This window comes from Ceratotherium simum, chromosome 16 (genome assembly GCF_057802395.1).
Source record: "Ceratotherium simum simum isolate JZ-2026a chromosome 16, ASM5780239v1, whole genome shotgun sequence".
Classification (NCBI taxonomy): domain Eukaryota; kingdom Metazoa; phylum Chordata; class Mammalia; order Perissodactyla; family Rhinocerotidae; genus Ceratotherium; species Ceratotherium simum.
This window is the reverse complement of record NC_141915.1, coordinates 10,083,322-10,144,269: the sequence shown is the minus strand read 5'-3', so window position 1 is coordinate 10,144,269 and position 60,948 is coordinate 10,083,322. Positions and strand designations below refer to the sequence as shown.

The following is a 60,948-nucleotide window of genomic DNA, read 5'->3' as shown; positions in this document are numbered from 1 at the left end:
AGGTTACCAAAAAGGAGAAAGGCACGGAACAGATTATTCCTCACAGCCCTCTGAGGGAACCAACCCTGCCGACACCTTGATCTCAGACTTCTGGCCTCTAGAACTGTGAGACAATAAATTTCTGTTGTTGAAGCCACCCAGTTTGTTATGGTAGCCCCAGGAAACTAATTCAGCTGCCCTGAAAATAATGTGGCAATTACTGTACCTCCTTATAAGTAAGAATTGTTATATCAAGACAGGCTCACTGAGCACTTTTCTCCCACATGCAAGGTGGAAAAAATAAACTCTCAAATAACTCAAGTCTGTTTCATTTAAACTGACTGCCACAATCTCATTACAAGTCCAGTGCTCTTCATCACACCACAGCTGCACATGGCACAACATGAGGCATAACTACCCATCTATTTCCTTTCTTTTTTGTGTGTGAGGAGGACCGGCCCTGAGCTAACATCTGTTGCCAATCCTCCTCCTTTTTTCCCCCCAAAGCCCCAGTAGATAGTTGTATGTCATAGTTGCATCCTTCCAGTTGCTGTATGTGCGACGTGGCCTCAGCATGGCTGGAGAAGCGGTGCGTCGGTGCGCACCCGGGATCCGAACCGGGGCCACCAGCAGTGGAGCGCATGCACTTAACTGCTAAGCCACGGGGCCGGCCCTACCCATCTACTTCCTTCTGTGGTTAGCCTTTACCCATTTTCTATTGGTTGCTCTTTTAGTTAGTATTAATTTGTAAGAGCTCTTTTTAAAATTAGGTACCTTATATCTGTTTTTTTTTTCTTCTGTTGTAGATGTTGCAAATATTTTCTCCCATCTTGTCACTTATCTTTTCTTTTTAAAAATTCTATAAATATTTAAAGTTTTTTTGTAGCCAAGTATATTAATCTTTTCTCTTATGGCTTTTGAATTTCATGTATTGCTTAGGAAGCCTTTCTCCATTCCAAGACCACAAAAATCTTCTATTTTTTCCCCCAATACAGTTTTGTTTTTCATGTTTTGGGATCAGACTTCCTTTTTTTTCCAGATAGATAGCTAACTGATCCAGCACCATTAATTGAACAATACATCCCCCACCACTGATCTGAAACACCACTTTCGTCATAAATCCCTAAAGGTATACAGGTCTGTTTCTGGCTTTTATTCACATTCTGACTTCACTTGCCTTTCTTTAGCAATAGCCACAGAAACGCATATACATATATTATGAGTGACACAGATGGTGGACAAACGGAGAACGCATGCATGGACTGCCTCCTGGGGGTCACCACTTAGCTCGTCTTTTGATGCTACGCAGAAATGTGGGCCTAGTGTGGCCAGATATTCCAAGTTTTCAAGAGGTACTAGACATCCAGATTGCAATTAATTTTTAAAGTTTAAAAAACATTATGTGGACAAAACATATTTGCAAGCTGAAAGCAGCCAGTGGCGCACCACTTGGTTACCTCCATTCCAGATGCTGAAATGTGATAATACAGAGTAAGGCCAGACTGGGTCTAAGTGTCCACCTCCAACTCTCTTCTACTGCCAATATTAACAAGCAAGAGAGGAAGAGTGGTGCAGCAACTCCGGAAACCTAGGTTATTGATAGCCAGCCCCCGGGAAAGACAGCAGCCCTGTGCCTCATCTCACCCCTCACCCACATGAGCTGATTATGTGGTTCCTGGTCTGCCCAGCAACCAGAAGGTAATAGGTCAGCACGGGGGAAGGGATGGTTGCGTTAGTCAAGTTGGGCCTCCCAGACCCTGCCAGGCTGAGGGACAAAAGAGGAATGGAAAGTGAGGTGCTGGCTAAGGATAGAGCAAGGTTCTGGCCACCCAAAACAAGCCAGAAAGTGATGTCACCTCCTTTCCAATAACAATGCAGCCTCCCTGGATCCCCAACTTAACATTGTTTATTTAGCAATGTAATGTCAATGGACAGAAGTCTCCAATTCTCACTTGGAGGATAGGATCTGCTAGCAGCAAAGACAACTCACGTTGTAGAACTTCAGTGTTTACAGAGAAAGCCCCCTCACATACATTACCTCACTGGCTCTCACAACAACTCTGTGAAGTAGGCACGCGGAAGAGGAAACAGAAGAGGAAACCAGCACCAGGGGCAATTAGAATGGTTTTTAGATGGCTCTGGCATATGCAGGAAGCATGTGTGGGAGAATAAAAGACTGTAGGCCCCTTCTCCTTCCCTGTGTTCACTCTATAGAATCATTTATTCATTCAACAAATCCTTACTGAATACCTCCGATGGGCAAGGCACTCTTCTAGGCCTTAGGAATACAGTGTACACAGACCCTGGGCATTATCCTTCCCTTTGGCTGGGTCAATTATCCTTACTCTGAACAATGACTCAGACTGGCCCTTACTCCATTCTCTGGCTGGAGCAGTGACCTCAGGCCAACTTTTGTATTTTGCTGGAGATCTTGATTGTTTCCCAGGCTATTGGTCACTTCCTGGAATGCACTAACCCGTTCCAGGAATACAACATGCTTTTCTATGCTTGAGGCATAGAAAACTGGTAGACTCAGACCCAAATCCCAGCCATGCCTTAATTCTGACCTATTTTTAAAATGTTTCAGGCAGGGCACACAATTCCCTGTGCATGCCATTCTGAGAGCAGGGATGGCACATATGGTTTCTCTTGAAGCAGGAAATAGCTCAGCTGGTGAGGCAGCCAGTCTTTAGGTCATGTTGGATTAACCTCTTTTCTTCTCATTACTTGTCCTTCACCTACATCTTTTCCTCTGATGCCCCCATCTTTTGGGGTATGTGTCCGAGGAGTAGGAATAAGCAGGGGAAGTATATCTAGCATACTAGATATACGTAGGGCAGTCTCACCAGTTCTACACGCTTAAGACTCCCTCAGTTCATATTCTGCAGGCAAACATGTTCTTCTACTGACTATAGTGGGTAGAACTGTGTCCCCCTGCAAAAGATAAGTCCAAGTCTGAACCCCCAGTACCCATGAATGTGACCTTACTTGGAAAAAGGGTCTTTGCAAATGTAATTAAGGTAAGGATCTAGAGATGAGATCATCCTCGATTAGGGTGGGCCCTAAATCCAACGACATGGATTTGGTATCCAATGGTGTCCTTATAAGAGACAGAAAAGAACACACACAGAGACAGAGAGGAGAAGGCCATGTGAACAGCATGTGAAGACAAGGCAGAGACTGGACTTATGGTACTATAAGCCAAGGAATCCCAAGGACTGCTGGCAGCCACCAGAGAAAGGAGAAAAGCATGGAATGGATTCTCCCTCAGAGCCTCCAGAAGGAACAAACCCCGTCAACACTTTGGTTTTAGACTTCTGGCCTCCAGAACTATGAGAAAATAAATTTCTGTTGTTATAAGCTGCCAAGTTTGTGGTAATTTGTTATGGCAGCCCTAGATCACAACCTGATTTGCTTTTCCCCTTTGAGCAAGGACTATCATGGACAACTTGACTTGAGGGTGCAGCCTTCATGTTCCTTTCCCGGGGGCCTTTGACAACAGTTCTCAGATGGCTGTCCATTGCCCAGAGACACCAAGAGCGTCCACCCAGCAGGTGTCTGTTCACCAGCAGAAGAGACCGGGAGCCCCTTGTGAGGTGCTGGGCTCTGTAGCTTCAGGAGGAGTGGGATCGATGTCCTCATCCACATCACATCTGTCTCCTCCATTCTCAGCCCTTTCTTCCTGCCTGATCCAAAGGCTGTTTTCTAGCTGCTCTTCAGCAAGTTCCAGTTCTTCCTCTGTTTGTAAAACAGCCACAGTTTCCCGGGGTAAGTGTGAGGAATATAGTCCAAGTTTGGCTTTACAACCAAACATTGCCTCATACGGACTTTGCTGTAAAGAAACGTCGAACGCCTGATTTCTCACCATCTGTATGAATCGCAGGCCTTCGGCCCAGTGACGTGAGTGGTTACTCTGCAACCAGGCACTTAGCATGTTCTTGACATCATAGCTTGCTCGCTCCAGGGAGCCCTGGCCTTGGCCAGGGTGGTACTTACCAGAGACAATCTTTAGGTCTGGCCATATCTCATTGAGCTCATTAACAACCTGGTTTGTGAACTCTATGCCACTGTCAGATTCTAACATGCTGGGTGTACCAAGAATTGTGAAAATATCCAATAGGACACTGACCACCTCATGGGCCTGTTTGGCTTTTAATGGTCGTAAAATAATAAACTTGGTCAAGTGGTCCTGGTAATATAAAATAAACTTGAACTCACCATCAGCATTTGACTGCATGTCAAGTATTTCAACTTGGCATCTGGAGTCAATGTCCCTGAAAGGCACGGGCTTGGGTGCAAGGCCTCTCTTGGGTACTGGGTTCTTCTGGTGACACTGTTTACACAGAGTCAGATATAAGACAATGACTTCTTTGGTGACATTCCCATATTTTCCTTGCAGCTCCTTGAGCATGCGTGTCCGCCCACCATGTCCAATATTGAGATGTGTATCATGAAGAATATCAAACAACTCTTCCTTATGTACATAATACCGTATTCGATCTCGTTCTCCGTGAGAAGCCTCTATCAGTTTCTCTGTGCCTTGAACAGAGATCACGTCATATTTAGCCGCACGGCGATAATCACGTGACGACTTCTTCCCCTTCTCCTTAGCTTCTTTGACTTCTTTTATTGTTTGAAAGTACTTTTCTTTGGAAAATACCTTGCTGTTGTAACTTTTGCTTTCCACTAACTTTGTCACGCTTATAAGAAACTTTTCTCTCATGTTACTTCTCTCCATTTCCATTTCATTTGTATTTGAAACACCAGGGGCATCATTTCCAGCTCTCTGTGGCAACATAGAGAACTGCAAGAAGGACCCTAAGAAAGGGAGAAAGAAACAGAACAAAGTTAAATTCGCTGTTACCCCATCTGGAAGACCTTCCTGCCAAAGTTCCTCACTGATTCTTTCATCTGATTTTTGAAGACTCTTATAAGGAAGAAAGATAATAAAGTAATAGAATAAAGCAGTAACAGAAAAAAGCTACTAGAAAGCCAACTAGGACCATTCAAAATCAGAGCATGTCAACAGAATTCTAAATCAGTGAGATATACATATACATATGTAGTAATTTTAGACTTCAGGCAAACAGAAGAAATAATGAAACTATTAGCTCATACAGCGAAATCTGATTAACTGGTTTTTATTAATCGAATAGGAGAGAGGATAAATGGAAATCCCTAATGCAGTAGGTTAATATTTTACCATCTGTACCTTTTAAAATAATATAAACGGGAAAACGTTGCTAGCAGGTAACCCATAAAAATAGCAAACTCTGAACTGGAAGTTAGCACCAGGGAGGGTTTGTCAGCCTTCCCAAAATCAACATAAACGATCAATTTCTTGTGGCTGAGGAATCTGTTCTCATTTTAGGAGAGTCAGGGAGAAAGCAGAGGGATATTTTTAAATGATTGTTTTCCCTGTCGATTGTATTTAGGATTAGTAAATGAAGATTCCGCGTCCTTACCCCGAGGGACCGTGTTCTCGTAACTGTCCAGCATTGCGTGCCTGCAGCAGGCCTTCCAAGAGGCTTCCAAACACTTCCAATCTTTGGTCATGTCCTCAAATGTTGCTGCCTCATGAAACAACACCAGCTGCTGCCACAGGGACCATTCTGTCTTGGGGCCTGGGCTAAGGAGCAGCTGCAGCAGGACTGGGGAAGAGACGGTGGCGAGTACCAGGAACGAAGGCGTGCCAGCATAAATGCCTCAGATTGTGAGTCATGTGAATATTATATGGAAGAAAAGATAACATAAGTAGAGGTCTCACATCCAACAAGATGAGTCCAGCTTCGTGGGTGAGGAAAAGGGATTTTGCCCTCCTACGAGGTCTGTAGGCCTGGCCTGTTTTGACACTGCCTGAGCTGAAGCCCACACATTTCCAGAACAAAGCAAAGAGTGCAAGTGAACTTGGGCACTACAAGGCCAGGAGACACTTTGAGGGACAGGCTTGATGGCTCTGAATTGAGGCAGCAGGGTGTTCCCAGAAGTGGAAAAATTACACCTATGGACATAGAGCTATGTCAGGAGATTATCATGCCAAAAAGAGATACCCCAAATGGAGTCCACACTCCACCAAGATCGGAGAATTCTTCAGGAGAGAACTTGATACTCAGGTCTCTAAACCAAGATTCCTCCAGTTAGAACTACAGGATAAAGGATGGTGATGAGGCCAGAGGAAGAGTTCATATGATGATCACAGGAATTCCAACAATTTTAGGAAAACAAGATCCCCAGGATCCCAGCCATCAAATGCAGAGCTGAGGGGCAGGGCAGAATCCTGAGAAGCAGAGAAAGATGGAAATGTTTTTTTGTGTGTGTGAGGAATATCAGCCCTGAGCTAACATCCATGCCAATCCTCCTCTTCTTGCTGAGGAAGACTGGCCCTGGGCTAATATCTGTGCCCATCTTCCTCCACTTTATATGGGACGCCGCCACAGCATGGCCTGACAAGCGGTGCATCAGTACGCGCCGGGGATCTGAACCTGGGCCGCCAGAAGTGGAGTGCGAGCACTTAACCGCTAAGCCACGGGGTCAGCCCTAGACGGAAATGTTTAAAAGCTCTGAGTAAGGTCTTCCTTAAGCTGAGCCTGCTTCCAGGTCCTGAACGTTCTCCACTAAAAAGGCTTCAAATTCCTTTGTTCAGCATCACTGGTTAACCGTGGAATATTCCTGATTCTAAGACATTATTGACTATAAAACCATTGACTTAATAGCAACTTTCTTTTGAGAGGAAAAACAGAAAACCTATATTAAATGAATATATCCAAATTTAAAAAATGTGAAACACGTACACTGCAGAATTGAAGAAACAGAATGTGTGCAAAATGCCCTTTACGCCGAAGTTCAAGATTCTCAGCGCAAACTGACATTTAAAGGCTCTGAGAAGTTCTGCAGTAAAGAAACCAGTTTGTTTCATCCACCAGTACCATTTAATCAACATGGGACTTTGTTTCCCAAAGAATATCTATTATCATCCCCCAGTCCTAGTCATCCTCAGAAGAGACCTGAAACCACAAGGTATTCTATGGGATCCAGGAAGAGCACCTTCCAGACTCCTCACTGAAACCAGCATCTCTCAGAAACTGAGTGGCTGCACTGGCCTCTATTTGAGGTCCTTCAGGGAACTGCACAGGAAGGAAAAGCCTCATCTCTATCTTATAAAAGAATGAAGACAGGCTGGGAAATAATTTATAATCAAAAGATGCAAAATCTGTCTTTAATATGAGATGTGGTCCTTACACTATACCATGAAATTCCAAAGCACAGCCCACGAGCCACATTTGACTAATAGGCTTATTTTGGTTAGTCTATTCAGTGTTTGTTTTTAAAAAAAATTTGAATGATTTATCTATATTTACACATCTGGAAATTTCATATAAGAATCTAGATTTCTGACTTTCTTGAAAAATGGGACGATGGGAGCGTTGCTTCTTAGCATCAACTGGCTGGAGTGGAGAGGCAGCGGCTCCCTTCAGATAGAGCCTGCGCCCTCCCACTTCCCACAGTCCCTAAGCCACCTACTAACTTACCCACCTTACCAGTCCATGCCTGTGGTTATCTGAGTTTCCAACACCTGTTCTAAAGCAGCATGAAAGAAACGTGGTCCTAAGGAAATGCGGTCAGCTTCCCGGTGTGATCTGTGCTGGCGGAGTAACCGATAAATGAGCTTGGTTAGAGAAAACTGGAAACATCTCCCTTCCTCACGCACCTGTGAGTCTTTGCGTTGGCTGTCTCCGGCCTGGAATGTCCTTCCATTGATCTTCCAAATCACACCCAGTTCAAAGCAGTCTCCTTTCTGATGCATTCAGCAATTCCAGCTGATTGCCATCTCTTCCTCCTCTGAACAGCCCGCACCACTCACGGAGCACTTTGCTTTGTCTTTTCAGTCGACTGGTTCGCGGGTACCCGACCTAGAAGGTACGGGCTGGGGCTTCTACCCAGCTTATTCCCTCAGAGGGTCGACGAATACAAAGCTGCGACAAAAGATGTTCAAAGGAAATTTGCCAAACACTTTGCTTACAGCGATGATAGCGAGGCAGTGCAGAGGTATGGTTAAGAGTCTAGGCTTGGAAATTCAATTTCTGACTACCATTTACTGTGACTAAGTTGGGCGAAGTTACTGAAGCTTCAGTTTCCTTAACCGTAAAACCGGGAGTACGACTCTCCATCACAACGGGCTGTTACGAAGACTCGGTGATAAGGCAGATAAAGCACTGACTACAGAGTGTCCCCGAACCTTCCACAACACAGGAACTCCCGCTTATCCCCGAAGACCCGGGTCGGGCATCACCTCCTTTGTGCGCCCTGCTCCCCGACCTCCGTGGACTCGGCTCCCACGCGCCCCGCTCCACACGGGTCCCGCCGGCTAATCGCCGCCCCCGCCCACTCCTCCGAGGGCAGCCAGCTCGGGGATGAATGAGTGAATGAACCGGGCCGAGGGAGGCAAGGGACGGAGACCACCCAGCCCAGGTCTTTCTGCAGGAGAGAGGGAGGCCCGCAATGGGAAAAAGAAGCGCCAAGAGCCCCAGGGCCGGGAAGCCCCCTCCACCCGCAAGACCCGGTCTAGCCCGCTCCGCCCCGCGGCTCCGCAAGAGCGCGCCGGAAGCTGCTCCGCGCCGACCGGAAGCCCCGCCCCTCCGAGGGGCCGCCCGCACCCCTCTTTATTCTCAGCTCCTGGGCAGGGGGATCTCGCAAGGGTCCTGTCCAGCTTGCAGGCTGCTCCGTGTTCTGCGGCTGAAGTTAGGTGATACCTGGGGTCGGCACAGGTGTGACCTTGGGTAAGATGCCACTTACCCAACTCAGATCCCCTACAGCCAAATTGGTTACCCATTTCCCCATTGTTACAAAGCCTCCATAATAAATGCCTCCAGCTCAGAAAGCGTTCTGCATTCATCATTCTGCCTGTTTAGACGCTTAATCTAAAGTGAGGAAGGGCAGGGGCACACGTGTGCTGTCAACAGTAACAATATACACCATTTTACTTAATCCTGAGAGAACCTGCACTTTAGACGAACACTTTTTATTTCAGATTGCAACCTGAAGGTTTCAGTTTTGGTCTAATGGCACTCAAACAGCACCAGGGCATAAAACAAGATGGTAAAGGGGTCCGGGGTATTCTGCAGAATCTGACGCTTCTCAATGTATCACAAACAGCGTGAAGCAATGTTCTAGATGCTACTGGGAAGTCACAGCAGCTCCTCTACTCTAACACTTTATATCCAATGGCAAAACTTTTATGCAAAAAATTTTTTTAAATATGCTATGTTCATATACATAGTAGCCCATCAGGAGGAAAACAGTAACAGGTTCAAGAGAGGCAGTGTTCCCACCTAGCTTTTCATCTAGGCCTTCTTCTCAATGAGTAATGATGTACCCCTAATTGCTGCTGCCTGCTGTAAAAATAAGTAAAAAATCACTATCTCAGTCCCGGTTTCAGAACATTGTTAGAAAGCATTTCTATTATTAGAGAACTAATGCTCAAACATAAAAAAAACTAACTCTACTTAAACAGTATTTTTTATTAGTGCAATCAAGTCACAAGACTGGGGCGGCCTGCCTCCAGATAACAAATGTCATTTGAACTTCCCTGAAAACCGACCCACTGAAGACTAGGTAGTGTCCCAAAGCACCACACATAAAACAAAGGCTCTTCATTTCAAGAGTTTTTAATGAAAGCTGTAGATAAGATTACTTTATTCCTGCATCTTCTCAATTGTTTCTTCCTTATATTTGCCCTTTTCCTTTCCTACTTGGCGCGATTTGGCTTTACGTTCAAGGATCTTTTTGCGGTCTTTGTCCAGTTTTAGCCTAGTGATAACCACCTGCAGAAAAATAAAATAAAGCCTTCTAAGCTTTAAACAATTACCAATACAGAACACATGGGAAGGTCCAACGTTCAATCCCACTTCCCAAACCTGGGATACCAGACACCTAAACATGAAATGATTACCTCAAAAGTGCCAGAGATGATTCTTTAGTCCCCAAATCAAACCTGGCTTAAATGTTTACTAATGCTCTACCAACAAAGGAGAAAGGCAATGTGATGTCAGTAGTTCTTCTCATATCCTCCTTATGCTTTATTAGGATTCTTTTTCTACTGCAAAATAAATCAACTATTCCACTCCTCTCACCCAAGTTTTACAAGCTAACCAAGTCATAATACATTTTTGTTTCTATAGTAACTTTAGAACCATAAGGTCGGAAATTAGTTGCTGAAGATATCTGGATTATGATAAAATTTCAGTCTTATGAAGGAAGCTGAGGGGAGGGGGAAGAGAGCACTGAAATGGATCTGGAAATACAGTATGGTGACCAAAAGAAAATCTCTGCCATTATGGAGCTTACATTATAGTATGGGGAGATGGAATGCTGGAGAACAGGGGCTAAATCATACAGGGTGATAAGGCAAGGCCCTACTGATCTGGCTACATTTGATCAGAGACCTGAAGAGAAGGGGTAAAAGTGAAGAGTCATCTGGGTAAAAGTGTCCCAAAGAGAACAGCAAGTACCAAAGTCCAGAGGCAGGAGAACGTGTGTTTCTAAAACTTGAATGTGTCTAAGAATCAAGTGGAGCGCTTGTTAAAACAGATCCCTCGGTCCCACCCCCAAATTCTGCTTCAAGTTGCCAGGTGATGCTGCAATTGGTGGACAAACTCTGGGTAGTATGGTTGTAGGAACAGCAAGGAGGCTAGCAGACTAGAACATGCAGAGTGGAATAAAATGACGTGAAGAGATTGGTGAGGAGACACCACATAAGGTCTTGTAGGCCACTCTGATGGTAACAAGCAGACGGGATTCTGGATATAACACGACAGCAATCAACAGGTCTTATTGACGTGGGGTATATAATAATCAAAAAGGACATTTTTGGCCTGAGCAATTGGGAGGACAGAGATGTCATACACTGTGATGATGGCAAACTGAGAGGTGTGAAGCATAAAATCAGGAGTTTGAACATACTAAGTTTGAGAGATCGATTAGATATACAAGTTGAAATGCAAAATAGGCAACTGGATATTGAGGTCTAGGTTGGAGTCATCTGCATCTAGCTATCTGAAGTCCTAAGACTGGAGTAAGAGATGAAGATGACTACTGAGCCATAAGGAGGGAGATCAGCTGTGTCATATGCTGCACTAATAAGTTAAAAAAGACTAAGAATCAGTCACCGGACTGGTGATCTACACAACAGCAGATGTAGTGGTGGTGGGAAAATATGACTGGAGTAGGTTAAAGAATGGGAAAGTCTTTGCTTTTAGGAGATACAGTTAAATAATTAAAGGTGAAGTGTCACAATGGTAGTAATCCACTGGGGGGGTGTGCGTGGTAGGGAAAGGGAGTAAAGAAAATGTGGCAAACCGTTAATAGTGAATTCTAGGTGAAAGATATGCAGGTGTTTTACTGCACTAGTCTTTTGACTTTGCTGTAGTTTGAAAATTAGATTTATGATGTCCACTTAAGATCTTAAAAAACAAACACCTCAGTACTTGAACATTCACCACGTGCATCTGTTCCCTTTGCATTAATTTTTTTTTTTTTTGTGAGGAAGATCAGCCCTGAGCTAACATCCATGCCAATCCTCCTCTTTTTGCTGAGCAAGACTGGCCCTGAGCTAACATCCGTGCTGATCTTCCTCTATTTTATGTGGGACACCGCCACAGCATGGCCTGACAAGCAATGCATTGGTGCGCGCCCAGGATCCGAACCCAGGCCGCCAGCAGCAGACCTCACGCACTTAACCTCCACTCCATGGGGCCGGCCCCTAAATTTAACTGTTTTTTAATTGGGAGAGAGAAATTAGAAACAGCAATATGGGAGAATTCCCATTAAAGTCCATGGAAGGCACCTGCTATGGGCATAAGATCAGATTTTCTATCTTGGCTAGACATCCCTATCACCGGGATCTAGCCTCTGAGCTTCAGTTTTTTCCCCCATCTGTAAATGGCTTAATACATACTTCACAGAATTGTAAAGCTGCCTTACTGCTTGTTCAATCCTGTTTAACACACAAGAGCAAACAGGGTATCACTCCATTTCACCTAAAAATTCCCCTATTTCCTAGATTTTAAGATCTGTTCATTGTTAGATTATTGACCAATCAGCTTACTAATAGCTTTTGAGGAAAAGATACATTAAATATACATAAAGAATGAACATTAAAAATACCTTGATTTGGGCCTGCCCCATGGCTTAGTGGTTAAGTGCGCGCGCTCCGCTACTGGCGGCCCAGGTTCGGATCCCAGGCGCGCACCACTTCTCTGGCCATGCTGAGGCCGCGTCCCACATACAGCAACTAGAAGGATGTGCAACTATGACATACAACTATCTACTGGGGCTTTGGGGGGAAAAAAAAAAGGAAGTGGATGGGCAATAGATGTTAGCTCAGAGCCGGTCTTCGGCAGCAAAAAGAGGATTAGCATGGATGTTAGCTCAGGGCTGATTTTCCTCACAAAAAAACACCACCACACAAAAATCTTGATTTCATAAAAATTTTAAGTGCTATTAGAATACTCAATTCAAACACAGTATTTGCTTTAAGACTGGCTTCCAGAACATCTAAGATCTATTTCTATGGGATTGCTCTGTGAACACTCAATCACATTTGCCAACAAGTGCTATAATTTCCTCTCCCTTCTCAAGTATTCTCAAAACACCTACCTTGCTTGGGTGAATGCCCACGTGAACAGTTGTGCCATTAGCCTTCTCCCGCTGCACTCGTTCAATGTAGATGACATATTTCTTCCTGTAAACCTGGACTACTTTGCCAATTTGCTGCCCTTTGTAGTGACCTCGCACAACCTAAATGCAAATTCAAAAATAACAGAAACGTGCAAATAAAAGAACAAGATTAATTTTGTATATCTGGAAAACTATGAATCTTATAAACATCTAACAGATCTATAGGACCTTTCCACTTTGGAAGACTTAATTATTAATGGAAATGGGCCAATAATTCTATTGCTGGCTTCAATTAACCTGCTAATAAACCATGCCCCCATAAAATCTACAGTGATGGAAAGTGCATCCCTACAACCAATGGTCCAGCAGCAGTGGTGGGCTTGTTAAAAAGTTATAAACGAGCTCACTGTGGCTTTTTGTAGCAAATTGACAGTGAACTTGCTCTTTTATCTCAAAAGGAGCAAAAGGCCACAAGTATTTAATTCACAACTCATTAAAGTATCCAACCCAGTGCCAAAGAGTGGGCAGCAACAAATACTTAAGGGAACAAACCACTTCTTTCTCAAAGGTTAACTAACATAGTTTTCAACCCACGAGTCCTAGCGATCCTCAGCTTGTCAGGAAGCAATCCAAAGTGCTTCTGAAGAGATGTTTCGTTCCAGTTGCAGACTTTCTTACATTAAGATATCTTGAAAGCAGAGAAGACTGCCTCCCAAATCTATGGGCAATTTTAGCACTAGCACAGCAGCAACCAATGTTCTCAACCCACATCACTAGGTGGGAACTGGTTTCATTTAAATGGGCATTAACCGCATGAAATAGCACTGGTCATGTGTAAGCTGCTTTAGAGACTGAATTCTCTAATCACTAGCTGCAGGTTAGAGCTAAGAAACACCTATAGAAATTTTCACTATAAGATTTGACAGCTTACTTACTGATAAACTCAACCATATGAAACTATGGTTCAGCTAGAACTTCTGTATCTGGATTTTGATTCAGACACAGAATTCTTTACTGGTCCTCAAATGCCCCTTCAAGGACCAACCACACCAAGAAAAAGATAAACCAAAAGTAATGTTCTGGTTCCAAACGATCTTTCTTCTTTTTCTGTTTAATTATGGCTACACTTGATGCTTAGGACAACTGATTTTCACCAAAGTAAAGGTGAAGTAAGAACTGAAAAGCAGCATATTTTTTGTTTTTTCATCCCTGGCTCGACACCCTTCGCAATCCTGCGGCAGCAAACGTCTGAGATGTATCGCTCTCAGAATGCAATCCGTCGTCGACGCCAAGTGTGCAGCATATTTGCCAAGACGACCTGAGCAGGGCATATACCTGAACTTCATCGTCCTTTCGGATGGGCATGGACCGAACGTTGTACTTCTGTCTCAGCTCTTTGGAAAGAGGGGAGGACATGATCTTCCTGCGGATGTGGGAAGGTGCATTGAAATGCCTTTTACGGTTCTTGCTCCGGTCAGACGTCACAAACGGATTGAACTTCATTTTGGCTAAATGAAAAGTTAAAAGAGGTGTAAACCCTTAAATGACCAAACTCTCATTCAGTTTCCAAACAAGTAACAGAAACAATTTCATTTTAAAAGTTTAAAATGCTCACAAAAATTGTCATGTTTTTAACCCCACCAAAAACTGCTTAAATTTAGTGTCCTATCAACTGAAGCTTGAAATTTAAAAATTTTCGCTTTACTGGGATGTTTTCTACATTTGTTTACGGGATAAAGGACTTTCCGTTTGCAAACTTTCTGTTTAATAACTAAACAAAAAGATTAAGACAAGCCTTGTATCTCTGCTGAATTAGGGCAAGGCAGACCGACAACTCTATTCTTCAAACATATCACGCTTCAGAAAGACCAACGCCAATCTTCTACGGACTTGACTGTGACCACATTTAGGCCCCTGCGAAATAAATGAATCACAGCCTCCACCCCACACCTGGAAAATGCTGCACAAATCTCGGGTCCAAACAGCCTTCAATGGCGAACGCTGTCTGGAAGTTCCGCGGCTTTACCAAGAAGTTATTTCGAGACCATTCTTTAGCAAACGACACCGCCCAGACTTCACTCCCTCTCCACAGGCACTCTCCCCTCCAGCTCCCGATTCCTCAAGGCCCCCTCCACCTCCCTTCCTCAGCCCGGCGGCCCTTAAGCTGCGGGGAAAACAGATCGAGACCATCTTGACTCCCCCTCTGGCTGCTATTCCGCTGCTAGGAGGGTATCGCGGCCCCAGGGGTCGAAAGCCACCGTGCCGGTGAACGGATGGCTGCGGATTAAACGCCCCATCCCAGCAAATCCTCACCCGAGGACGCCTCAGCGATGGCCGCAAGAGGGAAAAGACCCACACGCTGCTTCCGGCTCCGTAAGTTTACGCGAGATCTCGCGAGACCGATGTCTCTTGGAGCGAGAGAGGCGCGGAGTTTGAACGAGAAGAGGAAACTGGGGAAGAAATTGATGACTAGTGTCACCTCGCGGCTAGGAGGGGAACTGCGAGGGGCTGCAAACTCCCGTCTCCAGGTCCCTGTGCCTCCCTTCGGAGATCTGGGTTCCGCAGCCTGAGAAGGGTCGTTCCCGGGAGAGTGGCGGGGTCTGCTCAGGGTCTGACTATCCCGGTGGGTGATGAGGGAGCTAGCGGCCCCAGAGGACCCCTGTTCCTTCATTCCCGAGCGCCGGGAGGATGGCAACTCATTAGCCGGGAAAGGGCAGGTCCTACATTTGGCCGCCAGGTGACGCTGGGACTCCGGCCGGCCGGTCCCCTCGGAGCTGGATATCACCATCGCCGCCTGGGCCAGTGGTGTGGGTGTGTCGAGTATGGCAGTGCTTTAACGAGTTCCAGCGGGGCGCCGGCTGCCGCCTCCACGCCGCAGCGTGGGGCCCGCCCGAGATTCGGCTCCGGCCGGTCAGGGGCCTTGCGAGGACTCGGGCCACCGATCTGCCCCTCACCCCGCGGAAGTAGGTCTGAACCAGAGTTTCAGGAGCTCCCAGGTGATGCCGACGGTGTTGGTCCGAGACCGCACTTTAAAGGAGCGCGGCGTGAGGAAGCTTTTCCATGCTGAGAGCTGTGCCCCTTTCTGAATTTTACTGCCTGCGCTCATTCGGTTCAGGATCCGATGGAAGCAGGGCAAGGGGGTGCGCTCCCCTACAAATGGGTTCTGAGGCAGGCTGCAGTGCGGGCTGAACTCCCGCAGCGTGCCCGGTAGGGGATCGGTTTCTGTTGAATGAATAATACAAGTGTCATACTGAGGGAAGACACGCATTTCATAATAATACATAAGATGTAGTGAGCTTGCCGAGTGCTAGGGCCACTCTTCTACTCACTTTTAATTATTAACTCCTTTAATCCACCGAATAGCCTTGTGATGCTGACCCTATTTTACAGATGGGGACAACTGAGCCACAGAGAAGTGAGAGGAACTTGTGCAAGTTTATTCAGGACCCATAGGTTTTAGATGAACCCATGCAGGCTGTCTTCCCAGTCCCTTCTGGTAACTCTGTATATGGTCCCAATTTGTAGGAACCCATTGGGTCAAGTCGAAGAGTGAAAAACCATATCCTTGAGGGCCCAGAGTAGAGTCAGTAAAGAATATGTGCTTTCACGACTTAAAAATGATGGTGTTCTTAAATATGCTGTGAAGGAAATAGCCCCATTCAAAAATTCAGTGAGAATTCCTCCGCTGCAATTCTTTTCAACAAATGTTTTTGGAGCGTCTTTCACCGGGTCAGCGCTGAACTGGGCACTGGAGCCAGCAAATGAAATTGTCAGAGTTTCTGCCTGTAGGAAGCTCTTTGTCTAAGAGGAAAGATAAACAATGAAATCAACAACCACAGGATCCCAGGAAAAGTGCTTGCTGAGCCCAGCTGCCCTTGGTGCTTTTGTGCTCTGGGATCAGAAGAGAGCGTCACCCTTGACTGAGTTTTGAAGAAGGTTAAAATTAGCTCCATGAGAATAGCTTGAGGAAAGTCATGGTGGTGTGAAGGGGCGTAATACATGTTTCCAGGAGCCAGGTCCTTGTGGCTAGACTTAGAAGCCTTCAGAGAGAAGCCCACAGGGCTCTGGGCGGGCTGAGTTTGATATGGATGCTGAAAAGATAGAGAGCCTCCTGCCTTCCTACTTTGCCTTCCTTTCTGGTCTTCACAGTCTCACCCTCTTTTCTTTTCTTTTTTTTTTAAAGATTTTATTTATTTATTTATTTTCCCCCAAAACCCCAGTAGATAGTTGTATGTCATAGCTGCACATCCTTCTAGTTGCTGTATGTGGGACGCGGCCTCAGCATGGCCGGAGAAGTGGTACGTTGGTGCGGGCCCAGGATCCGAACCCAGGCCGCCAGCAGCGGAGCGCGCGCGCTTAACCGCTAAGCCACGGGGCCGGCCCTCACCCTCTTTTCTTTCTTCTTATTGTCCTTATTAATTTCCTTAATCCCCTCTTCTTCAGGTCTCCCCCAGCATCTTCCTCTCTCCTGACAAAGGCCCTCTGTGTTTTTTTTTTTTATAATTTTATTTATTTATTTTTCCCCCAAAACCCCAGTAAATATGTCATAGTTGCACATCCTTCTAGTTGCTGTGTGTGGGATGCAGCCTCAGCATGGCCGGAGAAGCGGTGCAGCTGTGCGCTCCCAGGATCCGAACCCGGGCCGCCAGCAGCAGAGCACGCGCGCTTAACCGCTAAGCCATGGGGCCGGCCCCAAGGCCCTCTCTGTTTCCTCAGCCTCCCCATCATTCTCTGCTGTGACCCTACCCTCTCAGGCCTCCTTACCTCTCTCACTCCATCCAACACTGAGTCATCACAATTAAACCTTCAGCCCACCATTTGGACAGCATAATCATTTTTCACAGTGTGAAGATTATCAGGGTACAAATTGTACACACAGGTGCAAATTACTGGTAGCTTAGTTATAGAGTCTATTTTCACAAGTGTCTGTTGGGTGTCTTGGCTCCACCCTGCATGATCCTCTGGCCACCTAGCCAGGCTGCCCTCTCTCTTCCTCTTCCTTATATTCCTCTTATATGATTTGGAAAAGGTCTTTTTTTTTTTTAATTATTTTATTGAGGTCATATTGGTTTATAACATTGTGTAATTTCAGGTGTACATTATTATATATCAGTTTCTGTATAGACTGCATCCTGTTCACCACCAATAGTCTAGTTTTTATCCATCACCATACACATGTGCCCCTTTACCCCTCTAGCCCTCCCCCCCACCCCTTTCCCCTCTGGTAACCATAATCTGTTCTCCTTATCCGTGTGTTTGTTTATCTTCCACATGTGAGTGAAATCATCTGGTGTTTGTCTTTGTCTGGCTTATTTCGCTTAGCATACTACCCTCAAGGTCCATCCATGTTGTCGCAAATGGCATGATTTTGTCTTTTTTATGGCTGAGTAGTATTCCATTGTATATATATATATACACACCACATCTTCTTTATCCATTCATCTGTTGTTGGGCACTTGGGTTGCTTCCACATCTTGGCTATTGTGAATAATGCTGCAGTGAACATAGGGATGCATAAATCTCTTTGAATTGTTGATTTTATTTTCTTTGGATAAATACCTAGTAGAGGGATAGCTGGATCATATGGTATATCTATTTTTAATTTTTTGAGAAATCTCCATACTGTTTTCCATAGTGGTTGTGCCAGTTTGCATTCCCACCAGCGGTATGTGATGGTTCCCTTTTCTCCATATTCTCTCCAACGTTTGTTATTTCTTGTCTTGTTAATTATAGCCATTCTGACAGGTGTAAGGTGATATCTCATTGTAGTTTTGATTTGCATTTCCCTACTAATTAGTGATGTTGAACATCTTTTCATGTGCCTGTTGGCCCTCTGTGTATCTTCTTTGGAAAAATGTCTGTTCGTATCCTCTGCCCATTTTTTGATCAGGGAGAAAGGTCCTTTTATTTTTCATTTATTTATTTTTTGTGAGAAAGATCAGCCCTGAGCTAACATCAATTGCCAATCTTCCTCCTTTTTTTCCCCTTTTTCTCCCCAAAGCCCCAGTAGATAGTTGCATGTCACAGCTGCACATCCTCCTAGTTGCTGTATGTGGGACGCTGCCTCAGCATGGCCGGACAAGCAGTGTGTCGGTGCCCGCCCGGGATCCGAACCCAGGCCGCCAGTAGCGGAGCACACACACTTAACCGGTAAGCCACGGGGACGGCCCCGAAAGGTCCTTTTAAACTAGCTCTTTCAGGTCATTTTGAAGCTGGTCATTGTGAAGCCCTAAGACACATTAAAACAAGACAGGTGTCTCAGTCCCTTGGACTAAACTTTTTTTCTAGACACCAAACCATCTCGTTTATTTGTTCGTTCATTCATTGTTTCACTCACGCATTATTCAAATATTATCTGGCTCTTACTCTTTACTAAATTCTATGCCAAGCACTGAGATACCAAGATCAGTAAGATCTAGCCTCCCCTCAAAGAGCACATTGTCTAGAAGGAGGAGGCAGACTTGTCAACAAATAGGCATAATAAAGCATCCCTGGGAAGATGGTGGGATGCAGTGGGGGGCACAATGTAGAAGAGGCCAATTCTAGCTGAGGTCGGGGGTGGGGAAGTCTTCATAGACAGCCCTTGAACTGTTTCTGGAAAGCTAGGTAGGAGTTTTCCGGGTAGACAAGGCGGGAAGCGTGTTCCAGGCGGAGGGAGCCACCCAAGCAAAGGCCCAGAGGCCTGCACCAGCACCGCTTGTCGGAACTGCCAGTAGTTTGTGTTGAGAATTAATTGTGGCATTCATTTCTGCTGGGTAAGAGGAGGATGAAGGAAAGCGATGAGTTGTGAGACTGGGGCAAGGTTGTTTATTTTGTGCCAAAAAGGACATTTGGACTGATGAAGAGGTCAAGGGGAGAAGTGAAGATGGCACAGAGCTGTCTATGAGATATCAGGCTTCATTGAGGGGAGAGGTCCTGGGACTGTAGCTGAGGGGCACAGAGGTCCCTAATGTGCATGCCCAGGCTCCTGGCAGCCTTAGCTCCAGGCCCCCTGCAATACATGGATCCTTTGCTTGGTAGGCCTAGACTGTGCAAGTATATATTAGAGTTAAAGGTTATTGTAATGAGAGGTGGCAAAGTGTACGTGTGTGTAAGAGGCGATGCCTCTGGACAAAGGGAGGAAGAGAAGAGCAAGAGAATTTACATTTAACCCCAGGCCTCCATCTCTCTATCTTTTTTTTTTTTTTTTTGTGAGGAAGATCAGCCCTGAGCTAACATCCATGCTAATCCTCCTCTTTTTGCTGAGGAAGACCGGCTCTGAGCTAACATCTATTGCCAATCCTCCTCCTTTTTTTTTCCCCGAAGCCCCAGTAGATAGTTGTACGTAATAGTTGCACATCCTTCTAGTTGCTGTATGTGGGACGCGGCCCTAGCATGGCTGGAGAAGCGTTGTGTCGGTGCGTGCCGGGGGTCCGAACCTGGGCCGCCAGCAGCAGAGCGCGCGCACTTAACCGCCAAGCCACGGGGCGGCCCGCTCTGTCTATCTATCTAATGGTATCTTCCTGTAGTGCCCTGACCCCATGATGGTTGCTTAAAGCAAAAGATTTTATTTGAGAAAGGAAAGAGAGGGTAGAGAAGAATCAGAACAAGTGTATTAAATGATGGGGCCCAAGAAATCCATAGGAACTTAGGAACACTGAGAATATTAAACTTTTTACTTTCCTTCCTGGGGGGCCTGTTAAGCACAAGATGTCACACCTCTAACCAGACAAACTAGCCCCATTGAGCTGGTAGCTGACCCTCTCGAATGACAGGACAGGTCTGGCAGCTCTCAAATGTTCTTGGGGCTGCCTCCTCACCAGGCAACAGGTATGACCAGTGAAAATATCTTTAGTTTCTAATATAATTTTTCAATTTAATTTTTGAATAATTAATACATTTACTTGGTTCAAAAACCAAAAAGTATCCAAGGTAAAGGGACAGTCCCCTTCCCATTCCATCATTTTCTTATCCCCTTCCACAGTTAATCACTGTGTTCGTTTTTTCCTATCTTCCCAATTTCTTTATGCATAAGTAAGCAAATAGGAATGTAAATTCTTATTCCCCCACTTTCTACACAAATTGCAGTATCTGATACCAGTGTTCCACACCCTGCCTTTTCCCATCAGCCATTGGATCTTGGGAGACTTTCCGTGTCAGTTCATGGACTCCTTCCTTGTTCTTTTTACAGCTGCATAATTAGTCCTTGGATCTTAAGTTATACAACCAATCCCCCATTGATTGGCATGCAGGATTTTCCCAGTCATTTGTTATTACCAAAAAAAAATGCTGCATTTATATAACATTGTACATGTGTCCCTGCTTATATATGCTAGTGTATTTGTAGGATACATTTCTAGAACAAGAGTTGCTGGGTCAAAGCAGACATTTTGATAGATAATGTCAAATTTCCCTTCCTAGGGGTTTTTACCAATATACATTCCTACCACCTCACCCGCTTCACCTCAGCTTCGGCAGCAGAGTGGGTTTTGAAACTTTCAGGGTTTTACAAGCTAATAGATGAAAAATGGTATGCCAGCAGAATTTTAATTTGCCTTTCTTTCACAAGTGCGGCTGAATAAATGTTGAGGAGGTATTTGCATGTGTATTTTCGAACTGTCTTTTTCATCTAAAGTGAATTATCCTAAAAGCCCAAACTCAGAGCTTTCCATGTGCATTTCCAATGTCTCTGGAATCGTTGAGAAAATATATACCTTTATTTAAAAAATAGCTTTTGACATTCTTTGAAAATAAAACAAGTGCCATCTACAAGTCACTGCTAAATGATATGAAAACACTACAGGTATTTTGAAATTAACTTTTGGCAAACACAACAGAATCTGAAAAGATTAAAATCAGGTCCCCAGAAATTCATGACACTGTTTAAAGCAGCCCAGCTGAGGTTAAAACAGACTCATGAGAGTCTTTGTAAATTACATTTTTACTCCTATGATAAATATTTTCCCCATGAATCCACCTATACCCAGCCCCACCCCTCGCCCAAGTAGCTCCCTGCTCTTCTCTAGTCTTGAAAAGAGCATAAAGAAGCCCATAAGTGCTTTAAATCAGCCCTATATGTGTCCCAAATATCCCCTGTAGTGTGGATCCCATTCCTTAATGGTCCCCAAATGGCCACCACTATAGGCACTTGGGAACTAGATAAGAGGCAGAGCGCTATTTCTTTTCCTGCAAATAGCAAACTTTGCCGAGAGAGGTATACGTTGTGGAGGGCTCAGCTGTTGGCACACCTGAGGTGTGAGAGACTAATAGCTGGAGGGTTTTGTTGTTTTTAATCCTAAAATTAATTTAAGATTCTGGCCATTGATTTATGGGCCTTAGTAAACAGAAAATAGCTGTTCTCGAATGACTGGCTCCTCAGGCAAGACCCAGTCTGAGATTTTTCTGGTGGTCCTCATCAAGGACCCCCAGCACCGTCCAGGGTGGGGTCCCCAGGTAAAGAGGCCTTGGCCAGCAGCCAACAGCACCTGGATTTCAGCATTCGCTGAGACAGTAGCGCCCCTGACCAGCACAGCTGTTTTCTTCCCCACCCTTCCTCACCCAGCCCAGCCTGGGACTCCACCTCGGAAACTGGCCCAGCTGGTGTGGCCTCTAATGAGTGGTTGGGTCATGAGGTGGAGGACTTGGGCTGGGAGGGAGGCGGGAGCCCCCAGGGGTTAGTTTGCCCACATAGTTCTTGGCTGACTCAAGTCTCAGCCATCAGGCTTCCCCTGTACTTCCCGCCTTCCAGTCTTCCAAGACTCAAAATCTGGACCATTCCTTGGGCCTGGGAGACTGGGGAGAGCTCTGGCTCTATCTGTGGGTCATTCTGCTGGCCTCGGCCTCTATCAACAAACCCGTGTTTCCTGATGTGGCCTCAGCGCCCTGGGAAGACCATTTTCTGTTACTTCCCCCAGAAATCCTGGGCCACAGCCTCTGAGATCAGCTTCTCCCTCAGGGAAGACCGCCCAGGCTGGAAACTTGGAGATGGGAGGACTTGGGGGTGGAAAAGCACACATACTTGCCCAACTTGAGGGTCGTGGATGGGTACTGAGTTTCTGGGAAACACATGTGCTTTTGGCCCCTGCACCACCCTTTCTGTTTGTACCTGAGAGCAAGCTAGAGAATCCTGGGTTGGAATTCTGACCTGGAGGAGTCCTGCCATTGGGCCCCCACCCAGCAGGACATGCCAGCAGAACTTCCTTGTCTCCAGGAAGCCCCGCCTGGCTTCAGTTAGGTCCTGGCAGATAAGGACTGTACCTCAGGGCTGGTGACCCCACAGGAAGGGGTAACCACCCATCTTCCCACCCTGCTCATTTCTAGCCTAGAGGAAGGGGAAAGCAGCTGCTGAGGATGCATCAGGGGGCCACGGCTGTTGTTTCTGAGGAGGGGCTTCCATCACATTTTCTCCCTGGCCTGGAACCTCGAGTTTCCATTTCAGCCCAGAACTCAGCTGCTCATCTCAGCTCTAGCCGCAGAGATCACCAGTGCCCAGCCTCCCTGTCAGGCCTGAGCCCTTGCTAGGAGTGAGGAGCTGGAGGTGGGGAGATGCCACCATACTTCCAGTCAGCACTGTCCTAATGCCCTCTCTCTGCCCCAGGCCTCCCCTCTGCCCACCTGCTCCTCAGGGCTTGGTTGGACCAGGTCTGCACTGGGGCCCCTCTGCCCGCTCCCAGGCCATGGCCAGCCCGGCTGTGGGGAGCTTCCAGGGCAGCTCTCAGGCCCGGCCTCACTTGGCAGCCCCTGCAGGTGTCACCACTCATGCCTACTTCCTCACCAGCAGGACCCAGGGCAAGACAGCGGCCACCACAGCCAGCACGGCGATGAAGGTGATGAGCAGTAGGGCTCGGGAGCGGCAGCAGAACGATCGGCTGGAGCTGGGTGCAGGGGATGCCTCGGAAAGCTCTGCCAGGCTGCGCCGTGGCAGGACGCTGTCCTGCTCCCCCAGGGGCATCCCGTGGCGGCTGATGATGAAGATCTGCGGCTCCCGGGGCAGGCTGGGCAGCAGGTCCAAGGGCAGCTGGGCACTCTGACTTGGGGATGGTCTCCAGACAGGCTGGGAGATGGCCAGGGGGTTTGTGTGGCCCAGGGTGTCTGGTGCTGGCACAGCAGGCAGTCCCACGGGCACGGCCAGGGTCTGGGAGCTCTTGTCCAGCCTGGAGGACCAGCGGGAGCTCTTCTTGCTAAGGAAGGTGACGTAGCGGCAGACGGGGCAGACGATGGTCCTCTGGACCTGCCCGTCCACGCAGGTGGAGAGTAGGTACTTGACGAGGCAGTCATGGCAGAACACGTGGCCACAGCTCAAGGTCCGGCTGGCGCCCTCCAGATCTCGGAACTTCTCGTAGCACACAGGGCACTCGCTGCCCAAGCTGTCCTTGCTCTCCCCTTCTGACATGGCCGTCTGGGAAGGCAGGGCCTTAGCTGTGGGAGGGAAGGGCCATGAGCATCAGTGCCTTTTTTCCTCCTTTCCTCCCCTTCCTAACTCCCTCCTACACCTCTGCTTCTTTCTTCCCTTCCTCCTTATCTTCTGTTCTCTTTCTTTTCCTCCTACCCTTTCCTCTTCTCCTGCTCCTCCTCAGTGGCCCACCTGAATTAAACCAAGACCTGACACCTAGAGCCTAAGACCCTTAGGAGGAGAGGAGGTGGTGCTTCTGGAAGGGGGCATTGGGAGACAGATGACGAGAGAGCCCAGCCACGTTGGACTCTGGAAGGAGGTGCGTGGAGTGTGACAAAGATGTAGCCTCTCGATACCTCACCTCAACCATGACATGCACACATGGTGAGAGCACCACCTCACCTCTTTCTGGTTCAATGCCAGAAGTGAAGGGAGGAGGACCCAGTTCTCAGGGGAAGCAGGTGGCTAAGCAGATGCTCCCCCAGCCTCAGTCCAGGCTCCAATGTGGACCTGCACCCAGAGAAGCCATTTTCCAGAACAGCCTCTGCTGCTCCTCACCCTCCCAAGTCGGGTTGGGCCATCCACTGGATTGTATCCAGCCATTGGATTGCATTCCTCTGTGCTAAGTGTGGCTGTAAAGCAACGACTGTTTTGAAAATAAAGCTCAGAACTTACACATCCAAATGCCTGCTGGCCCTCTGTGTAGTCACATCAGGGAGCTGTGGGCTCATTCCTCCACCTGCCACAGCTCAGTCCTTCTTCAAATTCTTACAAGGCTGCCTGAGGCAGCGAGAGGACCTTCTGATTAACCTAGGTGAGGGCAGATTTCATCCTTCAAGGATATATCTGGTATTTTGGAAATGGCCAAAAGTCACGGGGAGTCAAGCCTGGTGAGAAAGGAAATGGGTGCTCAAGTGCACAATACTGTTTTAAATCAAAGATATGGAGTCACCATGATGTAACAGGGTAGGTTTTTTTTTTTGCTTTGTCAAGTATATGCATTTTTTTTATTGCGGAATTTTTGTTGTACATCATTGTTTATCAGTCTCCATATAAGTGCAGCCCTCCAACCCTTGTGCCCACCCCTCACCCCCCTAGCCCCTGGTAACCACCAGACAGTTCTATCTGTAACAGGGTAGGTTTTAAACATTATCTGAGAGCAAAGGAGAGGCCCCAAAGATGTTCTCAGCAATGGCAGAACTGTTGGATTAAGTTCTGATTAAGTACAGCTTCCCAGGATGATAACTTTGAAGGGAAAGACCCGTTTGGGTATATGGCAAGGTCCAAGTGTCCTCGTTTAAAAGTCCCCAGTATCACAATTGTGTAGTCTAAATTCATCTAGAACAGCCTCTCTAGAAGGAACTATGATCACCTGTTATTGATATATTCTTCCATCAGTGACATATACAAAAGACCCCTGGACACACTGATAAAATAGAACTGGGGGCCCCCAAGCCTGAGAGATGACATAATGGAAACAAGATTAGTTAAGAGGAGGGACAAACTATAATTTGTCAAATCAAAGGCTTTTGGAATCTCTCCCCTCTCTTGGCTTGGGCCCAAATCCATTTTGCCAAGTTAAAAATGTCCCGTAACTAAGAAAGAGCAAACATATGTAGAGGTGGGGATAGGGGACTTGGGACCCTGGAGGTAGCACCAAACCTTTGCAGGGGTTTTCAAACTTTGGGCTCTGAGGTGGTCAGTGTGGCCCCGAGGCTGTGGGTGGGGGTTTCAAGTTCTCAGACTCTGTAGCTGGGTTCAAATCCTTGATATACCCATGACTGTCTGTATAACCTTGGACAAGTGTTGACCCTCTCTGAGCCTCAGTTTCCCATCTGTACAATGGGGTTGACAATAATATTTCTACCTTCCCCTCAGAGTTGTTCAGAGTACTAAGTGAGCTAATGTGAGTGAAGAGTCTGGCACACAGCAAGTGTTCAATAAATGGTAGGTGTCACTGTTAAGGCAGCCCACGTCCTCGCCTCTCCTAGCATCTGCCTTCCCTTCCTTCCCTCTCCTCCCTAGATGCTTCTAATTATGCAGATGACTGAAAAATCACACCCCCTGACAGAGGCAGTTCTCCTCAAATTAGAATAACTGAACAAGATGACAATAGATTAGGTAAGTGACGGGCAACGGATAAAAATTAAGATGGTGACTCCAGTGTTTCTCAGTCGTTTTCGTTTCATGATATACTTGCAAATGTCTAAACTAACTAGGGTTATTCTCAGGGTGACCATGATTTTCTTAAGCCAACCAGCTGCTAACATGTCCCCCTGCATTTCATAACTCCTCACAGCTGTATGGTAGCAATTCCTTCCATCCATCCGTCCATCCATCCATCCATCCATCTAATTATTCAACAAATGTTTACGGAGCACTTGCTATATGCTAGGAACTGAGTGAAGCACTGGAGACAAGCAGTGATCAAGAAAATCCTTCACGAAACTTTAGAGCCTAGTGGGCATTTATAAGTTTTCTTGAAAAAGAGATTTTTTAAAAAGGAGGAACGATGATCAATAGCTTAAGTTGTTTGGGTAACTGAGACATAGGCATCAAGATAGGCAAGATAATTAAAGCAGATAGAGAAGAGAATGCTAGAGGAAGAAAGGACTTTTGAGGTGATTTAGTTAAATCTAGTTTTATAGGTGAGCAAACCAAGGTCCAGAGAGTGGGAGCTGACTTGTCTGAGGTCACCTGAGAAGGTGATGGAGAGGGAGATGGCAGAAAGAGAGAGAAGATTCTCTAGATGACATAGAGAACATTATTAGACTCAGTTGATAGATTGAGTGAGTAGATATTAACAAAGTCAGGAAGCACTATCCTCCTTGGGATGAGCAGGGGAGGGGGGAGAAGAGCCTCTATGTCTCATCTGAGTTTGAGAAAAAGTAAAAGGGATCCAAGGGGTGCAAAAGACATCCCAGGTTCCCACTGATGGCCTCTCGGGGCAGTCTTTTCTCTTTCCTGTGCTTCAGGAAAGACATGTCATTCACATCTGGACAGTACACCCTCCTTCCCCAGCTTCTCACCTCCCTTTCTCAGTCTTTCCCTGGCCCCTCCCTCCATGTGTCCCTCCCTTTCTCTTAATTCCATTTCATTCTCCATCCTTGAGTTCCTCTTACGGGCCTGACTCTGTCTTGAGTGCTGAGGTGGGGGAAAGGGCAGCAGAAGAAATGCAAGGAACAAGCTCTGGTTTGGGCACAAACTAGCTAAATAACAATGTGAGACATTATATGACACAAGGCATCCCCATGGTGCTTTAGGAAATTGCAGGAGAGGAGAGCTGGAAAGTCTTCCTAGGTGAGGTGGGACCAGTGTCGAGCTAATAATAAATAATTATAACAGCAACTGTTTATTGAACACTAATTATGTGCTTGGCATTTTGCATCCTTTCCTCATTTAATCCTGACTATAACTCTGGGAGGTAGGTATTATCTCCATTTTACAGATGAGGGAGGTGAGGCTCAGGACTTAAGTAACTTGTTCAAAGTCACACTGCTAGTACAGGGCAGACCCAGGATCTGAGCCCAGCTCAGCCTGGCTAGGCAGCCGTGCCAGGTACCGCCACCTCTAGTGAGGGTTTGGATGTGCCTTCATGAAGGGCATTCCAGACCTTGGTCAAAGAAGAAGATGAAGAATCGAGAGCAAGTTGGCAGAATAGGAGGTCCCAGCCCTTGTACCTCTACAGAAACACTGATTTAACAAACACCCATGGGTGAAAATACCTCATGAGAGCTCCAGAATCCAGTTGTACATGCTAAATATGTACAGCTTTTTGTACGTCAGTCATACCTCAGTAAAGTGGTTTAAAAAAAAAAGGAATACATGAAGAAGCATTGATGGAAAAGTGACTACCCCAACTTCTCTCCCCAGAGGGACTCCACACAGGGCTGCCACTCCAGCCAGCTGTGAAGCAGCTCAGGACACGGGCTGGCCCGAGGGGGGCTGACCTCATGCGGCCCCAGTGCCTGGCTTTACTCACAGCAGCAGCCCATTGTGAGGACTGGTTGGAGGGTGTCACCAGCCCAGGCAACCCTTCTCCTCTCCACCTTGCGACAGTGAGCCTGTGAGGCAGAGTGACACTTCTAGGCACCCAGGCCTCCCTCCTGGATTCCCAGTGCAAGGCCCTATAGCTTCAGCTATGATCACTTCCCCACCGCTTGACACCACACACACACACACACACACACACACACACTCCCACATCACTCCACTTTCAGTCCAGAACCTTACCAAGCTCTGACCGCTCCTTCCCCACCCCCAGCCTGGCCCCTAGACTCACTTCGGCTGGGACCAGGGAGAGCAGCATCCACCTCTCCACCCGGGGCCTCCGCAGAGCAGATCTGAGCCACCCAGAGGTGTCGGGCAGGCTGTACGTCCTCCTGCTGCTGTCATTGTGACGGCCGCCGCTGAGGCATTTCCTAATGACTGAGCAGGTCGGGAGGACAGTGCCGGGAAGTGAATGTCGCCCAACCCGTTTGAGGCCAGGAGGCTCTTGGCATTGCCCAGGGGTTTGGCAGCTGGTGGAGTCAGGTGATCTTGATGAGGAGGCTAGGAGAGGAGCCCCCTGTCTGAAGGGGAGCCCAGGGATGAGTTCTCGAGACAGGCAGAGGGTCTCACAATGGAAGCAGTGACCCAGGACCCCTTTGACTGAGGTTCCCCATAGATGGGTCTCCCCACCCGAACAATAAGAAAGTCATGCTCACAGTCCTTCCACCCTCCTGGACCCATCTCAGTGATTCCCTCCAACCCACCATGCACAGGGTGAAGGGGTCAGATCAGCCTCAGTAAGGCATTGCTAACCGAAGTCGCGTACAAATATTCGAGTGATATGCCTATGTGCATTTGTCATTCATCGAACACTTGGAGAGACTCAGAGCTCCAAAAGACCAAACACCAGTGGGATAAAGAACAAGGCAGAGTAAAACCAGTGAAGTAGAAGTGCACACCTGCACACCAAGAAGTCCCTGATATCACGTGCAATAGAAGCAAGTTTCAGAACAGTCTGTATAATATGATTCTATTTATGGAAATGATGATAATATGATAATTTTTATAGAGAAAAATCTGAAAGAAGACACATCAAACTTGATAGTAGTTATCTCTGACAGAACTTGCTAACTTATACATTCCTATGATGTTTGAATTTTTACCCTGAGTGTGTGTTTCTTTCATGATCAGAAAAAAACAATTAAAAATAAGGCAGGAGCAAAGCTGGGGATCTGGAAAGCATTTTGGGGGAGACCTCCAAGTCCTCTCAGGACTGAAGGCCAAGTCCTCAAGAAATTGGTTTTCTTCTGAAAAAAGGAGGTTTCTGGATCCAAGGCACAGCTAAGCATGAGTTTGACCCCATAGAGTACCCCAGGACTGCCCCTCCCCCACCCCATCAACCATGGCCTGGCTCCATAACCACCTTGAGGCTGGTGGGGGAGGACAGCAGGGCAGTGCACCGGGCCACCTTGCCCAGGAACACAGAGATGGCTGAGTACAAACTGTTGTGACAGTCTCTCATGTTCTTTCCCCAGGAGTCGAATGTGAGGAGACCTAGGTAGTCTCAGATTTAGCAAACAGAAATGTAGACAGCCCAGGTAAATTTGTATTTCAGATAAACAACAAATAATTTTTTAGAATAAGTATGCTCAATGCAATATTTGGGACCTACTTATACTAAAAAATTATTCGTTGTTTATCTAAAACTCAAATTTCATTGGGCATCCTACATTTCATTTTGCAACTTTAGTCCCCAAAGCCTCCCGAAATTTTTTTCCTATCAGCACCTCCAGAGGCCCCTTCAGCAGCATGGTTCATGACTCTGTCTAGGGCTTTCTAGGGGTTCCTGAAAAGGAGTCCCAAATACCTCAGCATCAATGCCCCTGTGGGCCCCGGGGAGGGGACTGAGCGAGGCTGGTCTACCCTTAGACTCAGAGTAATGTGATGTCATTATGGAGTAATATGAAGTTCCTGAGGCCCCCAAATCTTTTCTACTGGTCCTGACATGAAACTTGACTTTGAAGATTATCTTAAATATATAAATACTTACTATTATAGTCTGTCATGGTTTTGTATTCCAAAATAAGAATTCCACTTAAAAATTATATATACATATGTATGTTTGTGTGTACACACACACACACACACGCAACTTACCTGAGAGAGTAAATATATCATCTGGAGAAACCTTAGCTTGACTCTTTCAGGTTGGCTCTAGCCATCCAGCAAGGTCCTGAGAGAGTGAGACATAGGACTGTTAAGTTTTGACAGGCAGAGGGGAATTAGTTATCAGGAAAGGTGGAGAGATAGGTATGTTAGCTAGAAGGATCTACACTATAGGATTTGATAGTAGGGAGCTCTGGGAAGTTAAAATCAGTGCAGGAGCATTCACAAGTGCTCTGTGTGTATTTACATAAAGAGAAAGTGCCATGTACCTTTGGGTAAGTTACTTAATCCCTCTGTCCCTCAGTTGCTTCATCTGAAAAAGGGAGATAATAATACCTACACTATAGGATTGTTGTGATGGTTAAATAAATGGATGCAAATAATGTGCCTGGAACCACGCCTCTTAAGCATTAAGGGCTCCGTCAACATTATCCACCATGATCATCATCATGGCAAACAGAGAAGGCAGAAGAGGAGTGAGAGGACTTGAATACCTCCTGCTTCACGGGGCCTGGCCAATCTGGTCCTGGCTTAGTGAATAAGGTATCTGTTGCAAATCCCACCATCCCATTTTAAAGTACCCTGCCCTTCTCGGTAGAAAGGACGAATGCAGGCTGAAGTATAGAAAACTAGTTTTTAGCTCAGGGAGGGATGGGACCAGTGACCTCTGCTCTGGTCAGGCCACACTGGAGAGTTGTGTCCCATTCTGGGGTCACATTGGGGGTGGTGCTGCTGAGGCACTGAAGCATGTTCTGGGGAAGAGGCTGGCCAGGGTGGGCATGGATCTGAGACCATTTTGTCCCCATAAGATAAGACCTTCCTTGGAGAGACCTCTGTGAGGGTAGGGGGCTTCCAGACAAGACAAGTGAGAATCCCGGCCGAGGCTGGCTGACCACGAACTGACTGCAGGTACGGTTTCTACATGGGATGAATAGCTGGACCAGGACAGAAGTTCCCCAATACTAGAATCACCTGGAGAACTGATTAAAGAAACAGATTTCCAGGCCCTGTCTCAGGACTTAGCAGGTCTTGGGAGGGGCCTGGGAAAGTACATTCTATATTTGTTTTTTTAAATTGGATGGATAAAGGAATGGATAGATACGTGATAATGCAAGAATAGTGCATGCTAAGGGTGGAATCTAGGAGTTGGATATATGGGTTTTCATTGTAAAATACTTTCAATTATTTTTTCAAATTTCAGTTCTTTCAAGAAATTCTTTGCTGTATGTTGGGAATTGTCATAATAAATGTTGAAAAACACAATTTCTTGAATAAGTAATATATTCAGATAATTAAAAAATGAAAAAGTGTTAAAAGACCTGCAGTAGAGGAGCCGGCCCGGTGGCGTAGCGATTTAGTTCATGTGTTCCACTTTGGCTGCCCAGGGTTGGCTGGTTCGGATCCTGGGCATGGACATACTCACCGCTCATCAAGCCATGCTGAGGTGGCACCCCACGTAGAAGAACTAGTAGGACCTACAACTAGGATATACAACTATGTACTGGGACTTTGGGGAGAAAAAAGAAAAAGAGGAAGATTGGCAACAGATGTTAGCTCAGGACCAATCTTCCTCAAAAAAAAAAGACCTTCCTCAAAAAAAAGTAGAGATTCCCTCCCCTCCTTGTCCCCCATCTGCCCATTTCCTATGCACCCCAAAGGGTAACCACTAACTCACACTCATTAGGATGGCTACTATCAAAAAACCAGAAAATAAGAAGGGTTGGTGAAGATGTGGAGAAATTGGAACCCTTGTGCACTGCTGGTGGGAATGTAAAATGCTGCAGCCACTGTGGACAATAGTATGATGGTTCTTCAATTACCATATGAATTACCATATGATCCAGCAATTCCACTTGTGAGTATATACCGAAAAGAACTGAAAGCAGAGACTCCATAGATATGTGTACACCCATGTTCATAGCAGCATTATTCAAATAGCCAAAAGGTGGAAGCAACCCAAGTGTCCATCAGTAGGTGAATGGATTAACAAAATGTGGTCTATTCATACCATGGAGTATTATTCAGCCTTAAAAAGGAAGGAAATCCTGACACATGCTACAACGTGGATGAACTTTGAGGATATCATCCTAAGTGAAATAAGTCAGTCACAAAAGGACAAATACTGTATGATCCCACTTATATGAGGTCCCTAGAGTAGTCAAATCCACAGAGACAAAAAGTAGAATGGTGGGTGCCAGGGGCCGAGGGGGAGGAATAGGGAGTTAGTGTTTAACGGGTAGAGTTTCAGTTTAGGAAGAAGAAAAGAGCTCTAGAGATGGATGGTGGTGATGACTGTGTGACATCACAATGTGAGTGTACTTAATATCAGTGAACTGCACATTTAAAAATGGTGAAGATGGTAAATTTTATATTATGTGTATTTTACCACAATTTTTTAAAAAAGTAGCCACTGTCATAAGTGCAGCTTATTTATTTTTATGTCTACGTGAGCCAATACAGATATAGATTCTCATTCCCCCCCTTTTTTTTTTGCCAAAGGATAGGGCACCACGTACACGCTTCTGCATCTCTCTTGTCTTATTCTACACTACATCTTGGAGCTTTCTCCATTATTGGCACATGCATGGTCTGAGTTTTTGGAACCCAAGTTTTTAGCAGCCTCTCTAGTAACATCAAAGGGCAGCCTGTTTAGGCACCTCTGGCCTGGGAGATGGCTGGGGTTCCAGGTAGCTTGGAGATGTGCTCCTTCCTCCAGGCTAGGTGGAGGAGGACTAGAAGCTGGGGCGGCTCTTTCAGACAGAGGTGCTCCTCTGTCCCTACCATCTTACAGGTCCCAGAGCAGCATTCTCCACACCAGCGTCACCAGGGAAGTGGAGTCCCCAGGGCTCCTGGCTCTCCCGCTCCCTCAGAAGGGACTCTGGGTGTCCAGCAGTAGGGGCACTCGGCAGCTCTCTGCTCCACCTTCCCTCCAGCCCCTATGGGGACGGGGTAGGGGCAGCAGGGAGGGGCCACCCTAATAGGACGGAGTCACTCATGCCATTCAGAACCATATGCCAGGGCTGACATTTTAATAAGGGTAAAGTGAGTCACCCCAAATATCAAAGGCAGAGGGGGATGGGGGTCCCGGGGAGCACAGGTGGAGCCAGGAGCTGCAGGCTGGGCATAGGAGTGCGGAGAAGGAGGGGAAGGGGAAGGGGGAGAGGGAGAACGTGATTACCGGTTAAGGCCAGGCTTTGCTAGGGCAGAGGCTCTTGGTCTTTTTCTATCACTGCCATCCATGAAAAGACACTTGACAATGATCTCCAGCTGAGCGTGTTCCTGTGGGCACACCTGGATCACTGACTAGGGCCTGGATCAGGGACATCAGGGCTGTGTGTGGTTTGGAGACAGGAAGCCATTGCCTTGATTGCCCATATTCCGCCAGTGGAGGCTTGCTCAGTCCTGGCTCTGGATGAGGGCCGAGTCATACAAGGAAGGCAGGCAGGTGAATGGGGTGGGGTGGGGGGCAACCTGGCTGCGCCCCTGTGCACACTCATGGTGGTTGCAATTAAACAACGCCCAAGGGGCAGGAGGCGGAGCATCTCCTGGTCATAAGTGTGGGTGTGCACGTGACCCTTGACCCTCCTCCCCCCGCCCCCACTCACAGGAGTCCTGATAGCCTGAGGAATGTGGGCAGATGAGGAGGCCTAACCAGGGAGGGCAGAGGACCCCGAAAGTGTGGACTGGAGGATCCCCTGGTCCCCAGGGAAGCCCACACAGAGACTGAGGCTTCAGTGATCCCTCAAGTGGCCCTGCTCACCACCCTGCCACCTCCCAGCCCAGTCCAGCCAGTGAGGCCATGCTCCCCACAGTGAGACTAGGGGAGGACCCTGAGTTGGGTGCAGCCCGATGGTCTCCCCACCCATTAGCAGTTGTTGGGCCCTGGTCCTGCCTGGTTCCAACCAGCTCAGGGGCCTGTTTGGGGTTTCAATTCATTTATGCCCTTGCGAATTCCCTGGGCTGGCCTCCTCACCCAAGGCTGCGCACGCCTCTAAAATCTCTCTCTGTCTTACCTGTTCCCTTTGTCCCACTCTCTGGGCTCTCCTCCATTATTATAGAGCCTGGGGCTGCCAGTAGCCCAGGGGAAACCTGGGGCCTTTGAACAGAAAACAAAGACGCCCCTCCTCCAGGTTGACCCAGGCCCAGCCAGGGCACACGGCTTGGTAGGCACAATAAGGGCTATTTTTCCTTCCCAACTGGCCCGCCTCAGCTCTCAGCTCCCTTAGCTCAACCTTCACAGCAGTATGCAGCAGCCAGAGAGTATCTTCACAAGTCTCCCTCATCATTATCCTCCCCCTGAAGACATCCATGGTTCCCCACTGCCCTCAGTACAAAGCCCACACTCCTCAGCCAGCACATGAGGCCCTCACTGCCTTCCCCAGACTCGCTTCAGACATGCCCTCAGCCGTCAGTGGTGGCTTTCAGTTCAGGGCCCTTCAAGAACTCGGACTTTTGGGCCTCTGTGGAGTTTTCCCATGTCTTTTTTTTTTTTAACCTGGAATGCCTTTCTACCTCATCCCCTCCTTGCTGGCATCCCCATCTTTTAAGACCTTAAAAGAGAGGATCCTAACTCATCTCTGTAGACTCCAGCATAGTGCCTGGTATCATTAGAGCTCAATAAGTCAGTGTTTGTTAAATGAATAAATCTACCTTCTCAAGCCTGGCTCAAGTGTATGGGGCCTAGGGGTGGGGGCTAGCAAGGGACGTTTGGGCAACACGGTCATTGTACTTTTTATTCTAAATTCCTTTGGAAGCCACAGCAAATTCCCTCCTCAACGTCGTAATGGACTGACAACCTGGGGTCTGGCTGGAGACAGGAGCTCCCACTGGGTTAGAGCCTTACTTTAGCCACTGTACTGCCAATGTCATCTTTGAAAAAGCATGGTCTTGGGCATGTTCTCCAGGAGGTGAGTCTGGGAAGGGGAGGGAAGATGGACTGGGGAAGAGAGAGGGATAGTGAAGAAATCTGGGGCTTTTGAAAGAGGAATTCCCCGGTAGAACCTAATCTAGTGTTTTGTCTTCCTAATTTTTTCCACATCAGAATGCCACCTGTACAATTGTTTACTTGATTTTTTTTAATTGAGCCACATTTTAAACTTAAATATCTACTCTCGTCTCATTCTAAGCATCCATACCTGTGAAATCAGAGGTTTGATATTCTAATGATATTTTTAATAAGCAGCAAAATTAATACATACTGTTAAGTAAAAAAAAGGTTCACCTGTGTACCATCTGAAGTCGCAGCGCGCAGACCTTGGCACACGCTGACTGGGACGTATGAATGAAGGATGGTGGCCTGGGGAGTGGACAGAGGCTCAGGATCCCAGAGCCGGGAAGAGGCCACTTGGGGACGTTTCATGGCTGAGCCCAAGGCCGGGTTTAAATGCTGGAGCTGAGAGCCCTTTGGACCGGAAGCCACAGTGTGGGATCAAACAAGAATCCTGAGAAAAGGAGACAGGTAGCTTGGATTGGAGGATAAATGTGGCAAGGCCCCACGGTGACCCGAGGGTGCGGGCTCCGAGAGGCAGAGCAGGGGTGGGGCACCGGGCGAGCAGGAAGGCTCTGAGTAATGCCCCACGCCCGCGCCCAGCCAGCGTGGGGCTGCTTCCGGCCGCTCAGCCTGCGTGCGCTCCGGCCCGAGTCCCTCTCCCGGTCGTAAAACACTGGGCCTTTAAAATCGCCAACTCCAGGTGCAGAGATGCTCCGAGACAGGTCGGGGAAGGGAAGCGAAAGATGCGAGAGCGGAGGTCTGTTCTCTGGGCGGAATGTGGAAGGGAAACCTCTCCCCACTCCCTGGGAGTGGTGGCAGCGGCAGGAGCAAGACTGCTTGACATACGCCTTTCACGGAGGATTTGCTGAGTCTTCACTCCTTATCCCAGAACTGAAGGCCTCCGTGACAGCTGAGAGCCCTCAGTGCTTGAGACAGGTAAGGCCAGCGTCAGGGACAGAGTCAGGAGTGAAAAAAATGATACAGTTTCTGATTATTAAAATAGCACTTCTGTTGAAAAAAGTGGAAATTCATAAAAGCACACATGAAAAAGAAAAATATAAACTCTACACCACCTCTACAGACAACTACCATAAATATTTTGGAGTTTATTCTTTCAGCCTATATATATAATATATATGATTATGTTAAAAATAATTATATATTATATAATGCATAATTATGATATATAATTATTTTAAGATAAGGGGGATCACATTCTATAAATTCTTTTAGGACCTGATTTTTTTCAGTTGTTATCTTGTGATCTCCAATAAACATTCTTTTACACCCTCATTTTTTTTTGCTGAGGAAGATTTGCCCTGAGCTAACATCTATACCAATCTTTCTCTATTTTGTATGTGGGTTGCCGCCACAGCATGGCTGCCGACAGGTGGTATAGGTCCGTACCTGGGAACCCAACCCAGGCCGCTGAAGCGGAGTGCACTGAACTGAACCACTAGGCCACCAGGCGGGCCCTAACACCTTCATTTTTAATGGATGTAGTTATTTATTTAATTAATCTATTGATTGATATTTACGTTGTTTCCAATTTTTCCCTGTTATAAAAGATTTCTGCAATAGGTGTTTCTATTGCAAAATCTTGATGTTATTTCCTTAAAATAATTATAAGAAATGAAATTGATGAGTCAAAGTATAATATAATTTTAAATATTTCTAATAAATATTGTCAAATTTCTTTTTTTTTTAATAATTTTATTTATTTATTTTTCCCCAAAGCCCCCCAGTAGATAGTTGTATGTCATAGCTGCACATCCTTCTAGCTGCTGCATGTGGGACGCGGCCCCAGGACAGCCAGAGAAGTGGCACGTTGGTGCGCGTCCGGGATCTGAACGCGGGCCGCCAGTCGTGGAGCGCTTGCACTCAACCGCTAAGCCACGGGGCCGGCCTCAAATTTCTTTTCATAAAAGTTGTACCAATTTAGACTTCCTCCAGCAGCATATGAAATTGCCTTTTGTCACCCTCACTCACCTTGCCTGTGTATTATTATAACTTTATCTTCACCAAAAAAAGAGAAAAAACCTTAAAATCTTTCCCTTCTCTCTGTCATCACTGTCAATATCTTATCTTAAGACACCGTCAGCAACTTGTTTGGAAGCTGCAATAGCCTTTTAACTTCCCTTCCTGCTCCCACTTTCCTCCCCTCACCCTGCCTGCCATGGTCTGTTTCCCACAGAACAGAGTTATCTTTTTAAAAACTGTACATTAGTTGATTTTGGCTTCTGGTCATGACAGAGTGCTTGTATCAGACTAGGATTAAATTACATAAAACACACACACACACACACAGCTGTTTTAGGGCTTCAGAGAACAGCTGACGTGGGCAGAACATAAATAATCAAGATCTTGTAAACAAAGAAAACACTTTGAGGTGAGGCAGATCTTCTCCACTGCTTTCTTTAAGGAAATTCCAAAAGGAATTTGCTGATTTGCTTGGGAGGCATTGATGCTGAGCTGAAAATGGTGGCCAAAGTTTTGGCATTATCACAAGGTGCAAAAATTGGAGTTCAGGGTCTGACAAGAAAGAAGGATCTGGTAAACACTCTAGGGTTTCAGCTGAGACTCCTTAAGGGTTATGACCTAGGAGTAAGGGCAATCCAGAAATAGACCAGCCCATACAAAGCCTGGAACACCTCAGTTCCTGATTGAATCAAATGATTTGACCTTAGTCTAACTGCCTTGAAAAAAAAAAAAACAGAAATTTTTATCTCTTCTAGAGAAATAACATCATCTAGAGCCTCTACAATTTTCATTCTACCCAGCACCCAATGTTTAACAAAAATTAATAGATATACTAGGAGATAAGACCAAATAAACAAAAACCAAGAGAAAAAAGTAGACGATAGAAGCAGACCCAAAGGAGAAAAAGATATTGGTATTATTGTACATGGACTTTAATATGACCAAGAAAGTAGATGGAGAACTAGAAACAATTTTTAAAAAGAACCAAATGGAAATTCTAGAATTGAAAAATACAATTACTGAAATAAAAAACTCTATAGATGGGGTTAACAGCAGGTGAGATACAACAGAAGAGAGGATGAGTGAACTGAAAGATAAGTCAGTAGAAACCATTCAGTCTGAAGCATGGAGTGGGAAAAAAGGATGGAAAATATGGAAAAGAGCATAAGAGAATACGGAATGTGGTGTAAAAGTCTAAGTACATTTAACTGGAGTCACTTAAGTAAAGGAGAGTAAGTGACTGGTTCAGAAGCAGTAGTTGAAGAGTTACTGATTACAAATTTTACAATATTAATGAAATAGATTAAACCACAGATCCAAGAAACTCTACAAATCTCAAGCAAAATAAATACAAAAAATCCCCACCTAGTCACATTGTAGTAAAACTTCTTTTTTTTTTTTTTAAAGATTTTATTTATTTTATTTTTTCCCCCCAAAGCCCCAGTGGGTAGTTGTACGTCGTAGCTGCACATCCTTCTAGTTGCTGTATGTGGGACTCGGCCTCAGGATGAACGGAGAAGTGGTGCCTTGATGTGCACCCGGGATCCGAACCCGGGCCACCAGCATCACAGCGCGCGCACTTAACTACCAAGCCACAGGGCCGGCCCTGTAGTAAAACTTCTGAAAACCAGAGACAAACAGAATTTTTAAAAATTGGCCTAGAAAAAAAGACATTACCTTCAGAGGAGCAACAATAATACTGACAGCTCATTTTCAGGATAAAGAGGGAAACCAGGCGAGAGTGGAAGTCAAGGATACATGTTATAATCTTTAAAGGGTGAAAGAAAATAGCTACCAGTCTAGAATTATGTACAGAGAAAAATATTTTTCAAAAATTAAGGTGGAATAAAGAGGTTTACAAATGGAAACAGAATTCATTGGTAAGAGAGCTGCACTAAAAGAAATACTAAAGGACATTCTTCAGACAGAATGAAAATGATCCCAGTGGAAGCAAAGAAATGCAAGAATGCATGAATGACAAGAGGTAAATGTGCAGGGAAAATACATGAATATTGACTGTATAGAACAATAATATCTTAAGAGTTCAAAAACAGGGGCTGGCCTGGTGGTGTAGCAGTTAACTTGGGTTCGCCGGTTCGGATCCTGGGTGCGGACGTACTCACAGCTCATCATGCCATGCTGAGGTGGCGTCCCACATAGAAGAGCTACAACTCTACATGTATGATACACAACTACGTACTGGGGCTTTGGGGAGAAAAAAGAAAAAAGAAAAAAGAAAAAAAAAAAAAGAGGGAGATTGGCAACAGGTGTTAGCACAGGGCCTATCTTCCTCAAAAAAAAAAAAGAAAGAAAAGAAAATGGACTTGAGTTAAAAAATATATGAAAAATTAAAATAATAATATCCAAAAGCAGGAGGGGGATAAGTAGAGTTAAATTATAAGAGTCTTGTGTTGGGCTGGCCCTGTGGCTTGGTGGTTAAGTGCGCGTGCTCTGATGCTGGTGGCCCGGGGTTCGGATCCCGGGCGCACACGGAGGCACCACTTCTCTGTCTATCCTGAGGCCGAGTCCCACATACAGCAACTAGAAGGATGTGCAGCTATGACATACAACTATCTACAGGGGCTTTGGGGGGAAAAAAATAAATAAATAAAATCTTTAAAAAAAAAAGAGTCTTGTGTTATCTGGGGAGTGGTAAAAGTACAAATTATAGTGGACTAGTAATTCAAGGATGCATGTTGTAGTTTCTTGATAACCATTAAAAGAATGATAAAAGAATGTATAATTAAGAACTAATGGGAGGGCCGGCCCTGTGGCTTGGTGGTTAAGTGCGCGCGCTGCGATGCTGGTGGCCCGGGTTCGGATCCCGGGTGCGCATCGAGGCACCACTTCTCCGTTCATCCTGGGGCCGAGTCCCACATACAGCAACTAGAAGGATGTGCAGCTACGACATACAACTATCCACTGGGGCTTTGGGGGGAAAAATAAAATAAATAAAAAAAAAAAAAACTAATGGGAGACATAGAATAATTTAAAAAATCTAATTCAAAAGAAGGTAGGAAAGGTTTAAAATAGGGATATTTCTTTTTTTTTTAATTTTTAATTAATTAATTTATTTATTTTTCCCCAAAGCCCCAGTAGCTAGTTGTATGTCATAGTTTCACATCCTTCTAGTTGCTGTATGTGGGAGGCAGCCTCAGCATGGCCGGAGAAGCGGTGCGATGGTGCGCGCCCAGGATCCGAACCCGAGCCGCCAGCAGCGGAGCGCATGCACTTAACCGCTAAGCCAGGGGGCTGGCCCAAAATAGGGATATTTCTTAAAAATGTCTTTGACTTTTTGTATTTCTTCTGCTGTAAACTTCTCTGTATCTTTTGCTCAGTTTTCTATTTGGATGCTTTCCTTTTCTTATTGAAGATGGACACAAATATAGGTAAATAGAAATATGTCCAAGTGAATGTTGCAAATACTTTCTTGTAGGGCTCAGTTTTAAATCTCTGTGCCTTGGTTGGGACACTAAGGGCCTGGTAAGACCACCTGCTTGGACGTTGGTAAGAGGAATAGTCCCTTGCAGTCTTATGCTTTGCACCCAGTAGGAGGAGCTCACCAAATGCCTAATCAATTGAACTGAATTGAGATAATCAAGGGGCTAAGCAAACACGGGGTGCTGCATTATTGTCATTTAGTGAGTAAGGAGGTATTTGAACCAGTGACAGGAATAGCGAACGCTGAATGTTGAAGTCAAAGAGGGAGCAGAAATAAACTCGGCTGGAAAGAACCACAGGAATCCCCTGTGGTTGGAAGGCTCAGCCTGCAGGGGACACGTGCGCTGCGGCTCTGGACTGGATGCCTGGAGCAGAAACGCGTGACGCATACCTAATCAAGGCCAGCAGGTGGCGCTCTAAAGACGTCCCATTGCTATCCAAACTTCCAGGGCCAAGATCTTGCTTGACCACCCAAAAAGTAGAAACTAACTGAGGCACGGGGAGCCTCCGAGCTCTTTTTGGCTCTGTGCTTCCTCCAGAGGTGAAATGCCCAAGCTCAAGAGCCCTGTCGGGTTTTTTTTCTATGCTTGTTTTGCCTGTGGGTGCCTGTGGGCATTCAATTCAATTTAGACCAGTGTGCTTCAGACTTTGATGAGCAAACCAATCACCTGGTTCTCTTGTGAAAATGCAAATTATGATTCAATAGGACCAGGGTGGGGCCTGAGATTCTGCATTTCTAAGAAGCTCCCTGGTGATGACTCACACTCCGTAGTTCTAAAATTTAGAACATGCTGACAAGGTCCTGTCTCTGTGCAACTCGGGAGGTGAGCGAGTTTCCAGCTTCCTGGAGTAAAATCCCACTGAAATGTCTGCAATACAAGTTAGAGTGTGAGCCTGCTTACTGTGTGACCTTGCGCAAGTTGCATGACCTCTTTGGGTCTCAGTTTCCTCATCTGTACAATGGGAATAGTAACAGCTTCTACTTTAGAGAATTATGAGGGTTAAAGCAGGATATTGTATGTAAAACACTTAGCACAGTGCCTGGTGCGTAAAGCCTCAAAAGGCCTTGGGGTGCACTAACAGAAGTATAGAGGTGGCAGCCCCTGTGGGGTGGTAAGTTGGAAGGAGCAAGAGGTGAGGGGCAATCCTTAAGAAGGTGCCATCCAGTTCCCAGGATATCCATCGTCTGAAAAGAAGGGGGTCAGGGAGGTGAGGACAGAGAGCTGAGAGGAGGGCAGTTCTCCTGATCAGGTGGCAAACCTAAGCTACTTTTTTTTTTTTTTTTTGTGAGGAAGATCAGCCCTGAGCTAACATCCATGCCAATCCTCCTCTTTTTGCTGAGGAAGACCGGCTCTGAGCTAACATCTGTTGCCAATCCTCCTCCTTTTTTTCCCCCAAAGCCCCAGTAGATAGTTGTATGTCATAGTTGCACATCCTTCTAGTTGCTGTATGTGGGACCCGGCCTCAGCATGGCCAGACAAGCGGTGCGTAGGTGTGTGCCCGGGATCCAAACCCGGGCCACCAGTAGCGGAGCGCACGCACTCCACCGCTAAGCAATGGGGCCGGCCAGCCTAAGCTACTTTTGAGGGAGATTTAAGTATGCTGCAGGCTAAGCAGGCTTCCATCTGGAGATGAGTGGGGTGGATGGGAGCAGGACTTCCAGGCAGAGAGAGCTTCGGCTTTCGGTACACTCCTGTTTCATGTCCTCAGGAGTTTTAGGGGATTGTGAGAGGAGCTAAGAGGAGCCAAGGATCACCCTGGCCTTGCCCTCCTATAAGGCTTTGCCATAGCCTGCAAAACCTCAGCCCCACTGCTGTGGAGTCCTCAGTCCTCATCGGACTTCACCCACGTGCTTTAAATAGGGAGGGTTTCCTTAGCATCTTAAAGGTCCACAAACATTTATGGACTAACTTCCAGTGCTCTGCTGGGTGCTCCTGGGGATACAGAGACAAATTCACGCAGCCCCTACCCTCACTGGGTGACCTTGGGGAGATAAAACATCACCATGGGAAAGGAATTATCAATGAAAGGGCTCGGAAGCTGTTCTTAACAATGGTGCTTCTCCCATATGGTGAGACTAAATGACACATGAGACGTGCAGCCCATGTGGAGACTAGAGGGGTTCAGGGTGACTCTTCAGACCAAGGTGTCTGATCTGATAAAGACTTAAGAGTGGGTCAGATTCGGGCCGGCTCCGTGGCTTAGCGGTTAAGTGCGCGCGCTCTGATGCTGGCGGCCCGGGTTCGGATCCCAGGAGCGCCCCGAGGCACCACTTCTCCATCCAATGCGAGGCCGAGTCCCACGTACAGCAACTAGAAGGATGTGAACCTATGACATACAACTATCTACTGGGGCTTTGGGGGGAAAAAACTGAATAAATAAAATCTTTAAAAAAAAAAAAGAGTGGGTCAGATTAGGAGAGGCAGAAAGAAGGAGGGACAACACTAACTGCTAAAGGGACTAATTGGAAGTATGAAGTCAATTACACACATTATCTCATTTAAGCCTAAACAAGGCTGTGAGGTCAGTACTCGTATTACCTCCATTTCATAGATGGGGAAAGTGAGACTCAGAGACACAAAGCGACTTGTTCAAGGTCTCCCAGCTTAAAGTGGTAGATGGAGGCTCTCTGACTGTAAGTTATTCTCTTATGTACCATGTGTATGGTATGCTAGGTTCTGCTCATCCTCTACCCTTTGTAAGTGACAGCTCTTCCCCTCCAAAGGGTCAGAGGCATACGTGCCTGTGGTGGAAATGGGGAATCTTGAAGACCTGGCTAAGGAGTTAGGATTTGAATTTCCTTTTTCCTCTCCCCAGCGCTGAAGTCTTGCTCAACTCCAGCTGAGCAATGTGGCTGGCAGGGTTGCCTCACTTCTAGACGGCAGGCCCCAGCCTTCCTGGCCCGAACCCACTTCCTGTCCTTGCGCCTCATTTGTCAGAAGGTGACTCTCATGCTTCCTGTTGACTTCTGCTGCATTTCAGCTGGTTCCGTGCTGGTGCCTGTGTGCTGCTGTTGATCTGATCATTGAGGCTTGGGACGCAGGACACAGGACCAGGTACATTGAGACCGTGGGGAGTTGCGGGGCTTCTGCTCGGAGAAGGTCTGGGCCAGGTGAGGGCCGGCCTGAGACACACCAGAGTGGGAGGCTCCTGGTGGTCTGAGGAGCCTCTCTGTCCGTGTCGTGGGGGGAATGTCAAAGGCTGAGGTCAGTTTGTGAAGTTGGCTATGTCCCTGTGGGGGGTGATACCAGGGGTTTGCTTTGGTGGTTTCCTGAAACCACAGCGTCTGCCCACATCCCCCTAAGATCTCATCGCCTTGATTTGGTTTCTATTTCCTGGACTACCCCAGGTAGGATTTCTCTGGGTTGCAGAGAGAGCTCCTGGGGTTCAGACAGGCTTATCTGGGACTGACTGATACGTGGTCAGTGTGAAGCTTCAAATCGTGCTGAGCTGACCAAGTTAGGGGCTTGCCATTGAGTCCTGGCTCCCTGTCTTACTTATGGGCAAGTCACTTCCCTCTGAACCTGTTTTCTCATCTACAAAAGGGCAAAATGTCTCTATTTTATCGGATTTTTTTGATGCTTAAGCAGGACAATGATTGTAAAAGTGTTTTGTAAACTATAAGATGGTATTCTTCAGGGTTCGAGGTTACTTTTATTTCATTTTCTAAATGGAACTAGACATACTTTTTTTAATGATATGATAGTTGATAAAAATTCAAACAATACAGAGAAAGTGCAAGTTTTTATGTAATTCCATCCCTGAAGATTACTATTGACACATTGGTGTATAGAGTTCTAGATAAAATTTTTTTTTTTAATTTTTTATTGTAGTAAAATATACATAATATAAAATTTACCATTTTTCAGTGCACAGTTCAGTGGGATTAAGTTCATTCACAGTGCTGTGCAACCATCACCACCATCATCTCCAGAACTTTTTCATCATCCCAAACAGAAACTCTATACCCATTAAACACTAACTCTCCATTCCCTTATCCCCCAGCCCCTGGCAACCACCATTCTACTTTCTATCTCTATGAATTTGACCACTTCAGATACCTCATATAAGTGGAATCATACAGTATTTGTCCTTTTGTGACTGTGTCATTTCACTTAGGATAATGTCCTCAGGAGTTTATCTATATTGTAGCATGTGTCATAATACCCTTCCTTTTTAAGGCTGAATAATATTCCATTGTATGTATATACTACATTTTGTTTATCCATTCATCTGTTGATAGACATTTGGGTTGTTTCCACCTTTCAGCTATTGTGAATAATGCTGTTATGAACATAGATGTGCAAATATCTGTTTTAGTCTTTTAATTCTTTTGGGCATATACTCACAAGTGGATTTGCTGGACCATATGGTAATTCTATTTTTAATTTTTTGAGAAACTGTCATAACTGTTTTCCATAGTGGCTGCACCATTTTACATTCTTACCATCAGTGCACAAAGTTTCCAATTTTTCCACATCCTCCTCAACACTTATTATGTTCTGTTTTTTGATAGTAGCCATCCTAATGGGTGTGCAGTGGTATCTCACTGTAGTTGTGATTTGCATTTCCCTAATGATTAGTGATGTGGAGCATCTTTTCATGTGCTTATTGGCCATTTGTATATCTTCTTTAGAGAAATGTCTGTTCAAGTCCTTTGCCCATTTTTTAATCAAGTTGTTTTGTTGTTGTTGAGTGGTAGGAGTTCTTTATATATTCTGGAAATTAGCTAGACTTCTAAAACAAATATTTTTTAAGTTGAACTCTACTTACTGTCCTGTAACCTTTTTTCATGTAATAATATCTCTTGAGTCTCATCTCATGTTAATTTATAAATTTCTACCTCATCTCATGTTAATTTATAAATTCCAAACGCATGGCTGTACTATGATTTATTAAACCAGTCTCCTACTGATGGGTATTTAGGTTGGTTCCAATTTATTGCTATCGTAATAAACAATGTTGCAGTAAACATCATTGAACATACATCTTTGCATACCAGTCCTATTATTTCCTTAGGATAAATCCTTGAGAATTGAATTGCTGGGTGAAAAGTTATACATCTATTTACAGTTTTAATTCATTTGTCCAGACTCCTCCACTAAATGTTACACCATTTTATTTATTTTAAATTTCATATCCACTTTTATTAAAGCAACAAAAAGGTTACAATGAAAAATATCAATTCCCTGTCCCACCTCCCCACTTCCAAGTTATCCTTACCAAAGACAAAAATACTCAATTATTTTAATTGTTTCCATTTCCAAATAAAGTGCCTGTATGGCTATTTCTTTCTATTTTAGTTATTATCTATTGACTTATTATGGAAAATAAGGATATAGAACTCTTATATCAACCTATCCACATTATTGCTCCCCCATCTTCCTGATATGGTTATATCACCAATTTTGGTAAAATCAATATTCATGTTTATGTTATATAACGATGTCATACTATGACTATATAAGTATCGTTCTCTGATCTATGTAGTTTATTATTATCATTATTTTCTTTCTTTTGTCTAACATTTTTCCCCTGGAGTTGACAGTTGCCTCAGTTTTTCATTTTCTTAGGTTTTTTTTTTTTTTTTGGCTGAGGAAGATTCACCCTGAGCTAACATCTGTGGCCAATCTTCCTCTATTTTGTATGTGAGCTGCCAACACAGAATGGCTGTTGCCGAGTGGTGTAGGTCCGCGCCTGGGAGCAGAACCTGGGCTGCCGACGTGGAGCACGCTGAACTTAACCACTAGGTCACCAGGGCTGGCCCTCCTTTTCTTAGTTTTTTTTTTTTCTTTTTTTTTGAGAAAGATCAGCCCTGTGCTAACATCTGCCAATCCTCCTCTTTTTTTTTTTTTTTTTTTTTTGCTGAGGAAGACTGGCCCTGGGCTAACATCTGTGCCCATCTTCCTCCACTTTATATGGGACGCCGCCACAGCATGGCTTACCAAGCAGTGCATCAGTGCACGCCCAGGATCCGAACCGGGGAACCCCGGGCCGCCGCAGCGGAGCGCATGCACTTAACCACTTGCACCACCGGGCGGGCCCCATCCTTTTCTTAGTTTTTATGTACATATCACTGATTCCTCTCCAACAGAGCTATTAAATTCCTCTCAACATGATCAGACACCTCAGACAACCTTTGGTTTCCATCTTTTTTTGTTTGTCTTCTTCCTCAGACACATGTCCCTGCAGCCTCATCCTATGGCTCCACTCCGGGCCGTTGCTCTCTTGACCTACTGCTTGGTGTTGGCCTGGCCCATCTGTTAGCATCATCTTAGGAATTCCCTTTTCTCTCTCTTATGTGGATCCTCTCTCTTCTGGATTCCACATTTTTTTTTTTTGTGGTAAAATTTATGTAACAAAGTTTATTACGTTAACCATTTTTTAGTGTTCAGCTCAGTGGCATGAAGTACATTCATATTGTTATGTAACCACTACCACCATCCATCTTCAGAACTTTTTCATTTTCCCACACTGGAACCCTGTGCTCATGAGACACTAACTCCGCATTCCCTCTTCCCTCAGCCCCTGGCAACACCATTTTACTTTCTGTCTCTATGAATTTGAGTAGAATCATACAGTATTTGTTCTTTTGTGTGGATCCCACATTTTCCTCTTTGTATACTTCCTTATTTAGATGGCATATGTTTTCCAATACATGGGAGGTCAAGTTCTTGACTGTCTGAAAAAAGGCCTTTATTCTATCCTTACACTTGTTTAAGGGTCTGGCTGGATTTAGAACACTGGGGTGGCAATAATTTTCCCTCCTAATTTTATGAGCAATGCTTCATTGTCTTCAAGCTTCTAGTTTATTGTTGAGAAGTCCTGTGCTATGCTGGGTCTTGATTCTTTGTGGATGACCTGGTTTCCCATGGACCTGGTCTATGGAAGTTTTTAGGATTCTCTCTTCATCCTTGAGGTTCTGAAATTTGATTTGTGGGTGTTTTTTGCTTCATAGTGCCGTATGCTCAGGAGACCTTTCACTCTGGGCACTCATGTTATTCAATTCTGGGGAAATTTCTTGAATTATTGTTATCTTAAAAATAATTTCTTCCTCTTTGCTTTCTCTGTTCTCTCTTTCTGGTACTCCTCTTATTTGGATATTGGACTTTGGGTTTATCTTCTCATTTTCTTGCTTTTAATTTCCTATTTGGGAAATCTGTTTTTGTTCTCCTTTTTGGGAGATTTTCTCAATTTTATGGTCATACCCTTCAGCTGAATATTTTTATTTCAACTCTCATCTTAAAAAAAGATTCTTTTTGTAGCTCCATGTGCTTGTTACGTGGACATAATATCTTTATTTCTCTGAAGATATTTATTAAAGTTTTTTATTTTTCCAGCTTACTTCTGCTCCCTGCATTGTATCTATTGCTCTTGAATTTCTTTTGTGTTATTTTGTTCTATCTTTCACATTGTGAGGCTTTCTCAAATATTTGGTAGTTCCTTGCTGAATGTTCATTTTTATCATCAAGGAACTAGAAGCTGATTGGAGGCTGTGTGTGTATGTGTGTGTGTGTGTGTGTGTGTGTGTGTGTGTGTGTGTGTTTTGTGGGGGGAGGGGTGCCTGTGCTGTTGAACCTCTCTGGGTAATTAAGTGGGCTGACCAGGCCATATGGTTGGGAGACCTCTCTGGAGCCAGTCGGGTTCTGTTGAGAAAAACTCTCTGATCTCCCGCCTGGACGGTGCAAGCCAGGCTGCCAGCATCCTGAGAGGGTATCAGAGGAAGGAAGCAGGGTTCTCATCATCCAATACGTGGCCTTTGAAGAATCCTCCCTCCCTCCGTCATTTCCCTTTATAGTGTAGTGATAGCCTTGCCCTCTGGTGTGCCCACTGTCCCCAGGTCTGGAGGTTCTCTGATTTAGTTTCCCTAGAAAATAAACCTCTTCCTGCTGGGCTGGGAGAGAGGTAAAGTGCCTTGGCTTGTCAATTGCCTGGGCTGTGAAGTCTGCATCTAAGTACTTTGTAAACACTTTCAACAGATCTTCCTGTTTTTAGCCCCACCCTACCCCGCCTTCTGATGTCACTGGCACCTCCAGTTCCTGAGCCTTTCTGGGATTCAGAGACACGGCACTGCTTGCCTCTGGTTGGCATTTAGTTTCCTGCCTTCTCTGATCCACCCCATCAGCTACCACTCACCAATCTACATTCCATTTTCCAAGATTCTGTTGACATCTCTTGTCCACTGTTGTCTCCTCCCCAACACTCTGTCTTTGTGGGTTTCTACTTTTAAAAATTCTTGTCCTGGGGCCCGCCCCGCGGCTTGGCGGTTAAGTGCGTGCGCTCCGCTGCTCGCGGCCCGGGTTCAGATCCCAGGCGCGCACCAACGCACCGCTTCTCTGGCCATGCTGAGGCCGCGTCCCACATACAGCAACTAGAAGGATGTGCAACTATGACATACAACCATCTACTGGGGCTTTGGGGAAAAAGAGGAGGAGGATTGGCAATAGATGTTAGCTCAGAGCTGGTTTTCTTCAGCAAAAAGAGGAGGATTAGCATGGATGTTAGCTCAGGGCTGATCTTCCTCACACGCAAAAAAAATTCTTGTCCTGTCTTTTTTGTGGTGTTTCAGGAGGAAGTGAAGATACATGTATTCAATCCATCATGGTAACTGAGATGATTATAGCATTTTCACTCCGACCAGTCTTGTCTGAGTCTTCCTCACACTTCTACTAGCACTGGGCATTATCATTTGTTTTAAACTTTGCTAATCCGATAAGAAAAAAGGTGATATCTCATTGTCATTTTAATTTACATTTTTTAAAGTTATTAATGATATGATTGAGGATCTTCTCATGTGTTTATTGGCCATTTGTATTTCTTCTATGGACCAGTTATTTATATCTATTGCTCGTTTTTTCTACTGGAGTAGGATAATTGTTAAATTGTTGATGTATGGCCAGTTCTGTAAAGAGGTTTAGGGTAGATCTCTTATTTTCCTGTATATGCAGTCTCAGAGCATAGGCTTCAGAAAATAGAAGTTCTTAATGACTACATCTAAAATTTTTGATGATTTTTTCCCCTCCCTTGGATTACAAAAGTAATCTGTATTCACTATACAAATTTTGGAAAAAATAGATAAACACACACAAAAATATAAATCACCCAGAGACAGCCATCAGTTATAAACATATCCTTCCAGTCTTTTTTCTTTGGGTATATACTTATAAAAATAAAAGCAGAGTCATTTTATTTTGTGTTCATACTTTCGACTTACTAAATCATAATTTGCTCTCATATTGTTTTATGTGTTGCCCTATGACGTCATCATTAGTGGCTACACGATATTCCATTGTGTGGATATACAAACATTTATTTAGTCCATCCCCTATTGACAGACATTTAGGTTCTTACTGGGTTAAAATTTTCATAAACAAGTTCCTCTCTTCATCATGACCCATCTAACCTTGTTTCCACTGTGTATCTACTTAGCAATCTCTTTTTTAGGGGGAAAGGATACAGGTAAACTTTAATCCTTTTCTGGTTAAATTATTACTAATTCCAAATTAATGAATACAGGCTCATAGGGATTTTCTAGCACGTTCTGTCTTTTTTTCTGTGGGTCAGAGGGAGAGATGGAGAAGGGGTCACTCTGGGATTCTCACTAGATTCCTCCACAGCTTTCGACTGGAGTGAAAATGATGAGGACCTAAAGCAGCAAGGGGGGTGATGTATGCGACGAGGAGAAACAAGCAGCAGAACAGGCGGGCGTTTGAAGAAATCATCCAACAAATAATAGCTTAATAGAGAGAAAATCTGAAAGAACGAATTTGGTCTGAGAACTGAAGATCTGAATTCTGTTCCTGAGTCTGCCACTGTGTGTCCTTGGGCAGGTTGCTCAACCCCTCTGGATTCCTCACTGTCAATTCTCATCACAGGTGTATTTTTAAGTTTTCTTGTATCCTCTGAGGTTCTATGAATACAGACTTTGTGACACCAGCTGTGTGATTCTGGACAAGTTGCTTAACCTCTCTGAGACATGTTTTTCTCATCTGTAAATTGGGAACACTAATAGCTACTTCATAGTGCTGTTGTGAAGGGATGTGTGTAAAGCACTTATCACAGGGCCTGTCCCATACTAAGTATCCAATAAATGAAAGCTATTTTTATTGCATGCCAATTGTTATGTAAGAGGAGGGCAATTATATCATCCCACACTCTATGTATGGAAAGGAACTCTGTCTTCTCAAAAGTGGTTTTAAAGTTCGATCTGCAGCTGGGACAGATGCCAAGGGGCACAGTACAAAGTCACCACTAGCCACCGACCTCCGTTTTCAGCTCACTCCTCACCAGGGCTTGGACGCTGTCCAGATGTGGGTCAAGTTAAACACGCAACTGTTTAACACAGATAGTAGGATGCATGAATGTTGGTTGACAGGGGAAGCAATAGGAAACCTCACTTTACAAATATAAAATATCCATGAGGGTAACAGAAGGGGAACTGAGCCCTAGATGCTATGAATCACCAACGTAGGGATGCTATTAAGAAAAAGCTGACATACTTTCGAGTTGTGATTAATAAGCACGGAGACAGGAGGAAGAAGTTGTGGGTGTAGCTGAAGTTTTGCTCTTTGCTGCTGTGCATTCCTGGACAAATTACCCTTTTCTGTAAAACCAAGAGCCTGGATTCTATTTTTGTTCCCCCAAAGGATGGTCTTTGTGCTACTGGTGGCACACGAAGTGATGTTACGTGGTACACGACATTTTAATAGTTACATATTTATTTTATGAAACATTAGGGAAAATATGACTAGGGATCAGTTGCATGATTTCATAGATATGATTGTTCAGGATGCGGCTAATGTAGGATTTAAGTTCATTTTTTTTAAAGTGTGTCAATTCAAAGAAAAATTCAACGATGATATGTAGAAATGGCAAATATTGTGAAGGTGGTAAAATCAGAACATCAGATGTGGTAGCCAGAATAATAACTCCCCAAAGATGTCCACGTCCTAATCCCCAGAACCTGTGAACATGTGACCTTATATGGCAAAAAAGACTTGGCAGATGTGATTAAGTCAAGGATTTTGAGATGGGGAGATTATTCTGGATTATCTGGGTGGGCCCAATGTAATCGAAAAGGTTCTTATAAGACGGAGGCAGGGGTCAAAGTCAGAGAAGGCCATGTGATAACAGAAGCAGCTGTTGGAGAGACGCAGCCGTGAGCAAAGGAATGCTGCGGCCTCTAGAAGCTGGAAGTGGCAAGGAACTGCTTCTCCCCGGAGGCTCCAGACGGAACCAGCCCTGCCAACACTTTGATTTTAGCCCTGAAAGTCTCATTTTGGACATCCCACCTCCAGAACCATGAGGGAATAAATTTGTGTTGTTTTAAGCCTCTAAGCTTGTGGTAATTTGTTACAGCAGCCACAGGAAACAAATATACCAGACATTCAATGCGCTTCAAGTGGTTCATTCTGCAAGTTCAGCGATTCCCCAGGGCATGGCAAAGGCACGTGGGCATGAATAAGTCGGTCCTTGGTCATCTACCCCCACCTATCTCAGAGGGGGCTGACCCTGCCAGCACGTTGGGCAAATTGGCCAAGAGAGGCAGGGCTCCCAGTACCCCCCCGCCCTCCTGCACAGGAGGGTGCTCGGCACCTAAACGACAGGATGGGTCCTGACTCATGGGAACTGTCAACAGTACCATCTGGTTCAACCTGCTCATTTTACAGATGAAGAAACTGAGGCTCAGAGAAAGGAAATAGTGAGCAGCATTACCTGTGATGGGGCTGATTTGGCGCAGAAGAATAAACACCTGAATTCCTAAGGCGGTGGGAGGGAATAGCGGCAGGCAGAGGTGTGACTGGGTTCCCACAGCAGGGTGGGGAGCCCTGAGAAGGGGTGGGGCCTGCACCTTTGCTGCAGGTGGAGGGTGGATCCTGCCACCCTTTGATCACCATAGCTATGTGTCTGCGCCTCTTGCTCTCACACTGCCTCCTCTAATATCTCCTTTATCGTGGTTTTAATAATCATTCCGTCAACACACAACTCTAGAAAATTGTTGAAACAGCAACATGGTTGGAGAAAGGACACCCCTGCTCCCCCCTTATCCTGCCCCCAGCACGTAATGTTTTCTCTTCTGCCTGGCCTGCTCCCCTCCAAAGGGACGCTTATTTTCTTTTCATAGAAGGGACATTTCTACCATGATTAACACGAAACCTGGGATGTTTCATTTCTGCATTTCAGCACTTATGAGTTAAAATTGGCCTTTGTGGAATGGACATTCCTGAATAAAGCCCAATCTCCTAATTTTGAACAGAAAACGTTTTCCATGTAAAGGCTACAAAACCCCCTTGTTGTAGTTTTCAAAGTGGACATCAAGATCTGTGTTGTGTTATACAGGAATTAACAAAAACTAGTGTGAAATTTCCTCTGAGATCCCATAGTAGGTTGTAATTATAAATGGTCAGGATACTGTTCCCCTTACTTAGACAGCGACACTGGACAAGTGACCCCCAGAGAGGCAATCCTTACGTTTCAGATTAGCTAAAGTTGACATTCCAGGTAGTTCTATCGTTCGAAGTCCCAAATATCATTGTTGTCAGTTAATGGGGGTTTAGAAGATATGAGGTTGAAAAGATTGTGGGGTGGAACCAGCATACATATGTTTATGGGAGGGAAAAACATCAGCTTGGGCTAATTAGGGAGTCAGAGCAGAAGGAATTAATTCTTGTGATCTGTGCCCCAGAATTGGGAATCCTCCTATGGAAGCTTCCTGCCACCAGTGTGCCCATGTCACTCTTGTATCTGCTGGAGTGACTTGGCTGAAAGGCTGGATTTTAAAATGGTCCTAAGGCCATAGACTTAGGAAAATCATTTGGAAAGAATTTTGAGGAAATTATCTTGCTTTGTTAAGTTTGGATGCATTCTTATTTTCTTAAAACAAAAAAAATTACACATTCAATCATTTTTGATTAAAAAATACAGAAAAGAAACAAAAAAGGAAGGAAGAACAGATGAGAGAATTACCTGTGACCTCACCTCCCAGAGATGACCACTGTTAACATCATTTTGATGTCTATCTTTCCAGACTTTTTCTATGTATAATGTATGTTTTTCTATTTTACAAAAGTGGGATCATATTATACATATTGTTGAGTTAACTGCTTTATTCATTTAACTGCATATTGTGAACATCATTCGTTGTAAATATCCTTCTGTAACATTATTGTTACCAACTGTATTCTATTATATTGGGTGGCTATCATATAATTGCACTTAACTCATCTTTTCATCTAGGTTGTTTCCAATTTTTTGCTAAACAATGCTTTGATGAACATCCTCATGGATAAATCTTTGTACATGTTCATGATATTTCTCTTCAGGTAAATTCCTAGGAGAGGCTGGAATACAGGGGTTGCACATTTTTCAGTTTCTGGTTCATGCTGCTACATACCTTGTAGCACCCCTTCGGCACCATACACCAGAGTGCTGGTTTCTCTGTGCTCCTGTCTGTACTTTGTAGTCTAATGTGGTTTTTTTTTTTTTTTTTGTGAGGAAGATCAGCCCTGAGCTAACATCCACGCCAATCCTCCTCTTTTTTCTGAGGAACACTGGCCCTGGGCTAATATCTGTGCCCATCTTCCTCCACTTTATATGGGACGCCTCCACAGCATGGCCTGACACGGGGTGCGTTGGTGCGCGCCCGGGATCCAAACCCAGGCTGCCAGCAGCGGGGTGTGCACACTTAACCGCTACGACACGGGGCCGGCCCCTGTAGTCTAATGTTTTAAAATATCATATATTTGTTGGATGAAATATGGAATCTCTTCTTTGCTGTGCTTCTTTGAATGTTTTTGACTAGGAGCAAGGTGGAATATGATATGTTTGTTAGCCACCTGTATTTTTAAATTTTGTCAGTTGTCAATTGCTCATTTTTTTATGGGGGACTTCTTTATTAGAGTTCTAAATGATAAAAGTGCTTTGATGAAAGAAAAAAAGTAGAAAGAGGGAGCAGCAGAAGAGAGCAATGAAAATATCTCAGAACCTAAAAACATTCATTGCGAGTTTTGTATTCATTCAACAAATGTTACACGCCTACTGCATGCCAGGTGCTGTCCTAAATGCTACCTTCAATAGAAAATATTGAAAAGTCCTGGCTAATTTTTTCTTCTTAGTACTTATCACTGCCTGACATACTAATGTTTCTTTATCTATTTTCTGTTTCCTGTCTGTTTCCCTTTTCTGTAAGCTTGTTAATTGCTCTATCCCTGGAGCCTAGAACAGTGCCAAACACTCAGTAATCTTTGTTGAATGGATGAATACATGATCTTTCATTCCTGGTAACTTTGACTCATTGGCTTACCTGGTAATGGGAATTTGGCTGAAATTGCCTGATACAATCAGCTCAGGTTGATAAGAAACACTCCATTTCTTTTAATCCCTGTCATTTCATTAGAATGGTTTGGGTGTAGGCAAAACCAGTGCCACCTTGTCTGTGTAAAGGTGTCTGAGCAGATATTGCTTTTGTCTAGGGACAGTCACACTGTTTATGGAGGTGTGATGTCAACAGCCCTTGGGGTTGCCAGGTGTTAACCAAATTAGCAATTAACAGTGTCGTGCCATCCTTTTCTGTGGAGGCAGTTGTTACTCCGGGGTGTGGGCAGTGACTGTCAAGGGGCCGGAGTGAGGGCCAGGGCTGACAGTGAAGACTGAGTCTTGGGGGAGTGGAGGCTCTGAAGCCAGGAAGACTATAAGGCTGCAGATAGTTCCAGATTGGGAGGAAGTCCACAGTTCAGGTAGGCTATGGGGAAGAAATTGGGGCAGCTCCAAGAGGTTCATGGGAGCCCGGCAGGATATCAGGTTCCATCAGTAGGGGAGAAAAGGCAAAGCAGAGACTCTTGCAACCTCAGTTTACCCCCCTGGATAAGGATGAGCACCCTTTCCTTCCAAGTACCAGCAACCAGAGCAAAATTCTGACAGGAGGGCCTGTTGCAGCCTCAACCTAAATTGTCCTCACTTTTCTCACCTGCAAGAGCCACTTTTCAGCAAGCTACACCTGGAAGCCCTTGGGGGTGAAGCACCCTGCTAGGGCCAGAAGCAGGCTGCATTCTCAGACAGACACAATGGAAAGAGAAGGAACAGCAAGGAGGTTTGGAACCCAAAACACTTCATAGCAATTTCATTATACCCAATTCCTGCCTTTCTGTTAACTTACAGCCAACTGGAATTTGAAATTTAGGGGACAAATTCTGACGGAAGAGCTGAAGTTTGGAAGCCTGAGTACTTTGGGTAGTTGGTGAGCACTGTCTGCTCAAGAAGCCACTGAGGATGCAATCAAGACAACAAATGGAACTTTCTTTTCCCTTCAATACAGGGTTACCCTAGGCTGGGCTGTTGATGGCTGGCTGGGCCAAGGGTCAGAGACCAACCAGAAGTGGGCTCTTTTGAATCCAACATGAACCGGTTACCACTTCTTATCTTGCAAGGGGAAATGTATCATCTGGTTGAAGGCCCTGGCATTCTGTAGATCACCTAGCTGGTCATTCATCCAACCAATCAATATTTATTGAATGCCTACTCTATGCCAGGCACTGTGATAGAAAGTAAGATAAACTTCTTTATTAAAGGCATCTGCATATATTTTTACATTCTTAATTTCACATCTCTGTTGCATTTTATATAGCAACTCTTTATTTTAAGGGCCTTGTCAAGGGCTGGCCCCGTGGCATAGCGGTTAAGTGTGTGTGCTCCACTGCTGGCGGCGCAGGTTCGGATCCCAGGCGTGCACCGATGCCCCGCTTGTCAAGGCATGCTGTGGCGGCGTCCCATATAAAGTGGAGGAAGATGGGCACAGATGTTGGCCCAGGGCCAGTCTTCCTCAGCAAAAAGAGGAGGATTGGCATGGATGTTAGCTCAGGGCTGATCTTCCTCACAAAAAAAAAAAAAAAAAGGGCCTTGTCAATTTTACGGAGAAGAATCCCATGAACATGAAGCCCTATTTTCACTCAGGGAGCAGCCCCTGCCACACCTCATCCTCTTACCCTGGTTATGTTTCTTTATAGCACTTGTCATGACCTAACAGAAATAAATTTGTCTACTTGCTTATAGTCTGTCTTCCCCATTAGAATATAAACTCCATGGGGGTGGGGTTAGAGGGTGGAGGAGGGGTATGCTTTATTATAGTTACATGGTTGAATCCCCAAGGCCTACAACAGAGCAAACACTAAACTCATAGCTGATGAATGACGTTCCTCTCTCTATAAAACCACTTCTCACCTCAAGGTCCAAGTGTGTAATTTTTTAAATGAAAAAAAACTATTATTATTATTACTATTTTTTATTACAAAAGGAAAAGATGTTGCTTTGGGGATTGTAGGTGCTATAGACTGGTTTTAAGATTTGGGCTAGAGAAAAGTCATAATTGCCTAGGACCCCAATCCTGGTTCCTTTGTAACTTGGTTTCACCTAAGTTCAGCCTTTCATACCAGGGAAAATCTTGTCTCTATATGGTAATTTTTCTCAGAATTTGGGGCATTTTCCAGAAAGTGCTGTCAATCTTGCATTTGGAGTTCTAGCCACCAAACCATTGATTCATTCTTTCACTTTCATTGAAGCATATTAAACAAATGTTTGCTAAGTGCCTGTTGCTGGGGGATATTAGGACAATCAACACTGTCCCCGCTCTCAGTGGGCTTTGGTTCCTTGGGGAAGCTCAGACACCTCCATGACCAAAAGGCTGTGTTCAGTAAGTCTCCTGTGAACTATGCGGGGGCTCTACTTGAGCTCACAGGAAGGAGCACTCACGTTAGGTATCAGGGAAAGCTTCCTGGAGGAGGTAGTATATGAGTGAGACTTGAAAAGGCAGAGGGGCAGGCTGGCCAGGGAGCCTAGGAGCAGCTGTAGTGCACAGGGCAGTGGGAGTCAATAAAAGGCCCAGAGAGGAAGGGAGCTGTCCATTTGGGGGACAAGTGGAGTGTCTGGTCAGACACAGATAGGTGAAGTGTAGGAAGGAGACTGTAGAAGTGGGTTGGAGTTGCTTTGGAGGGGCTTGAATGCCTGACTTTGTAGTTTGTACTTTATCAAAAGGCAACAGGATGCCAAAACAAGTTCTGGAGCCAGTGATGCTCTGTACACAGTGAGATTTTAGCAAGATTATTCTGATGACTGTGTGGATTACTATGCTGAAAGTAGAAGAAATTCGAGGGAGAGAAGTTTGGGAAGGGAGGGACAGACAAGTAGGAGGCTTTGGACTGGGAAGATTTAGGGGGAAAATACTGGTAAATGGATTTATTTGACAGAGTTATGAAGGGCAAGTCTTTCCGGTTTGGTGGCCATGTGAGTGAAATGAAAGCTGGGAAGGGGATAATTAAGGGTGATCTGACGAGACCTTCGTGCCTTAGGGGCCAGGGGAGTGATTACACCATTGGCAGAAACATGAAAATCATTTTGGAAATTTCAACTGGGGCAAAAGGAGAATCTGTTTGGGGTTTAGACATGAAGAGCTGGAGGTGGTGGTGGGACATCTGGTGGACATATACAGCAGGCCATTAGTAACCAGCCTGATCTATGCCCCTAAAGTTTAGCAGAAAATACTGGCCAAAAAAATACGGAGAGATTGGGCTGAATCAAACCTTTGATTTTCAGGTGTCTGCTCACCTGATTCAGTGGAGAGTTACACATGCCCCATCTCCTCAGAGTTTTCATGGCAGGCTTGGGTGCACGGCGTCACCTTTTGTGAGTGTGGTGGGCTGGAGTCCAGCATCCTCATTAGCTAGAGTTTGTATTGGTGTCAGCTGGTCAACCCACACCTCCCCCAGTGGTGGAACCTGGCCTCTGTTTCCTGAGTCTCAGAGTTTGTGGCAGGGAGGATGTTGGGATACTTGTGCGTGCTCTCAGGGACTGTGACATTGACCCCTTGCGCTCAATCCAAGAAAGATCCTGTACTGGGACCTAGGCCTCAGCAAACCCCTTCTTAATGGTTTATGAAGGGAGAGGCTGGGGCAACCCTCACCCACCTTTTCCACCTTCACAAAGCTGATTTTGTAACTCTTGTTCCCCTTAGAGGCTGTCTTTAGTCTTCACTTCCACTTTATTTTCCCTGGATGGGCATCCTGGAAGCAGGGAATGGGGCAAAGGTTGCTGTTACTTGGGAGAAAGCTCAACCAACACAGAGGAAGGAGATCAATTATAGGGCTTTGATACCTGTGAGGGCCCTGCCAAGCAAAGCCCATTCATTAGGACGGGGCCGACATACCAGTTCCGACAAACACCAGTTCTGGGTCCAGGCTGGGTGGGAGGGGTGGTGGCCTGGAAGATGACGTCAACATTTTCTGCAGGGCCTGACCTGCCATTAGGTGACTCAGTGTATTTCCCAGGACTTCAGCCAGGAGGCAGGGACCAGAGTTGCAGCCTTTATTTATTTTTCCCTCTTGAGGCGGGACTGTTCTGTCTTGGCACTAGGTTCACAAGAAAGCCTTCCTGCCTCATCATCTCTCTGCCTGTGATCTCATCGGCCAGAGCACAGCTTCAGCCAGGGAAGCAGAGCCCCAGAGCCTGAAAGAGCTTCCATGATGTCCCAGGTCATTGGGCTTGGAATATGACCTGCTTAGGTTTAAACCCCACGTCCTCTGGGCCTCAGTTTTCCAATATATAAAATGGAGGTAATAATTTCAGCCTCATAAGCTGCTTGTGAGGCTTGAGGGAGGTAATGTATGTAAAGCACTTAGCACAGTGCTCTAGCCCAATAAATGGTAGTTATTATTAATAGTCCCCTTTCTTGAGTGGCAGTATAGCAGTGGTCAATAGTGTGGTTTCTGGAGTTAGACAATCCAGATTAGGAGGGTTTGAATCTTGAGTCCTCTTTTTTCTTGTTGAGTGACCTTAGGCAACTTCATCTTGCTGAGTTTCAGCTTCCTCATTAGTCAAATGGGAATAATAACAGTACCTATCTCACAGGGTCGTTGTGAGGATTAAATTATGCAAACCAAGCGTTTAGCACAATTGCCAGTACACACAGATGAAACAACAAAAGTGAACTACTCTTATTATTATTATCATGATCTTTTCAACCCTATATTATTCAGAGTCCAGCTCAAGGTGCCACCCCTCCCACAAACCCCATTAATCACGTCTCTGATCTTCATTGATTTGGACACCTCTTACAACCCATTTACATTGTTCCTATTTACGTCCATTTCCTCAAAAATCTAACTGGACCTCCCAGGCTCACCTTGCTCTCACCTTGAGGCCTTACAAGTCATTACTGTGCCCCCAAAACCCACAAATCCAATCCCCAAAACACTGACCTCAGAGAGAATTACATTGTGCATTACACAGCAGAAGTTCCTAAAATTGTTTTTAAAACAGCTCTATTCCTTCATGTTTCCACTCCCTAAGCAGTTGCCCACCCTCATTTCTCCCCTGTCTGAGCTATTCCCCCCTCAGCCCTCTTCCCTCTCAAGTTCCCTGGACTATAAAATGAATTCCTAGTCCTATAAAATGGATTCCATTCTTTAGGGGTCCCAGGGAGATGAAAACACACACACACACACACACACTTAAATAAATAAATATAAGCTTAGCTACATAAAATATATAAATGGATATTTATATTCTCTTGGTGCCCTCAACGAATCCTTTCATTCATTCAACAAATATTTGAGTTCTCATTTTGTGTCCAGAACCAAGCAAGCTATCTGTTGGACAAGAAAGGCAAAGGAGGTTCTAGCTCTCATGGAACTTACATTCTGCTGGAGGAAGACAAAAACAAGTATAAAATTTCCAGCTAGTCTAAGTGCCGTAAAACGGTCTTTCTGACAGAGAGTGATGAAGGGCACTAGAACACCCCTGGTATTTCGTAGGGTGGTCGAGGTTAGACTCGAGGTGAAATCTGAGCCGACATTCATTTTATAAACGGGAACACTGAAACAGACACCTGAAAGACCTTGGTGGCTGAAAAACCGGGAGGCAGAGTCTCATCCAGCGTGGTGCCACTGTCCGGAACAGCAGAGAGTTTTTGGGAACCGCGAAAACCCAATGCCCACACGTCTGGAGGTCCGGGGGCGCCTGCGCAGAGGCGGCCGCCAGCCTGACGTCAGCGCGCCGGGCCGACCCGGCCCCCTGTGACGCCATCCTCGCCACAGCCCCGCCCTGGCCGCCCGCGCGCTCGCGCGCATGCTCGGAACCCCGCCCCCGTGCGTCACAGAATGGCCTCGGACACCCAGGCAGCCCTTGACGTGTCGGGGAGGAGCTGGGCGCGGAGGTGCGCGGAGTGGAGCTCTGGGCTGCCGAAGGGAACGGAGCTGAGCGGCTGGGCGGGCCTGGCCAGGCCAGCGGAGCGGAGACGTCGGTCGAACGGCGGCGAACATGCGCTTTTGACACATTGGAGGTGAGCCTGCAGTGCGGGGCCGCTCCCGAG

General features: G+C 45.5%; 4 protein-coding genes across 9 annotated transcripts in view; 1 reads left to right on the top strand and 3 right to left on the bottom strand.

Moving 5' to 3' along the window:
- Nucleotides 1-528: 528 nt before the first annotated feature.
- KRABD2 (KRAB domain containing 2) lies at nt 529-9,483 on the bottom strand. Of its 3 annotated transcripts, none has more exons than XM_014789527.2 (3): nt 7,513-9,483; nt 5,445-6,256; nt 529-4,797 (listed from the first exon to the last, which is right to left on the bottom strand). In XM_014789527.2, exons 2-3 carry the CDS (start codon nt 5,533-5,535, stop codon nt 3,542-3,544), a joined length of 1,347 nt encoding a protein of 448 aa, XP_014645013.2. In that variant the 5' UTR covers nt 5,536-6,256; nt 7,513-9,483; the 3' UTR covers nt 529-3,541. The 3 variants fall into 3 exon arrangements, with proteins under 3 accessions (XP_014645013.2, XP_087296560.1, XP_087296561.1); XM_087440434.1 differs by having other exon boundaries at nt 7,518-9,483; XM_087440435.1 differs by having other exon boundaries at nt 7,688-9,483.
- A 145-nt stretch (nt 9,484-9,628) lies between these two features.
- On the bottom strand, nt 9,629-15,068 carry RPL26 (ribosomal protein L26). Its single transcript, XM_014789526.2, has 4 exons — nt 14,968-15,068; nt 13,990-14,162; nt 12,634-12,774; nt 9,629-9,800 (listed from the first exon to the last, which is right to left on the bottom strand). The coding sequence occupies exons 2-4, from the start codon at nt 14,155-14,157 to the stop codon at nt 9,672-9,674; spliced, it is 438 nt and encodes a 145-aa protein (XP_014645012.1). The 5' UTR covers nt 14,158-14,162; nt 14,968-15,068; the 3' UTR covers nt 9,629-9,671.
- An 8,064-nt stretch (nt 15,069-23,132) lies between these two features.
- On the bottom strand, nt 23,133-24,036 carry RNF222 (ring finger protein 222). Its single transcript, XM_014789525.2, has one exon. The coding sequence runs from the start codon at nt 24,023-24,025 to the stop codon at nt 23,396-23,398; it is 630 nt and encodes a 209-aa protein (XP_014645011.2). The 5' UTR covers nt 24,026-24,036; the 3' UTR covers nt 23,133-23,395.
- A 36,719-nt stretch (nt 24,037-60,755) lies between these two features.
- Nucleotides 60,756-60,948, top strand: part of NDEL1 (nudE neurodevelopment protein 1 like 1) — a 36,741-nt gene continuing 36,548 nt past the window's right edge. For all 4 annotated transcript variants that reach the window (XM_087440433.1, XM_004433082.3, XM_004433083.3 and 1 more), the window contains exon 1: nt 60,756-60,918. The gene's annotated coding sequence lies outside the window, so the exon portion shown is untranslated. The remainder of the gene's footprint in view (nt 60,919-60,948) is intronic.

Coding starts and splice junctions, on each gene's coding strand:
- RNF222 (XM_014789525.2), bottom strand. CDS start 24,025: ATGTCAGAAGGGGAGAGCAAGGACAGCTTGGGCAGCGAGTGCCCTGTG.
- KRABD2 (XM_014789527.2), bottom strand. CDS start 5,535: ATGACCAAAGATTGGAAGTGTTTGGAAGCCTCTTGGAAGGCCTGCTGC. Junction 4,798..5,444: donor CGAGAACACGGTCCCTCGGG/GTAAGGACGCGG, acceptor TCCCTTTCTTAG/GGTCCTTCTTGCAGTTCTCT.
- RPL26 (XM_014789526.2), bottom strand. CDS start 14,157: ATGAAGTTCAATCCGTTTGTGACGTCTGACCGGAGCAAGAACCGTAAA. Junction 12,775..13,989: donor GAAAGGACGATGAAGTTCAG/GTATATGCCCTG, acceptor ATTTGCATTTAG/GTTGTGCGAGGTCACTACAA. Junction 9,801..12,633: donor TGGGCATTCACCCAAGCAAG/GTAGGTGTTTTG, acceptor ATTTTTCTGCAG/GTGGTTATCACTAGGCTAAA.